The sequence below is a fragment of the Bidens hawaiensis genome, unplaced genomic scaffold (genome assembly GCF_021521415.1).
Source record: "Bidens hawaiensis isolate Kalapana, Puna unplaced genomic scaffold, B.hawaiensis_p1.1 tig00046359_1, whole genome shotgun sequence".
Classification (NCBI taxonomy): Eukaryota; Viridiplantae; Streptophyta; class Magnoliopsida; order Asterales; family Asteraceae; genus Bidens; species Bidens hawaiensis.
This window is the reverse complement of record NW_027498282.1, coordinates 48,916-121,004: the sequence shown is the minus strand read 5'-3', so window position 1 is coordinate 121,004 and position 72,089 is coordinate 48,916. Positions and strand designations below refer to the sequence as shown.

The 72,089-nt window shown below is 37.1% G+C and overlaps 4 protein-coding genes and 1 pseudogene across 5 annotated transcripts; 3 read left to right on the top strand and 2 right to left on the bottom strand.

Moving 5' to 3' along the window:
• Positions 1-2,014: 2,014 nt before the first annotated feature.
• On the top strand, positions 2,015-3,537 carry LOC143596416 (uncharacterized). Its single transcript, XM_077075196.1, has 2 exons — positions 2,015-2,594; positions 3,243-3,537. The coding sequence occupies exons 1-2, from the start codon at positions 2,120-2,122 to the stop codon at positions 3,278-3,280; spliced, it is 513 nt and encodes a 170-aa protein (XP_076931311.1). The 5' UTR covers positions 2,015-2,119; the 3' UTR covers positions 3,281-3,537.
• A 21,882-nt stretch (positions 3,538-25,419) lies between these two features.
• Positions 25,420-28,532, top strand: LOC143596417 (ALA-interacting subunit 3-like). Its single transcript, XM_077075197.1, has 8 exons — positions 25,420-25,598; positions 26,684-26,742; positions 26,840-26,914; positions 27,017-27,130; positions 27,211-27,281; positions 27,366-27,666; positions 27,764-28,053; positions 28,209-28,532. Exons 1-8 carry the CDS (start codon positions 25,484-25,486, stop codon positions 28,261-28,263), a joined length of 1,080 nt encoding a protein of 359 aa, XP_076931312.1. The 5' UTR covers positions 25,420-25,483; the 3' UTR covers positions 28,264-28,532.
• A 27-nt stretch (positions 28,533-28,559) lies between these two features.
• LOC143596413 (uncharacterized) lies at positions 28,560-30,534 on the bottom strand. The gene is made up of 3 exons (XM_077075193.1): positions 30,480-30,534; positions 28,793-29,743; positions 28,560-28,720 (listed from the first exon to the last, which is right to left on the bottom strand). Exons 1-3 carry the CDS (start codon positions 30,532-30,534, stop codon positions 28,689-28,691), a joined length of 1,038 nt encoding a protein of 345 aa, XP_076931308.1. The 3' UTR covers positions 28,560-28,688.
• Positions 30,535-34,011: 3,477 nt separating this feature from the next.
• Positions 34,012-38,034, top strand: LOC143596412 (putative cyclin-B3-1). The gene is made up of 21 exons (XM_077075192.1): positions 34,012-34,066; positions 34,143-34,236; positions 34,385-34,420; positions 34,547-34,618; positions 34,779-34,814; positions 34,944-35,015; positions 35,141-35,176; positions 35,291-35,377; positions 35,459-35,500; positions 35,585-35,642; positions 35,723-35,771; positions 35,848-35,947; positions 36,044-36,101; positions 36,177-36,434; positions 36,513-36,635; positions 36,733-36,822; positions 36,916-37,077; positions 37,211-37,270; positions 37,346-37,444; positions 37,527-37,705; positions 37,785-38,034. The coding sequence occupies exons 1-21, from the start codon at positions 34,012-34,014 to the stop codon at positions 37,921-37,923; spliced, it is 1,905 nt and encodes a 634-aa protein (XP_076931307.1). The 3' UTR covers positions 37,924-38,034.
• Positions 38,035-38,118: 84 nt separating this feature from the next.
• On the bottom strand, positions 38,119-39,286 carry LOC143596415 (uncharacterized; annotated as a pseudogene). Its single transcript, XR_013146707.1, has 2 exons — positions 38,855-39,286; positions 38,119-38,750 (listed from the first exon to the last, which is right to left on the bottom strand). The product of XR_013146707.1 is annotated as an uncharacterized LOC143596415 (transcript).
• Positions 39,287-72,089: the final 32,803 nt, after the last annotated feature.

Genomic DNA, 72,089 nt, shown 5'->3' with positions numbered 1-72,089 from the left:
TTCAAAGAAAGACAAGCCATTGGTTGATCCTAAAATTGAGAAAATAGCTAAGAGAAACCGAGTGCTTCGTGGAGCAGGAACCGAGAGAAAACCAAATGAAGAGGAATAGAAACCGAACAATTGACAACATGAGTCAATGTAGAGGTAGGGTACTAAACCCACCAATAAACACATGATAAATACTCCCGCCGGTTATACGGGCTACATGGCGCCGGGGCGATGAATGATATGTCCTTGTGTATTAAACATTCTCTGATACCTCGGGAATGGGAGCGCCAAAGATCTCCACGAGCATGGTGCAAAATGAAGGATATTCATCATAAATGACGTCTAACCAATAAGGGACGAACATCACATAGTCAATAGTACTACATAGTACGACATGTCAACATCAAATGGCCACGACATGTAACATCCCAAAACTTATAATAATAAATAAAGGAATTATGCTCGTTTATTATGTGTTAATATTTAGTTAGAATTAAATATAAAGAAGAATATGAACTTGTGTGGGGAAAGATGGAATAAGGGGATGAGATGGGCCTTAGGTCCATGGGCTTAAACGAGTATAAATACTCCCTTAAACCTTCCTAAAACCCTCATTTCTTCCCATCTATTCTCTACACACTCAAAAACACACACATAAACTCTCTCATACAGCCATGAGTAAGAGGAAGAGATCCAAGACCAAAACCAAGTCCAATATTGATAGATCTTGGATATATAAGCAAGATACAAGATTTGTTGTTCATAATCAAGCTAGCCGTGACCTAACAACCAGATAAAGGTACGTTCTTTATCTTAAAGCTTACGTTTTTATGAACGGTTTGCTATGAAATCTAACCCTAGAGTAGATCGGGTGTAGATAGTTCATAAAGTAGCAAACTTGATGTTTAAAAGGGACTTAACGAACCTAAGGGCATGTACGGCTCTTTTAAAGAAACCCTAGATCTATTTTGAACATTTTAAGCTTAAAGTGTTAGAAAATATAAAAAGTAATTATAATCAAGGATATGTCAATTAACATCATTTCTTTATTTGAAGATTGCAACATCAAAGCACCACCAAATTGCCAGCCATATGTAACCGTTATCTCCAACAATTAAGGGATTTCCTTTTTACTTTTTATTCTATTTTCCATGATTAAGAATATGGTTCATATGTATTTATTTTCTTCTTTGGTCTCTGTAACAAATATACACAATTACTAGAAAGAAAAATATTCTCTGATGTCCTTTCAAAACATGGTATCAAAGCAGGTTATATGATCTTTGGATCGGCCTGCTCGGAACCGATTATCATCTACCTATTTCCAATATCGTGAAACCTGAATTTCTTTCAGAAAACCTGCTGCAAACCACATTTTTCCCAACTTTTTAACCCTGACAAAGCTTGAAACAAACCTGTTTACAAGTTCTTTTATCAAAAACATAACCTTTCTTTCCAGCCATTCAACCATTCAGCCTGTGTTAAAACATCATGTCCGAGAACAATAATCACGATGACCTAGCATTACAAATTACCAACCTACTCAAAAATGGTCTAAACAACCAAAATCAATCTCAAAAACAAAACCTTTCCGATAGTTTGAAAATTAGTCTCAAGCTAAACAGCCAAAACTATGCGTTGTGGGCTCGAATGATTCGGGTCGCCATCAGGGGGAAATCAAAATCTCTTTTGAGTCACTTATCGGGAAACCCGGCACCACCAGAACCTACCGATGAAACGTGATGAACAATGGGAACAAGATGATTTAGTCGTGTTCTCCTGGTTAATACAGAATATCGAACCCGATCTTGCAAGCAACCTAACCGAATTTCCCACAGCAAAAACTTTGTGGGATGCCTTGGTGATCACTTACAGTAGTGGAAAGGATAAATTACAAACGTTTGATTTACACGTAAAGGCAAACAGGATCAAACAGAATGGAACGTCATTAGAAAACTTCTGGATTATTATGCAAGGTTTGTGGGGAGAAATCAAAAGACGAGATCCAAACCCCATGACTTGCACAACCGACATCGGAACATATAACAAAATCTGGTCAGAACAAAAACTCTTTCAATTCCTCAACGCCCTTGACCGACAATACGATACCGTTAAGCGGGAAATCCTTCGAATGGACCCGTTATCCTCGACAGAGGGTGCCTACTCGGCCGTTCGAAAAGAGATGGCGTACCAAGGTATACTAGGAAACGTCACAGACAGTTCATCTTCTCAGAACGGAGTGGCGGAAGGTCTAGTTACCAACAGGTCAAACGAATTGGAAGGACAAGGGCTAGGGTTTGTGTCAAAGGGCAAATCGGGCAACAAGAGTTTAAATTCTTCATCATCCCGGATCGATAAGACAAACCTAAAGTGCAGCCATTGTGGGATGTCAAAACATACCAGAGATCAGTGTTTTAAACTCGTGGGCTATCCCGAGTGGTGGAATGATGGGCACAAGAAAGGGAACAAGGAAGGGACAAAGGCGGCGGGTGCCGTCGGCAGCACAGCTGGAAAAGACAACCACCAGGGTGCAGGGTTCGGCGGCATGGCATTTGCTGATGAAGAAGCTTCAATGCCTCTACAGAATGATGATGGCGGAGGAAGAGGTAACGGGTTTGAGGGAATACACTCAAACCCTTGTATTTGTCATGAATCTTTTATTGATCCTATAGTTAACAAATTGCTTAAAACACCCCTTGAGAAAGAAAGAGATTTAATAAATAATTCTAAAGAATCTGATTTGTTAAAGAGCTACGTTGGTGAATCTACTGATGCCAATAAACAACACCAAGAATATGATTTTTTTAAAACCCATGAACAATTCATTAATAATAGTAAAATCTCTAAAGAACATAATATATTTAAAAGAAGCCAACAATATAAAAAGCATATCTCAGAACTTCCTCGAAATGATGTTTTTGAAAATAACAAAAACATGGGAGAAGTTAACATGGTCAAAACCAACGAAAAATTTAAATAAATCTTGGATTTTTGATTGCGGTGCTACCGACACCATGACCTTTGAATTGTCCGATATAATTTCAAACTCTAAACCTGAAATTAACTATATAAAAACTGCGAATGGGGGAGTGGTTCCCGTAAAGGGAGGAGGAACCATCGAAATTTCACCTACTTTAAAACTCTCAAATTGCCTTTATATCCCGTCATTGTCACATAAACTTTTATCTATTAGTCATGTGACCAAAGAATTAAATTGCTCTGTTTTAATGCACTCGACTTTATGTATATTACAGGATATCAGGACGGGAGCGATAATTGGGCGTGGCACTGAACGCCAAGGATTGTACTATGTGGAAGAAGTGACTCAACACGGTACTGTGATGCTAGCCCATGGAACTATCAATAGAGAAGCTTGGCTATGGCATAGGAGATTAGGACTCCCGTCTATCGGTTATTTACATATTTTATTTCCAAAGTTATTTCCTTTAAATGAAAGTATTAGTTGTGAAACTTGTGTCTTGGCCAAAAGCCATAGACATACTTTTTAACCTAATAATACGAGGGTTAATTCACCTTTTTCACTTATTCATTCGGATGTATGGGACCGGCAATAGTTTTTGGAGGTCAAAATTTTCATTTTTTCGTTTTATTCGTTGACGATTGCACTCGAATGACATGAATTTATTTTCTAAAACATAAATCTGAAGTTTTTGATAAATTTACTATGTTTTATGCTATGATAAAACACAATTTAAAACCAATATCCAAATTCTTCGATCTGATAATGGTGGGGAGTTCGTAAACGACTCAATGAAACAATTTTGTCAAAAAAAGGAATAATTCATCAAACGTCGTGTGCACACACTCCCGAACAAAACGGCATTGTCGAACGGAAAAACCGCATTCTTTTAGAAATAACTCGTGCCTTAGTGATTGAATCCTAAGTTCCAACATCTTTTTGGCCTGATGCCCTCGCTATCGCTACGTATCTTCTCAATCGACTACCAACAAAACCCCTCGACCTAAAAACCCCTCTTCAAGGCCTTTCAGAATTCACCGACCTTCCACCGGACCTCACATTAAAACCACAGATATTTGGATGCTCTGTCTTTGCTCACATGCCCAAAAGCAATCGAACCAAGCTTGATCCATGTGCATAGAAGTGTGTATTTGTTGGTTATGGCGTCAATCAAAAAGGATACCAGTGCTATAATCCAAAAACCCGACAAATGCACACTACCATGAACTGTGACTTCCTTGAAACCGAGTTCTTTTATGCCACCCAACACAGTGGTCAGGGGGAGACCGAACACGACACACTGAGTTGGCTTAAATGGGTCCCAAAGTGGGCTTCATCGTCAGAAGAAGTTATCACAGTACCCAAGATGAGTCACAAACTTCACAACAATCCGATGGACCTAAAGTCAGTGTCTCAGATCCAAATACTCCCGATCTGCCATCCGAGGTAAGTGATTCTCAAACTACAACAAATAAAGAATCTCATGAAAATCAAACTAGTGACATATCTGATAATTATGAGATAGAAGTTGAACAAACAGTGCAGGAGGAACAAGAAGAACCAGTACAAACTGAGACAAGAGAAGAAGAAACGACCGAGAAATATGTCCTTCCTCCAAGGGTCAACAGAGGCATCCCAGCAAAAAGATATTCTCCAGAAAAACAATCTAAATCCTCTAGGTATCCCATAGCAAACATAGCCAACGGAAACCTTTCCAAAGAAGCCAAGTCTTTTACTTCTTCCTTATATGCCGAACAAATTCCATCTTCTATGGAACATGCCCTAGGATCGAGGAATTGGAAGAATGCAATGGATATCGAAATGAAGGCACTAATGAAAAACAATACATGGGAAATATGTAACCTTCCTCCAGGTAAGAAACCAGTTGGATGTCGTTGGGTCTTTACAGTCAAACACAAACCCGACGGAACAATTGAAAGATATAAAGCACGGCTCGTAGCTAAAGGCTACACCCAGACATACGGGGTGGACTATTCTGAAACATTCTCCCTAGTAGCCAAATTTGACACAATCAGAGTTCTTTTCTCTATTGCAGCTAATGAAGGTTGGCCACTTCATCAATTTGATGTTAAGAATGCATTCCTACATGGAGAGTTAGAAGAAGAAGTTTATATGGAAACTCCACCATGGTTCACAAAAAATTTCAAAGCAAACGAAGTATGCCGGCTAAAAAAATCTCTCTATGGGCTCAAGCAATCTCCTCGAGCATGGTTTGGCAGATTCAGTATAGCAATGAAGAAATATGGATACCAACAAAGCAATTTCGATCATACATTATTTCTTAAAAGGAAAGGTAAACTTGTGACTTGTTTAATTATATACGTTGATGATATGATCATTACAGGAAACGATGAAGATGAAATGAGAGAGTTGAAGGCCAACCTATTCACAGAATTTGAAATGAAGGATTTGGGAAGACTTAAGTACTTTCTTGGAATTGAAGTACTAAGGTCCAAACAAGGAATCTTTATATGCCAGAAAAAATACATTCTTGACCTTCTAGCCGAGACAGGAATGATCGACTGCAAGCCCGCCGATACACCAATGAAAGTGAATCACAAACTTCGTATGGAAAAAGAAGCCAAGTTAGCACACAAAGAAAGATACCAACGCTTGGTGGGTAAACTAATATATCTCTCACATACTCGTCCTGATATAGCATATGCAGTGGGAGTGGTTAGCAAGTTTATGCACCGACCTCAGGATTCTCGCATGGAGGCAGTAATAGGGATTATCAGATACCTAAAAGGTACAGTGGGTCATGGAGTTCTCTTTAAACAGAACAAACATCTGAAGATCCAGCTGTATACTGATGCAGACTGGGCGGGAGATCAAAACGACCGAAGATCTACATCAGGATATTTCACTCTGGTTGGCAGAAACTTGGTGACTTGGAGAAGCAAAAAACAAAAGGTGGTGGCTTTATCCAGCGCTGAAGCGGAATTTAGAGGAATTGCACGAGGCATGGCAGAAGTTCTATGGATCCACAAACTTTTAACCGAGATTGGGTTCCCTCCAACCGAAGCAAATAGAATTATATGTGATAACAAAGCTGCAATCCAAATTTCAGAAAATCCTATCCAACATGATCGTACAAAGCATATTGAGGTTGACCGAAACATCATTAAAGAGAAACTTGAAGCTGGAATTATAGAGTTACCGTTCGTCCGATCAGAAGACCAATTAGCAGATATCTTAACAAAGGCCATCAACGGGAGAATATTCAACAACTGTCTTAGCAAGTTAAGTATTGGAAATCCCACTACTCAATTTGAGGGGGAGTGTTAGAAAATATAAAAAGTAATTATAATCAAGAATTTTCAAGGATATGCCAATTAACATCATTTCTTTATTTGAAGATTGCAACTTCAAAGCACCACCAAATTGCTAGCCATATGTGATCGTTATCTCCAACAATTAAGGGATTTCCTTTTTACTTTTTATTCTATTTTCCATGATTAAGAATATGGTTCATATGTATTTATTTTCTTCTTTGGTCACTGTAACAAATATACACAATTACTAGAAAGAAAAATATTCTCTGATGTCCTTTCAAAACATAAAGGTCCAAACTTTGTGGCTACACGGGTCTACTCTTAGCCGGGAATGATCATGGGAACGTTTACGGGGTAAGATACTATCATAATAAGGTGTTAAGGTTAAAACAAGCAAAGATAATGATGATGAAAGACCAAATCGTGACTAATTAATTGATTAAGATTCAGCTAGTTCGCATACAATGCCTTATTCGATTACCTTGGGTAGACTCGATTACATGGTATCATTCGATTACAACACCTTAATTCGAATACAAGATCATGTTCGCATACAATGCCTTATTCGATTACCTTGGGTAGACTCGATTACATGGTATCATTCGATTACAACACCTTAATTCGAATACAAGCTCATGTTCGCATACAATACATGGTTCGATTACAAGGTTGGACTCGATTACAATCCTAAACTCGATTACAATCCTAATTCGATTACACCTTATACTCGATTACATTTTGGAAACTCGAATACATCGCGGAAATCGCGTACAATGCCTAACTCGATTATAATAACACTCGAATACAATGGGTCGCATACAATGAGACTCGGTTACAATTGGACTCGATTACAATGTAACCCGATTACAATGAGACTCGATTGCAATGTGATTCACTTGCATTAGTATAACTCAAATACAAGGTGGAATTCGAATACATGCTAAGGACGATTACATACTGGATTCGATTACATAAGTATGACCCGATCACATTAATGAACTCGAATGCACTATAAGCTAGATTACATATGCATATTAAAATGCATACAAGAATCAAATACATATATGCACACTCGAATATACAATGTATTCGAGTGTAGGGTATGTTGGGTGCATATGGATGGAATACAAATGGCTTCTAAGTAAAATGAAATTTAATACAAGCCAAGCTTATGTATACCAAAGATAAGAAAGAAAAAAATACTAAAGTAATTGAATACCCAGTATTTGAATACATTAGTGTTTGAGAATAAAATATTCTAAGTAGGTTGTAATCTAAAACAAGACCATTAGATTAGACCAGACTTAGCCATTTTGGAAGAAATATGAACAATATAATTAGGACAAGAATTGATACTTGTAATTAATGTACAATCATCCGAGCTCAGTTACGGAGAGGATTAACGATTAACGGAGAACGAAACAGGATCCAGGTGAGTTTCTAGCCCCATTCCTTGTTATGTTTTCGAGGCTGTGTGCATACTCGATGTGATTAGTTAATGCCCTTACCTTAAGTGGTAAGTGTATGCCTTGTATGAATTATGTACGAATGAATGCTTGACGGTGCGTGAACGATCTTCGAATATTGCATGTACTGCCAAGTGGTAGCTTAAAGATATGATTGATATATATATATACATATATATATGATGTATGAATGATGTATATATGTATGAAAGTTATGATTATGAATGTATCGACATGTATGGTATGGTTGCATAGAAGAAAGGGAATCGGACTCTAATAATACTCGAGGTAGAAAGGGAACCGAGCCCTAATAATACTCGAGGCAGAAAAGGGAATCGAGCCCTAATAATACTCAAGGCAGAAAGGGAACCGAGCCCAATAATACTCGAGGCAGAATGGGAACCGGGCCCTAATAATACTCGAGGTAGTAGGGCGTAATGCTCTTTAAAATGTAGAATTATGTAAAGTAAGGTTTAATATAAAAGTATGAAAGAAAAGAAAAGAATGAAAGAAAGAAAGAAGGTATATGGTAATATATGTATGAAAGAAAAGTAAACAAGTTACATAATATGTATCTTCGGATGCGTTTGTATAAATATGTGAATGTATTGTATGTTACCTGATTAACTAGAACTCATTCAGCGTTGCTGACTTTTAGTATGCACGCGGTTGAGTAGGATGAGGCAACTCGTTTGATGAGGACGGATGGCATGGAATTGAAGATACTTGCATCTCAAGGAAATGTTATGATGTTTTAAAGACTATTTTTATCTTTAAATGACTTTGAATGTTTGTTTAAGACAAGATTTGAAAGTTATGTAATATATTATGGTTGAAGTTTTTATATTCCGCGAAAGTTATAATTAAATCTGATTTGTAGAACAGTGTTTATGAGTAAATCCAACGTCCAGCGTAGGGCACCGGTAACGGGGCCTTACACGACGCCCACCAACTTCTTGTGGCACACGTGCAAGGAATATGATTGGTGGGAAGCCTGACAGGGCAGTTGGCCATATCCACTCTCTCCTCTAAAACGGGTAATCCTTTTGCATAATATTATAAATATGAAAAAGAAAAATCTTTCATATTTTATTGCCCTGGACTTGTGCTTTGTTTTTTCAAATTATATAAAGATTTCATTCCTATAATTAGTTATTCGTTGAGAAAATAACCCAAGGGAAGGGCTGATTTGCAGATGAGGAATTAGTATACCAACTCGTTTTCATCCTTCTCGTTCTTGTTCGCAGGCGGCTATAAATACCAACCGATCTCCAAATGGTAGAGGATCCAGCATCTAGCATCCTTAACTTACTCTCATTCTCATTACAAACATCATGCATATCAATACTGATTCTCACGCCAGAGGGTGGTTACGAGAGGATCCCCCCTTCCCTCGTAACGAGCTTACGGTGTTCTGTTTTGTAGGTGTATCACTCATTTGCGTCGAAGAGTAGTATAACCCATCATGGTAAATACTTAATTATCACCCTTGGACTAAGCAATTAGACAAAAGGGGATTTTGTGTTTCTTCATTGGCGTCATCCGTGAATTTTGCTAGAACAATTATTGTAACAAAGTTTTTGGTTCAAATGAGCGGAAAAACACCCACAAAAGCGGTTGGCCAGCCATCAAATGCCAATCAAGATGAAAACCTAGAAATTGTCGCCATAATGGGTAGTGTCGAAGGCATCGTTAATGCGTCCACCCTTCAACCAACCATTACACCAGCAAACAAAAAGCAAGTTCACAGCCATAATCGCAAATACTCTTGCTGCCAAACATCATGGCTTGGTGGGAAGGGGAACAAGAAAAAAACATGGCTAGGATATAAGAAAAATTATCAACTTTTGTCCAGCCCATAAAACCTGTTAGCAAGTTCACGGCCACAATCGCAAATACCCTTGCCACCAAACATCATGGCTTGGTGGGAAGGGGAACAAGAAAAAAACATGGCTAGGATAGAAGAAAAAATATCAACTTTTGTCCAGCCCGAAAACCTGTTCGGGGGAGAAGCAAGCAGTTAGGGGGCGTGTGACATTCGTCAATTTCGGGTCTCGATTGTATTCGTTTTATAAACTTTTATTATGTAAACTGACCCGTTTTGTAAACCGAAACCCTCGACATATTCAAAATGATAGATTTTATGTTACAATATTGTTTTAAACTTGTTGGGTCTTGAAAACATCCTTTTCGGTCTTTAAAACGCGTAAAAATAACTTAAAACGAACTTCGTGGGGGCCAAAACTGCCATTTTGGAAACTTTGGAAAATCTGTCACCAGCCCTTAGCGTTGCGCGATGAGGGTGGCCAAGCCCCATCGCGTGGCGCGAAGCCTCTCAGACCTGCAGCTGCGATTTTTGTAGTTTTATGCTTTGTTTTGATCCATTTTTCATGCAAACTCTTGTGTTTCACACCCATATTTGACCACCAACATTACCCTATATATACACCACTATTTCCTTCATTTTTCCCATGTTACAACTCCAAAATCTCTCCCAAATACAAAGATCTTAGTGTTATTTTCTTAGTTGTTCTTGAAGGTTTGACTTCCAAAAGTCAAACTGAGTTTAATCTTTCATTCTAATTAGCTTATGATGTACATAAAATTATACATCTTTTCGACATCAAATAATCTCTAAAAACTGCAATTTCTATCAAATAACATAACATAAAAGGCTACTTATCATAAGAAAATGTAATATCCGGTGAAACCAAGCCCCAAACGAAGAAACAAGCGAAAAGACAAAGAAAAACAAAGAAACACGTCCCCATGCCTCAAGAAACAAGCCCCCATGCTTCTGAACACCAGAAAAGACAAAAATCTACCAGAAAAGACAAAATGAATTTAGCACATGTCACTAAAAAGCACGGGGCCGTTCCTCAGGAAGCACGGGGCCGTGGTGATTCATCATGTACGATCTGACAACATGCAACTGGGACACGTAGACACGAGGCCATGCTTAATAAAGCACAGGGCCACACTTCTATCTCCAGGCAGCCTATAAATAGAGGATTTTGTGTCATTTGAGAAGTGTGTCTTGAAAAGAATTCTATCTGGTTTTCTCTTATAAAAACACACACTAACACTCACATAGAAGATTTAGTGAAGAGTTTGAAGGCTTGGAGGTCATCACCATCAACCATCATCATCATCATTAAGAAGGAAGATTCATCTACATTTGGTTAGATTGTTCCAAGTTTAATCATGTATTTGTTATCATCATTCATCTTAATGTTTATCATCATGCTCATTATGAGCTAAACTCCTTTTACCATCTAAAATCTTTGAAGAAGCTTTGTTTTACTTGATAATTATACAAAACATGTGGTGTAGTCTAGTAAAGTACATGGTTATATTACAATTATCTTTGATGAGAAATGTTTCACCATCTTAAATCACTAATTCAAATATTGGCAATCTTTCATGATCGATTCATGTTCTTGAAAGATAGAAATACTTTGATACATTATCGAAACAAGGATCCTTATATTGTACTTAGAAATGATGAGATATAAGTTATGATGTATTTCTCTAAGTCTTGGTAATCCGAAAATAGATTTGCTTAGGATATCATGCTAGTTAAAGAAATCATATGTTAATGGAATGTGTAATTATAACCTACATAAATCAACCAAGGGGAGGTTGTGTGACTAAACTACAACCACCCGAAGTTGTTAGAATTGGTATTTGAGAAATCGAAGTCAATCCTAATCTTTCTACTTTACGAAACTACTTGCCAACTTAAATTGACATCATTGAGGTGACATGACATTAGGAAAGGGTGGAAATTAAAATGCGCATGTTACCTCCTTAGTGCCAAAGATGCTCACTTAAGGCCTAAGGAGCTATCTATCATATATTGGTATGGCAAGTTTACCACATGTTTGAATATTAATTATCAATGCTAAAATGGAGTGGATTCTTGATCTTAGATGATAACCTTCCCATAATTGAACAACTCGTTTAGAATCTCTCGTCTTTGTCACCTATAATATAAGCGTTTATATTTTATAAAAAGTTCAAAAATTAACTCCAAAATGATTAAAACCTCCGATTAAAGTAAAACAACGATTTATCATTAGAAACATTTGTGTCCACGGATCGATACTTGGTTCTTACCATTACTATTCTACATATACGATAGGTACACTTGCCTATTTTGTGTGTGTTTAGTCTTTGTAGAAATCACTTTCATAAATTTAAAACACGATCTTTTGCAAAAAGCTAAATATCCAATCCGTTATATTTTACAAGCCACTCAAACAGCACGCATCAGCTTATATAGTCTTACTAACACTTGTTTATGGTTGTACAACATATATATAATATACACCCCTTGTTACCTTTGGTAGTTACTTCTCCTGTTCCGATCGGTGAGGCTTCGGACCTTGTAAGGCAAGGCTTCATAGAGAACTTCGTGTTCTTGATATATATATATATATATACACTTATCTAACTTATTTATTGCTTACTAACCATGCTTAACTTCTGCTCATTTTAGTTTGTTAGTCACATGTACAAGTCTTGGGTATGTGGAGACCATCTGTGAACTCATTGTGAGATGGAAACCGAACCAAACCGAACTTTTGATAAAAAGACTTGTTGTTGACTTTTTAGTTGTAGAACTTAAATATTTTCATTTGTACATTATTATACAAGTTCTATGATATATGGGTATGTGGAATCCATCTATGAACTTGTTGTGAGATGGAAACCGAACCGATCCGATTTTTACTCGCTTAATACACACAAGTGTGTTTTAGCTATCAAGACTTGTATATTTCTTTAAAAATAGTTTACAAACTGATTTTAATTATTTTCTTAAGTACTTGGAAATGTTGGATCCAACTTGCTCTCATAACAAAGTTTGGACCGACAAAACCGAACACTCGCTTAACGTACGTTGATAGTTCTAAAACAATAGATCTACATACTTGGTTAAGTCTTATTAAGTTTTATTGAGTTATCTCATAACATTCATTATTTTAGAAAGTTGACTTTGGGTTTTGACCAATTATCAAGACCCGAACCAACAACCCAAAACACTCGTTAAAACCCGTTTTAGTATCTTTATTCCAAAGGGACTTGCATTCTTGCATTTTTTACCCACCTTATTACTCAACATTGGTTGGGTAAATATTAAGGTTAGATACTTTAACCCGGTTTCGAGCAAACTTACATTTTTAAAGGGTTATTATTATAAATTCGTAAATATTTACATTTTAAACCTTAAACTTTGAATTGTTGCATTTCTTATCATTTATTTCATTTAAAGATTTCCTAGACAACCTTTCAAATACAAGACTTCCTTTCACCTAAACTTTGCCCGTTAAACCTCATCCTTCCGGTTACCCGTTATTTTACCGATCAAGTCTATAACTTGAATGTGAGTACTTTCATACCCCGTTTTCTATATTTTATTTTGGGGTGACATTTCATCTTATCTAAACTAAATGTTTTATACTTGGGTCTTAAGCCACAAACGTTATTGTATACTTTACTTAAATACTTGCTCGATTTGGTGTTCTATGATTATATGCTTACGTGTTTATCGCTTTTGGTTGGTGGAAGTCTATAAATCCTAGACTACTTGGCATCCCCTTGTAGCAAGGTGTCGTTAACGTAATGCAATTTACGATAACTATTAAATCCTAGACTATTTGGCATCCCCTTATAGCTAGGTGTCGCTAACGTAAGTCTATTAGCGATTTTATCCAAATTATTGCTTTTATTTATTGTTTCGTATACTAGTTTTGTGGGTCTTTCTTACTATATCTATATGCTTAAACTTATGAATTGCTCACCAACATTTGTGTTGATAAACTTTATTTTATGAAATGTTAAAGGTTTGACTTTGGTTGACTCGAGAACTTGACGAAAAACGTTATCAAGACTATTAGGATATTAGTAAAACGAACAATATATTTGTTTACTTGTATTCAATTTGGATGTATGAACAAGATGTATTGTTTATTGATTTATGAAATAAATGAGTTGATTAAATATTGTCACTTTAATAGTGTCTTGTGTTTTGGGCAATCTGTTGAATCCCGGCATGTTCCGCCGCCTTTGGTCGGGGTGTGACAGGGCGGATGAGGGCTATGAAGACGATGAAGATGAGTCAACTCCAACGATTCGGAAATCAAAAATCCGCCATTGAAGAGGTACGAGGCCAGGCGAATAGCCAAGCTAAAGAGCGTAGCAAACCACAGTGCTCTGACGTGAGGTTGAAGACTTTCTCAAAAATAAACCGATTACAACTATTAGATAGTGATAAGCGGGTATCGAACACAGGGAGATTTGTGGAAAATGCGTTCCTGAGTAGCTATAAAATTAATCTAAATTAATCTAAGTGCAAAATGTAAATTCAATGATTTGGTTGTTTGGTTTTGATTAATAAAAACAATAGTTAAAGCAATAAACGAGTTTTAACAATTTAAGAAAGAATGCCCTCTCCCGATTTCAGGTTTACAATGTTAATCAAGTTAACGCTTATTTGTGGGATGAACTACACGAATAAAGTTTTGTGAAAATGCAGTTTATTGTGATAAAAGAGGACTAAGTACTTGGGTTAAAAAAAACACAAGGTTATCACTCGATAATCAGTTTAGTATAATTAACCCTAACTCTCTTCCACTAAATTCCGATTGCCTATGGCACCAAGAATGGATAGTCAAGAACACGAATTCAAATCATACTAACAATTACAATACAAACTCACAATCACTATAGCAACATATTCATAAGATCAAAAGATTATCCCACAAATAACATAAGCAAATAACAAGTAATCCAATTGGAAACCTTACAATTCAGGAGAGAGCATAAAGATGATTAGCCACACATGGTTCGATTCATCATCACATCAATTGAATTATAAGAATGAATCACAAACATCAACTAATGATTAAAATCACCAAAGACTTGTTCTTGGACTCCAAAATTCGTCTCTAAGGTGTTTTGGGATGAAAAGATAATCAAAAGACTAGCCAAAACCTCATAAAATAAGTAGAAAATCGACAGTTACGACTCCGGACCGTGGCCCACGGTTCACACCGTGGGTCACGGTGGTTGCTGAAAATCCTGGACCGTGGCCCACGGTTGAACCGTGGGTCACGGTGACCCTCACGGTGACATCGGATGCCACGACACGGTGGCTTCTGTTTCATTATGTGTTTTGGACCGTGGCCCACGGTCTGAACCGCGGGCCACGGTGGACTTCCACCAAACCGTGGGCCACGGTGGACTTCCACCGCGCCTTCTCGTTTTCACTTCTTTTGACCTCTCTCGCGTCTTCGGCTCATTCGGTTGCCTCAGTATATTCCATAATAGCCCCGGAACCTCCTTTAAACCTACAATTCACCAATAATACCGTAGTTATCTAATTCCACAAAATAAACAATTTCAAATCATGATTATTACGGCTTTAAATCAATTAAGGGTTGTCCCATGGACCACCCGTCATGCTCGCGTCATACAGTTAATTTACATTTGGACGATCCAAACTATGAACAAAGATGGAAAAATCCAATATCCGCCAAAAAACTCATCAAATACCATCCGGACGCGAAAGAGGATTTCTCAAAGCCATACAGGCCAATTGCCTCGGCTAGAAAATCTAAGTTCATAAAAAGAATTGTGGAGGCAGAACTACCAGAAAATCCAAAGATTCCGCCAACAGTGGGTCAGTATGATGGTCTATCAGACCCGGATGACTACTTACAGACCTACATAGCCGCATGCCTAGTCTCGGGGTGGACGATGCACCGTTGGTGCCACATATTCACTGTAACGCTCGTTGGAGCAGCAAGAGCATGGTTTAAACGCCTACCTGAAAGGCCAACTCGCAAATTCGGATGACCTATTGAACAAGTTTACCCAAAATATTAGCCAACAGAGATGCCACATCAGCGATCCAGCAGACATCCTCAGTTTCACGCGAAAGGATAATGAAACAGTGGAGGATTTCATCACCAGATTTTACAAAGAAGGGTTGAACATTGGTGGAATGGGCGAAGAGCTCATGCGCGCTGCCTTTCGCCAAAATGTATGGTGCAATGACCTCATCCGAACCCTTACTAGCTGAGATGGCATGCCTCAGAGTTGGGATGCCATCATGAGAGCGGCTAAGCGCTATGTGCGAACAGAAAAAATCTTGGGGAAAGAGCCGGCGCGCACTGATGCAAGGAACGATATTAATAGAGCCCGCCAAGGCAAGAAAATCACCTCCGTTTGGTCACGGATAAACCAAAAACCTCAATCAAAGGATACAGCTTCAAACGAGGCACAGAAAAACAAGCAAAAAATGCATCCCCCTCCTTATAACAGGTGGACGCCGTTAACCAAGAGCCTCGCACACATCATGTATACAGAAGGCATTAAGTTTAAAAATCCCCCACCATACAAACCAGGGCCGAACGCTGACACAACACAGTATTGTGAATATCATGAACAACATGGTCACACGACAAATCAGTGTTCTAACCTGAAAGATGGCATAGAAGAGTATGTCAAGAATGGGAAGTTGGAACACCTAGTAAAGAATATTCGGGGAAATGGAAAGCGACCTTCAGGTCATGAAGGCGGGAGTTCAGGAAGAAAATAAAAGACCTCCATGCCAACATGATTTTGGGTTGCGCTAAGAACAAGAAGCGCCTACAGACAGAACATGCCGCATGGAAGGAAGAACAGGTCATTTTTCTAAAAGTGAAAGGCGGCGCAAACAAAAAGGCACCACTGGTGATCACTGCCATTTTTGGACATTATAGGACATACCACTTCTTCGTCGACGCAGGATCCATGTCTGATATAATGTATCGGAAATGTTTTGACCTACTGGAAGAAGAAGACAAGCGTCGCTTAATCCCGTCAATGCGCCAATAACCTTTTTTAACCAGAGCGTTGAATACCCGTTGGGGCAGCTATCGTTTCCGGTTACTCTTAGCGACCCAACATTCAAGAACAAAGGACGTGGACTTCTTGTCATGGAAACTCCACATCCATATTATGATATCATCTTGGGGAGAGGAGCGATAAGGGACTTTAATGCCAACCCATCCACAACGCATGGGATACGAGGAGTACCAACCACAGGAGTAGCAATGATCCATGCTAACCGTGAATGCCATGTGGCAAATACAAACGTCTTGCCAAAGAAAACAATGAAATTCGAGGGGCAAAGACAGCCAGAAAAATGGGTGCTCAATGGAAAATTCCTAGAGCAAAACGTTACCATAGGGTCTACACTCTCAAATCCCACTCGTTTGGCGCTAAAGAGACTCCTCATCAGCAACATTGATGTATTCTCCTAAACACCCGCAGACATGACGAGAGTACCAAGGTCCAAAGCGGACTACCAGCTGAAAGTAAATCCAGCTTTTGTCCCAGTCGTACAAAAGCGGAGAAAGATGGGACCAGAACAAGCGAAAGCTTGTAATGGGCAAGTGCAACAGCTAGTGGATGCAGGAATCATCCGCACAATCCAATACCAAACATGGGTAGCTAACCCAGTTATGGTACCCAAAGAAAATGGACAATGGAGGATGTGCATTGATTTCAAATATCTTAACAAAGCGTGCCCCAAAGATTGTTATCCCTTGCCAGAAATAGACTTGAAAGTAGATGTGCTAGTACTCTTCCGGTACAAATGTTTCCTAGATGCTTACAAGGGATATCATCATATCCACATGGAGGCAGGGGATTAGGACAATACAAAAATTTCGCACAGATAATGGTACATACTGTTACAAAATGTTGCCGTTTGGGTTGGAAAATGTTGGGTCCACGTACCAGGGCCTGATGGACCGAGAAATCAAAGAGAAAATTGGAAGAAACTTGGAAGTTTATATAAATGACCTGGTAATCAAGATTGATGCTGAATCATCGATGCTAAAAGATATCGAAGAAACCTTCAAAACTCTATGCAGGATCAGCATGAAACTTAACCCGGGTATATGCTCTTTTGGAATGGAAGAAGGTAAGGTTTTGGGGGTTATTGTCACTGCTGGTGTTTTCGAAGCGAACCTAGAAAAGATTAGAGCTATTGTTAAAAGGCCTTCTCCCACCACAATTAAGCAGGTCCAAACGTTGAATGGACGGCTAGTCGCGCTGAACAGATTCCTATCAAACCACGCTGACAGATCCTTCCCGTTTGCTTCAACGCTGAGAAATTGTCTCAAGAAAACACAGTTTTGATGGACAGTGGAAGCAGAAAACGCATTCTAAGAGATCAAAGCGCGTCTTGCAGAACTCCCAACGCTTACAGCACCAAAGCCAGAAGAGCCGTAAACAATGTACCTGGCCGCCTCTGACAGAGCAGTCAGTATAGCACTGCTTGTAGATAGAGATAAAATTCAAACGCCTATCTACTATATCAGTCGCATGTTAATAGACGCAGGAACCAGGTATTCCACGCTGGAAAAGCTAGTCATGTCATTGGTTCAAGCGGCGTGTCGTCTGCGGAGATATGTCCAAGGACACTCAATCAATGTTCTTATAAATTATCAGCTACAAAATGTACTGAGCAAGCCAGAACTTTTAGAAAGGCTAGCCAAGTGGGCCATTAAACTGGGAGAGCATGCAATCGAGTATAAACTCAGGCCTATGATCAAAGGCCAAGTTTTGGCCGAGGTACCCATAACGCGGGAAGACGAATGCCAAAAGGACTTGGAACTTCCCGTAGATTAGCAGAAAGAACAAGTTTGGCAATTATACATAAACGGGGCATCAAATGATGAAGGCTCTGGTGCAGGGTTGAAGCTAAAAGACCCAAAAGGCCACGAGTTCACATACGCTATTCACCTATACTTTAAAATCACGAATAATGATATGGAATACAAAGCACTCCTGGCGGGTCTAAGAATAACAAAGAAATTAGGAGCCAAACATCTGGAAGCCCACGTAGACTCGATGCTAGTAGCGAATCAAATTGTTTATATGCTAGTAACGAATCAAATTCCCATATTAATGTTTGTTTGGTTCTAGTAACGAATCAAATTCCCATATTAATGTTTGTTTGGTTCTATTATTTATTTATTTATTATTATTTTTTGAACGAATACACGCACACATCTATACCTACTAGGGTTGTCACTTTTACCCGAAACCCAACCCGAAAACTCTTACCCAACCCGAACCGGAACTGAAGGTTGGTTCTTGCATCTAATTTATGGGTTTCGGGTCAACTCAAAAACCCAATTGAACTTTTTGTTTTAAAACCAAATGTATTTTTTATAGATATAATAGGTTGAGTCTTAGCCACTAAAGTTGTCATAATCTGGACTTAGTCGACTCTTGTCATTACACCTATTATGGATCGACTGTTTATGGTTAATTTATGTTTATTGTTTATGACTAATAGCAACCGTGATCGAACAACCAAATAACGCCTGATTAAAGAAGATTATGGTTGGAGTATGTTTTACTCTTCTTTTGAATTTTTTATCATATTGTGTTGGTTTATTTGGTTATTAACGTTACGATCAAAGAATAATATGTTGTTTTAATTTTAGCATTGCAGTTTTTTAATTTTATGTTTTCTTTGAGACTCGAAACCCGATTAACACAACCTGAAATAACCAAACCCAAAAAAGCCGTGAGATATTTGATTGAGTTTAGAATCAAGATTTAAAACTTTGAAACCTAAAGAACCGAACCCAAAAAACACCCATAATCCTTACTTTTAATCTACACTACTCCAAGAACATAATCTATACATAACATAGAGACCATAACAAATTTAGAAGCTTCTCAATCTGTTTGGCTTTTCAGTAATTTCAATTGTGATTTTTTAAGTGATTCTAATATATGGTTACCAAAATTGATTTGATTTTAAAATAGGAATATTGGTTTTTTATTAATCTCAGTTATTGTCTTGGTCACTTCCAGTCCCAACTAACGAATTGGTTGTTGACGGTCCCAACTTAAAACGTATTTGTTCCTAACGATTCGAGACTAACAGAATCCTAACACCGTTAGTTGCAGGTCGCCGGAAAAACATTTTTGGTCGGAAAACTCACATTTTTCCCCGAAAACTCAACATTTTCGTCCTAGACATCTTTGTAACCTTTTGTATCGGACATGTAGAAATTTTTTTCTAGTAAAAGCCCCAATTATTAAGGTCGCCGGAACTCTAGAACCATCGACTGAATCGGTTGATGGAGCTTAAGTGGTGGTGGTTGGCTTGTGGTGAGTCAATTGGTGGTGGTGGCGGTATATAGGTGGTGTTTTCCAGCAAAAAATGTAACTTTTCCGGCTAAAAACGTTTTTCCAGCAACCTGTAACTAACGGCGTTAGGATTCTTAGTCGCGGACCATTACGAACAAATACGTTAAAAGTTGAGACCGTCAGTAGTCAATTCGTTAGTTGGGACCAACAGTGACCAAAAGGCAATACTTGAGATTGATAAAAACCAATATACCTTTAAAATATAATTTTTATTTAAAAAGTCAGTGTCACGTTTTTTTATTATTTTTACGCTTTATCATATATGATTAATTGTACAAGTGGTGTTAATCGTGTCGGGTTGGCGGGTTGACGGGTTGATAGGTTTCGGGTTGGCGGGTTAACGTGTTGAGATTCTTTAACTCTAAGCCAACTCATATATTTCTTCGTGTCGGGTCGTGTAAACCCGCTTTAATTCGTGTCGTGTTCGGGTTGTGTTTCGGGTGATCCCAATTTAAGTTCATATACAAATATGTGTAATACCTATTGACTTGTTATGATTTGTGATAGATTTAGTTGTTTTTGTGTATTCATCTCTCATTCCAATTAACAAACTTAGGTTAATTAGTTAATATATTTAGCTCAAGATAAAAACAAACAAATAGAAAATAACCAGAGAATGGACGATTAAAACTAATAAAATAAAAATGTTGAAAGTAAAAAAATAGATAAAAATAGTTTATAAAGAAATTCGTTTTACTTTTAAAAGTTAATTAATATATGGAAAATTAAAAATCTAAGTATTTAGCTTTAAAAGTTAAAACTTATTAACTTTAAAATCAAAATATTAACTTCTTTCAAGTTCTTAAATGAGTTAATAGATTGCCCACTTTTTAATGGATCAGGTTCGGGTTAACCCGTTTTTAAACGTGTCAGGTTCAGGTTGACCTGTTTAAGAAAACGGGTCGTGTCAGCCGACCCAAAACCTATATATTTTCATGTCAGGTTCGTGTTGGGTTTCAGATCATTTCAGGAATTAATACCCCTATGTACAACATGCATATAATTGAAAATACGTAAAATGAAAATAATCCATGAAATTAAAATGAAAATGACTTCATGGTCTCGATTCTAGAAGGACGCAAACGTGGTGGCCACATGATATTTTAGCTTTTCAGCATGGTTTGGAAACACACCAACTACTGAATTTGCAGTTAGATCCCTCAAAACTCAGATATCACACAAAATGTCGTCTTACATCTTAATAGGATATTACATAAAATATTTAACTACACGCATAATGGCCGCATAATATTAATTACTTCAAGTTTATATAACAACTTCAACACGCTATTTGTTATTTATGTTAAGATTATATATATAATATATTAATATTATAATATATATTTTTTCAACACGAGTAAATGATGAGAATAACCGTGTATCACCTAACATCACACATGTCTCAAGCTCGTATTTTTATTTAAATAATCTCCCACACATTCCATTTCCCGCTACAAATATACCAATCCAATTCAATAATTACTCCCAAAATGCATCAATCCATCTCCATTGATAACTCATGTGATTCTGCATGCTAATTAAAAAATGTGTTTTTATGTGATAATATATAATTTAATCCACCAACATTCTTAATATGAATAAGATCCAGAAGTATGCACAACTTTTAAGTTTAAGATGGTAACTGTGAACGTATGAGTTTTGCAAACGATACAAACCATAAATGGCAATAATTACTTATATTATTGTACTTTTAAGGGTGCGAGTTGTACCTTTATTAAGGTATAAACTTTGTGATTTTATACTATGAAAATGAAGAGGGGCGACTTTTATTTGTTTGGTTTTAAAAAGCGCTTGACGCACACAAACGATACAGCGATAGGATCCATGGAGACGCTCTGCGAGACAAAAGATGAAGAGCACGCATCACGTACATGAGTCACAAAGTAACTATATGATTTTTTTATATTACGAATACGTTCTATCATCATCTTTCCAATACTTATATATAATAAACTTTTTATACAACCTAAAATGCTATAATTATACACTTTTACAATGCAAAAAAAATGCCATGTGCAAGAGGCTCCCTAGAAACACACATTTGCAATTTTGATATGTGACTCGATGTAAGAAATACCTCAAGAATCCTCTAAGTACGCCTCATGTCTAGACGCACTTCATACGTGCTTTTCAAACTAAGCATGCTTTGCCCTGGGTTTAGTTGGTTATTCGGTTAAATGATGAAGGAAGGACTTTTTATTTATCTTTTTTCCTTTTACTCGATCTAAACACCGTTTAGATCGACAACTCTAGTGTTTTATGCTTAACGGTTAAGAGTTGACTAATTTTATTTATTTATTATTTTTTATCTTTTAGTCCAAATATAAAGAATTTAGGGACTATTTGGTAAGTGTTGAGTCATTAAGTGTTGAATCGATAAGAGGTCTAGATGATTAAAAGACTCTGAACCTGTAAATGTTGAACCAGTAAGTGTTGTTTGGTAGACCTCTGAATGACTGTGTAGAATGACTATTTTACCTATTTGAATTATTTCGTGTAGAATGAACTACCAGAATTGTTCCTTTTTTTTGTTCATTTTTATTGAAACCTAAATATATACTTAACAATAAAAACAATATATAAAAAAGTTTCAAGTATATATAAAAAAATCAAGCTACCACAAATATATATGTTTAAAAATGAAAGTTGTATATAATAACTGAACCAGCGTCTTCATTCTTGCAACCTGAACCGATGTCTTCATACCTGCAACCTAAACCGATGTCTTCACCCGAACTGTAGAATTTGCCCAACAAAACACTGACGATTTCATATGTATAAAAAGGCCCAACCTTACAAAAACAATGTTTCACAAAACCAAAACTCTTATGTCTATACTATTCAGATGTACCATCTATTTAGATGTGTCATCTTAATACTCTCATTCTATGGCAAACAAATTCTTATCAAACAATCATTTTATACATTACCTCTTAAATTTTATTACTTTAATTAAGTTTGACAATAAATTAACTAATTATTATGAGTTAAAATACATTTAAAGACTTTTCCTTCATCTTGTTTAGTTATATCGATCATCATGTTTCTAAGAGATATTTTGTCGGATGCCTCCCCTCTATCAATAAGTTGAGGGTTTAAATTTTACAAGATGCATGTATACATGAGTAATTTGAATAGATTACGATTATAAGCCGTTCTAGAATTATAAATCATCATTAAATTTTAAGTGTTAATCACTACTAAGTCACTATCAAGAAACTACTACATATAAAAACGCTAGGGTGACAAAAGCAAAACTTTTCAGTTCGAGGTGATAACATATTATTTTACATTCGAGTCAACTACTCTAACAATAACAATTCGAAGAGCTCGACATCTCATCATACGAAATTTGGCCGCTCAAATGGTCAACATCCATTTGGTTCTTGCTAATATATCTTGTTCCTATACGAGAAAACGGTTCAAATAATTAAGCGGGTATCACCTAATATCATACATGTCTAAAACTCATTTTTTAAAATAGTCTTATAGACTCTACAAATCCCATTTCCCTCTTCAAAATCCATAATTAGTCATAGAATGCATCAATCCATCTCCAAACAACTCTTTATTTATTTTTTTAAGATTAAATTTTTACACTTAATAAGATTTAAACTCATAACCTCCTATTTCACACCTTAGCCATTAACAACTTATTTAAATCGTGTTTCCATCCCAGTTTACCTTTTTTTTTTTAAATAAATTAAAAATGTGCATTTGTGATACAATATAATTTAACCCACCCAACTTTTTTAATATGGTGTGATCCGAAAAGTAATATGCTCAAATTTTAAGTTATACATGCTAACCGTGTTATGCGTGAGTTATACAAATTTGTGTCATAAAAAACAGAAATTACATATTTATTATACTTTTAAAGATGTGAGTTGTAACGTTTTCTTAAGGTATAAAATTTGTGATCGTATACTATATTTCCGTGAAAAGAAGAGGGCGGCTTTGTTTACATGTTTTGTTTTATAAAGTTCTTGGCGCTTATAAGGGATACCACGATAGGATCCACAGAGCTGAAGCGTGATACAAAAGATGAGGAGCACACATTACATGAGCCACAAGTTAACTATGTATTTTTTTATATTTCTGATAAGCTCTATCATTTTTCATAATAAACTTTTTGTACAACCTAAAATGCTAAAAACACTACCTTTCAATGCACAAAAATGCCCATGTGCAAGCGCCTCTCCGGAACCACACATTTGCTATTTTGCCATGTGCCTCGTATACACTTATGATCTCCCATAAATGCCTTAACGCTCCTCAAGTGCGCCTCACGTCTAGACGTGCCTCATACGTGCTTTTCAGACTGAGCATATGGACCTCGGGTTTAGTTGATTATTTTTGTTACAATGATGACAGAAGAATTCTAATTTAATCTTTTTTACTTCATTCGTTTTGATCAACGACTCAACATTTTTATATCGACATCTCTAGTGTTTTATGCTTAAAGGTTATGAGTTAACTTATTTTACTTTATTTTTATATTTATTTATGTTAAACCAAATATATAATACTTAAATTTCATCTCATAAAAGCAATCTTATTTTTTATCAAACAATTCTTTTATCGTTTTATACGTTGCCTTTTAAATAACTATAACTTTAACTAATTCTAACAATTAATTAACTATTATTATAGTATTCTCTTCTCCTATCTTCAAATTCAAATTGTACACTAAAAATTACTATAATTCTTTCTTCTTTTTTATTAATTAATACATTTTTATAACTTTATTATTATCTTTTCATTCCCTTCACTCGCAACCACTTTTAAAAAATATTAAAAAATTATAGGGGTAAACATGAATTTTTCAAATATACAGAAACATAAATGTATTTTCTTTCTCATCTACTCAAAACATACTAAATAACTATCTACATTACAAAAAATCCTCACCCGCATTATTTGATGGATCATATGTGAATGCTCATATAACTTTATTTACACAGACTTTTCCTCCATCTTGTTTAACCATATATCACAATTGTCTTGGTATTAAAATGTCTCTACCCTCTTATCAATGAGATGGTTGATTCAAACTGAAGTATCAAATTCAAATAAAATCGTATGTCGTTGTTAGATTTTCAGTGTTAATTACTACTTACTTAATCACTAACCTATAAAAACGCTACGGTGACAAAAACAAAACTTTTCAACTAGAGTATCTCACGAAATTTGGCCGGTCAAACGGTCAACGTCCCTTCCGTTCCCTTATGCCAAAACACAAGGACTAATCTTACTAACTTAAAAAGCAAAAGGACTTAAACCACACAAACTCCAACAGTCAAAGGACCATTTCACCAAACAGACTGCTTCCAATTTTCTTCTTCAAGAACATTCAAAGTCAAAGCAGAGTATAGACTGGTCAAACAGACACAACTCATTCCATCCACCTTCAAATCCTTCATAATATATAATCATTTGGATCTAATAATCAATCCACAATCTTATTGTTTTGATAGTAATAATAATAATAATAATAATTGGTGACGATGATGAATAGTAATCCTTCAACGCCGATGAACGCACACGCGCCGTCGTCAAGCTCCGGTGGCAACGGATCACCGGATTTAAATACTCCGAGAAGAAATTCGAAGCGGCCTAAATGTATATTTTATTCTATTATATTAGATCCTTGTTTATTATAGCTTTTTATTATTTGTTATTGATGGATATTATTCGAGTAACATACATATTAGATGCAGTCAACTACCTTTTGCTAATTGATTAATTATTACTTTTTGTAATATCATATTTGTGTTTCATGTATTTGATTGCTGATATATGGTAACATGTGTAGATCTAGTGCATATATATATGATTGATTATGTTAGTTGAGCTTATAAGAGTTTATAGACCCTAAGTATGATATAGTACAATTAAAACCGTAGATCGTTGAACTGCTTAAGGTTTGTTATTATAATCATAGTTCTCAAGGTGCAACACGCACTCAGGTCCGAGATAAGCAAAACACATATCTTAAACATCTATGCAGGTGATATTTCGGTCCCTTGGTATAATATTGGTGCAAATTATCGGTACCGATAATATCAGGGATATTGACGGATATTGGACCGATATATCGCCAATTTTGCCGATATCAGTTTTTTAAGTTGTGATTGCCAATTTTTTGTGTTTGATGCTAGTGTTTTAAAGTCTTAGTCGGTTCCTACTTGCTACAAGTGTTGGTGTTTTTAAGATGCAAAAGGTTGACTTGTTGATGGTATGAGGAGAGTATACTGAATTGTTGGTGTGATATATAAATTCTGCATGATATTAAAATTACCGATATCTGATATTTTTTTGCATTAACTGCATAGATAAACATATATATTTTAGAGGTTATAGACATGTTTAGCTCTAGGTTAAGCTGGTTCGATGCCATTTTTGGATGATCCAAACCAGTTTGCCTGGAGTTAGCAAAAATTTACCAGGGTTTTCAGGATTTGGCTGACATCTTGCCAGAATCTATCCGGAATCTCGTCTAAAGGTCACCGGAGTGCCTGGATGGCAGCACCGTGGCCTGAGGGCCTAAACGCACGTCCTAAGGGCTTTTGGCAACATAGATTCTAATTAGGCACTGTTTTTGATTTATCATGTATGCTTTAGGTTGTGTTTGTGTTTCTATATGGTCTTGAGACATTATTTGGATGCGTATACTAATTTATATTTCTTGTATGTGTTTTTTTTAGATTCTAGGTTTACACAGCAAGAACTTCCAGCTTGCAAGCCAATTCTTACCCCAAAATGGGTATGTATATCTTTGTTTCAGTTTTTTCTTATGCTTCTAATTCATTGACTTATGACGAAGAATCAAGTTTAATTTCTGTTTATGTAATCTACTGCAGGTGATTTCAGCATTCATGCTTGTGACAATTGTCTTCATACCTATAGGACTTACTTCCCTCCTTGCTTCTAATGATGTATGATTGAAATTTAAAACAGTCTTTATTAACTAACTTCATGAACATTTCCTTTCTTGCTTGTTATAGTTTGTAATCTTGGATTCGTTTTTGTTCAAACAGGTAATTGAAATTGTTGACCGGTACGATAATGCCTGCATAACAGGCACAAAAAGTCAAAAGGTCCAATATATACAAAACGCTACCACCAATAAAACTTGCACCAGAACCTTGACAGTAAGTTTTATAACAATTTCTTTTCAAAAATTTCTTCGTGATTAGAAAGTTTAACATTTTCACAATTGAATGAATTTTAGGTCAAAAAGAGAATGAAGCAGCCAATTTATGTCTATTATCAGCTCGACAATTTCTATCAAAATCATCGCAGGTAACAACCATTTCATTTCATTTTGTAAGTTATAACATGAGTTCTCTTGATTTAAGACTAAACACACAAAACCTACTTTTGCAGGTATGTCAAGAGCCGAAGTGATACGCAGCTGAGAAACCGTGGTGATGAGAATGACACAAGTACATGTAAGCCTGAACATATAGCAAATGGGATGGCAATAGTGCCATGTGGACTTGTAGCCTGGAGTTTGTTCAATGACACATATACTCTCTCCACTGGTAACAACCGGTCATTAACCATAAACAAGCGGGAAATTTCATGGAAGAGTGACAGAGATGAAAAGTTCGGTAGTGACGTCTTCCCAAAAAATTTCCAAAACAGTAGCTTTATTGGTGGTGGAACTCTCAGTACATCTATCCCAGTAATTCTTTTTAGTCTTAACCACCATATGTTTGCATAGTAGTAAATGAAATTATATGACCATAATGTTTATTATGTTTGTTTTGAACTTTTGACAGTTAAATCAGCAAGAAGATCTTATTGTTTGGATGCGAACTGCTGCGCTTCCAACGTTTAGGAAACTTTATGGTAAAATTGAGCAGGATATTGAGGCTGGTGAAACAATAACTGTGGTATTGGAGAACCGTTACAACACTTACAGTTTCAGTGGCAAGAAGAAACTTGTGCTTTCAACTACCAGCTGGCTTGGTGGAAAAAATAACTTTATTGGCATTGCTTATCTGGCAGTTGGTGGCTTGTGCTTCTTACTTGCTACCACTTTCACTATCATATATTTTGTTAAACCAAGGTAATTCGTTTTTCTTTGTGTTTTTTGATCAGTATTAACATAGAATCGTAAAATTAGGTGTGTTGAAGACTTAAATTGGCCATGTTCACGGGTCAAAGCCAGCATGAACCTGAAAATCGTGAAATGACGCAAGTTTTTTGTTATTTTTGTTGTAGGCATCTTGGAGATCCGAATTATTTGTCATGGAACCGAAACCCAGGTGGTCACTAATGTGTGATTGTGCAATTATGAGGCAGGTTGAAAAGGGCTCCTTTTGATCGTGTATGTATTTGATCTGTATTACATGTTGTGTAGATTAGTAAAGTTATTTATTCGTTGTTTAATATTTTATTTCCAAGATATAACTTCTTTCGTATTTTTGATCACGCAATGTTACGGTTACACGTTTCATGACTATGTTACGCGCTTGAAAAACATGTATTAATATTATTGAGTATACACTGTACAATAGTCTTTACTGCATGACTGCTCACAATATCATTCGCATTTATTTGAAATATATAGTAACAGAGTATATGCATACACAAAATCCCGTATCATTTTTATGAGATATGAACATATTCTGTCTCTATTTCAATTAGTTACTTACAAAAACTTGTTACTAGTCATGTGAAAGATGGAAACATAATCCCCAATTAGAAGTAGATGAAATGGCACCCATCATAACCTGTTAGCAGAAATTAAGATAATTAGTCAAATAAGGTCAAAGTTGTTGGTGGAGATGATTTTATGAGCTTACTTGGGTCAACCGTGACCAGCATGGCGGAACCACCAAATTCACAGGTGCCGCCCGCCACTTTGGTTCTTTGCCAGTAGCTGTTGAATGCATAAGAAGCGTGTGCAAACAATGTGTCAGGCTGAAAGCATGCACCATTTGGCTGCAGTGTTTCACAATCGGCTCCTGAACCACATGCGTAGTTCATGGCTTCTTGAATGATTGGGTCCGGGACAGATGGTTTAGCCACACACCATAGTGCAGACCCCGGCTCATGGTGTGGTGGCGGTGGTCCGTTTGGTGGAGGGTACACAACCGGTGGCTCAAATAGAGGCGGTGCAGGTATGAACCCTGTAGGTGAAGGAAACGAAGAAGTTGGTGGGCTTGGTCCATAATTATATGGAGGGCTCAGACCAGGGCTGGGGTTATAACTGAAAGGCGGGCTTTGACCAATGCTAGGTTGGTAGGAGGCGGGTGAACCGGGGTTAGCATTAGTGGGTGGTGTGTAAGGAGTTCCATAAGAAGAAGGCGGTGTCGGGTAGGTGGGGTAGGAGGAAGATGATGTAGGCGGTGTGGGATAGGAGGAAGATGAGGCGGGCGGTGTGGGATAGGAGGAAGATGAGGCGGGTGGTGTGGGATAGGAGGAAGATGAGGCGGGCGGTGTGGGATAGGAGGAAGATGAGGTGGGCGATGTGGGATAAGAGGAAGATGAGGCGGGCGGTGTGGGATAGGAGGAAGATGAGGCAGGTGGAGATGGTGTCGGCAGAGTGGTGGCAGGGGGATAGGAGGAAGAAGATGCAGGCGGAGATGGTGATGGCTGAGTGGTGGTGGAAGGCGGCAGAGGGGTTGTGGAAGGTGGAGAATCACAAAGAGGATCGACAAGTAGCCGAGGTAGATCGTCTTCAAGATGATTCACAACATGAAATCTCTGTAACGAGGTCAACTTCGAAGTCAACACTCCAGGTGATCTTGCATCTGCACATACATATACATTATTAATCAACATTATATATATATATATATATATATATATATATATATATATAAAAGTGTCGGATACAGTATAGTTGTAACTAGAATACGTGCATGATGGTGAGGCGAAGGAATGATAATAAGAAATGACGAATGCATAGAGAAACCCTAGTAACCGATGGTTCATGTTCATTATTAGTGTTATCTGCAGATACATGCATAGCATATAATTTGTGTGTGCGCGCATGTATTTATATTCATGCACGCGTTTGTGTGTTTAAGACAGAAACAAGGTTTTGGTGTGAGATAGGGGTTCGGATACTTAGGAGATGGTGGTGGAGATGAGATTCTTGGCTTAAGAATGGATAAAAGCACCCTGAATATATAAAAATTGAAAGTGTGTTCTTTTGCTTGCTTTATACTCAAAGCTATGAAATGGTATCTCAATAGTAACATTAGAGTATGTATGATCTCACCTGAATCTATAATTTTTGTATGAACATTGCACACATCAAACATCTCTCTGATGGACCTTGTTTCAAGGCTTAAAAAACTTGTATATTGCTCAAATAAATTATGGGTTAAGGGTTCACATGTATTATTAAATAAATGTAAATATTTACCTTTTAATCGTTCTAAGAGCGTTTGGTTCATTAAAATGTCACATCTTAATAATTGAATGGCCATCTTCACCATTAAGTTTTAAATTCCCGCTTAATGAAAATTGGACATGATATACCCTTCCTCTTAAACTGTTTGGCGTCGATCCCGGTGAGGGTAAGAGGAAGGGGCATGTCTAATTTTCATTAAGCGTAGTTTTAAAACTTTAATGGTTGAGTAGACACAAACCAGTTCAACTTCAACCTCTTCTACGCACAAATAAACTACACATGTGTAACTAATAGTTAATAGTTAAAAAAGTAATAAATATGAACAAGTTAGTTTAATGGTTATTTTTTCATGTAAATAACATACACATTTTAATGTAATTAAAAATTTTAAAACAATACGATCCAGTGAATGTTTTTATTAAATTTTTAAAAAATATGAACAAGGTTGTTTTTATTAAAAATTTTAAAACATACGCATCAGTAAATGTCGTGTACTAAACTCACTAAACACAAATAAAACGATATGTTTTGATATAATTTAAAATCTACATAAATAACTATGAGAACCATGTATACACTATACACTTATACATGTCATTTTAACATGATATATACAATTAAGTTTTGTAACCATCTTTTATGATATATGCATTTTATAACAAGCATGTATACAAATAGGCCTCTAAATGAACCAAACTAACATAAACGGAAGTATGTTTGTGTAAGTTTTCGTTTATTTAACTTTAATCGAATACGAACACGAATATACAATTTCATTTGTTAATAAAACGAGCATGAACACGTTCATTCGTTTAACACCTAAACGAAAAAAAAAAGTCAAAAGAACAAAAACAAACATACATGTGTTTTCATGAACATAAAAAAATTGTTCATATTCGTTCATTTATTAAAGAGGGTAACTTTGTAAAATAGTAACCAAATTTTAAAGTATTTCAATTAGGTCATTCAAGTTTAGAAAATGTTTCAATTAAGTCGCTTAACTTTCTTATTTTATTAAAGGATTATTGGATTTAAATAATCCCATCTTTAATGGGTTGACCAATAATAATCCTACCTCCGGTATTTCCCGCTGGCAGTCCCACCTTTTCAAGGTTTTTTATTTTATGATCCCCCGTTAAATATAATTAACGGGGTTAAGTTTTTGCTGATGTGGCTAGTAACTTGGCTGTTTCATTATCCTACATGGTTTTTACCTTTTTTTTTCCATCTCTGATTACTTACGTGTAAAATTGAATTCTCACCCATTACTAATCACTCCACACCATCCCACTCATTCCTTCACCGTCACCACTAACATGACTCATCACCATCACCACCAACCACCACCACCGGACAATCACCACCGTAACTACGACTACAATCCACACTCCTCCTACGGTGGCGCGTCAATCAAAGGGTGCTGCTGCTGCTGCTTCGTCCTCTTCTTCTCCTTCCTTTTACTCCTAACCCTAACCGTCGTTCTAGTCATCGTCCTCGTCGTAAAGCCTAAAAAACCTCAGTTCGAACTCCAACAAGTGGTCGTGCAGTACATCAACCTCGCCGTTCCGGTAGCCACCACCGTCTCACTCTCACTCGCCATTCGCATGCTCTTCACCGCCAAAAACGACAACACCGTAGGAATCCAGTACGACACCTCCACCTTAAGCATCATGTACCGCGACATTCCCTTGGGTCGTGGTACCGTACCTGGATTCTTCCAACCGGCGCACAGTGTCCATCAGATAATTTTTGTCTGAGTTTGTCGTGGGTGAGGATTCAATCGATAATTAGGGCTCAATACATAATTTTAGGGGTTAAATGGGGGAGTATTACACGTAAGTAATCAGAGAGGGAAAAAAAGGTAAAAGCCATGTAGGATAATGAAAAAACCAAGTCACTAGCCACATTAGCAAAAACTTAACCCTGTTAATTATTTTTAACGGGGATCATAAAACAAAAAACCTTGAAAAGGTGGGACTGCCAGCGGCAAAATACCGGAGGTGGGATTATTATTGGCTAACCCATTAAAAGTGAGATTATTTAAATCCAATTATTCTTTATTAAATTATAGGTTTTAACATGTTTTTTTTATCAAGTTTTGTTTTTATTTTAATGAAGAAATCTTTTTATCTATTTTTTCATGTTGATGTGGAGTGGTAACGTAGATTTTATTTTTGATTTTTAATATAATTAACGTTGTTTTTAAGTTTTAAATATAACTACATATATTGCAAATCCCGACTCCACATGTTCTCTTACATTGCTTTCTAGACACAAAAAATTCGATGATGCTCGAAGATTCAGTAACCCGATTTAAAAAAAAATTGTATGAACGACCTAATTAGAACACTTTTGAAACTTGATAAATATTCCATGAGATATGCCTTAAGCGAACTTCTCACAGAACAGTTCATAAACGTCTGGTTAGTTTACAGGTCTATGATGATACAAATAACATATTTGAAAACTGAGGGGTCCATTTGTAAAGACCGTGTAAAAGTTTTTAAATTCAAATCTTGAGACCAAACGGCCAAAAAAGTTGAACAAAAACCCCCAATCTCTCAAACCCTAATTCTTCGATTCTTCAATTTCGTAAGTCTCTTTCTTCTTCTGCTTATTAAATCTCTCAATTCAAACTCTATTTCGCTTAATATTGTTTTTATTCGATCGATTACAGATGTGAAAGAAGTTAAACCGCAATGGTGGCTGTTAAGGTACCTTCGAAACCCTAATTAACTGTTTCTGTTACTCATTTTGTTTAATAATAGTGTTGATTGGACTGATGTTTGTGTTGTTGAATTGGATCTAGGTGTTAAGCACGGTTAAAACTAGGGTTTCCGGAGATCGAGAGACGAGGAAGAGCGGTATTTCGGTTTACTTTAATTTTTGTACTTGTTAGGGTTTTAGTTTGTGCTGTACTTATTAGTTTTGAAATTGTTTTAACTTTTGACAACAGGTCGGGATCTAGTTGCCGCTGAAACTAAGTAAGTTTTGATATGGTATTGATTGAATAATTGGTTTGTAGTTTGAAGTAGATGAAACAATACAATACAGTATATGGCTTGTTTGAATGAAATAGTGTAAAATCTTGCTTTTTGAAGTTGAAACGTCTTCTTTTGGTATGCGAAACAAGATTCTGATTCACCGGTTTTGTTTGTTAAAGTTTGTTTGTGTTCAAAGGTTACTAATAAGTTTTTTAAAGTTGGGGGTAATTGGGGAGTATTAGAGAACTTAGTGATTGTTTTATTGGTTTGAGTGTCGTGATAAACGTGCAAGGGTCGAGAAAGCTACTGATAAGTTGTTAAAGTTGGGAGTAATTTCGGAATATCAGAGAATCCAGTGATTGTTTTAATGACATTAACTGAAGTTTTATGTGTGGTTTGTTTTCTCTTATCATAATTTTCTTTCTTGTATACAATAACATTTTGAATTGCATGTATTACATGTTGATTTACATTTTTCTTTTTTTGTAGAAGGAAATCTATTCCAGTCAAAGATGAAATCAGTCATAGCAATGCCAACTGTCAAAAGGTTAATACTAATTTCCTAATTCTTGCCAACCTTGTATACATGGTAGCAACTGGTAAATGAGGAATGCAGTCTTTAATGCATATAACGTTTTTAAAAATATATTAATCCTGTGTTCTTTTTGTAATGATCATGAAGGAGGCTCTCAACAAGTTGGACAAGATTAATGGGAAAAACATCAGCACTGGTAAGAATCACTCAACTTAACTGCTGGTATTAAGTTTAATGGCCCATACCAATTTTTACAAATTTGTGCTTCACAGCTCGAACGACAGTAGGAAGAAAAGCATTGGGGGATATCACCAATTCCCAGGGTGTTTTTAAGAGAAATGCAGCTGTTGATGGCTCTAAACCAGGGTTAGTATTGAGCTGTTTCCCTTTCAAAAACTGGTTATTTAGTTATCCAGTTTGTGGTATCTAGATTTTTTCTACATATAGAAAATAATTGTTTAAAAAGTTTTTCGTTTGTTAGCTTAACATGCTCACTTGGTCTAAAACATTACAGGAAAGGTAAAGTGGAGAGGATGACATATACACAAAGGTATGCACACAACGGTTCCTATTATTATTTTACTGCTTGTTTTACTTTAGTTTCTTGAAAACTTTGAGATGGCACACTTTAATCTTGTGATAAATGCATGAAATTTACTTTTATATGTATTTTTAGGGCCTCGGTTTCATCAGGCAAGGATCTGAAGGTTTTCGATGGTAATCCAAAGACGAGGGGTCAAGAAACTGGGTGAGTGACACTGAGGTTTTCCATTAAAAATGGTTATTTGATTATCCAGTTTGTGGTGTCTCGAAGTTTTTCTTAAAGAGAGAGAAATGATTGTGTGAAATATTTTTCCAGTTTTCATTGTGTTAACTGTAACATGTTCACTTGGTTGAAAACATTACAGGAAAGGTAAAATGGAAGGGATGACATATACACAAAGGTATGAACACAACTATTCCTGTTATTATTTTACTTTCGTTTACTCTAGTTTCTTGAAAACCTTGAGATAGCGCACATTAATCCAGTGACAAATGCATAAAATTGCGTTCGGTATCGTATGAATTTGTAGGGTCTTGGTTTCATCAGGTAAGGATTTGAAAGTTTCCAACAGAAATCTAAAGACTAAAGGTCAAGAAAGTGGGTGAGTGGCATTGAGCTGTTTCCCTTTAAAAATTGGATATTTGATTATCCCGTTTGTGCTATCTTGAGTTTTTTTCTACATGATGGAAAGATGATTAAAATTTGTTTGGTCTAAAAACATTGTAGGAAAGGTAAAATGGAAAGGGTGGCATATTCACAACGGTAAGCACACAACTATTTCATTTACTGTTTTACTTAATATCTTGAAAACTTCGAGATTGCACACGTTAATCTCAGTGCTAATTGCATGAAATTTACTTTTATATGAATTTGCAGGGCATCGGTTTCGTCAGTCAAGGATTTGAAGGTCTTCAATGATAAATCAAAGACAAAGGATCAGCGAACTGTTGGTTATGTAACAAGGTAACGGTAGTTGATATTCTTTTCTGTTTTGGTTCATTTCTTTGCCCAATTTACTATTGTGATTATCTTTTATTTATTTAGGAAATCTGTAAAGACATACTGCCCACAACGCCCACTACAAAGGTTTCTATTTTCATCTGGTTACATTTATTTAGATTACTTTCGCCAAGGTCCTTAAATTAAAGTTTCCAATTGCTTATTTTAAAGGAAATCTTTACCGGTGTTTAAGCATGTTAACAAGGAGGAGAAATCTGATATCAAGAAAGTATGAATCTGTTATGTTATACTATAAATCATTTTTAACATTTTTTTTTTCTGTAAATTCTCAATATACTATGCTTGTAGGGAGATAAGGATAATAAATTGAAGAACAAGGAAAGACATGGCTTCTTTGGTGAGTAAATTTCTTTTTAAGTGAATCACTTTGATGATATTAATGTATCAATTTAACTCTTTTTGTTATTTTGTAGTTTCAGTTAAACCTAAAGTTGGCACGACAATTGCACCACAAGTAATCAATACCCGGGAAAATCGTCGGAAGAACAGAGTTAGTGACGGATGTATAAGAATGTAAGTTCACGCATGTCAAAATCTTGTATCACTATAAGCCGTTTTTAGTAAATATTAAGAAGTTATACAACGTTTTTTAATTTAATCTGTTTACAGGCCATCATATGGTCAATCAACAACCGATAAACAGAGACTGTCTAGAATTTCAGTGAAGGTATCTTGAAATACATATTAATTGTAAGCCATTTATCTTTTATTATGTTCTGATATTTACAAAAATCCCTACCAGCCAACCGTGAAAACAACAGTTGGTATTCCCAAAGCTCAAAGGGTATCAAGAACCACTTCTGTTTTTACCAAATCAACATCTGCAACTTCTGTTTTATCCAAGAAAACAGTGGAACCATCAAAGTCTGAATCTGTTTCATGTAAGAAAAGTGCTCAAGATGTCACATTTGATGCGAGTACATCAAAACTCAATGTCAAGGGGAAATCTGGTTCTGGTCGTCGAAAATCGTATACCTCTTTGCTAATTGAAAGAACAGAGGTTGGTTAAATTTTATTGTATTTTTTATTTCTTTAATAAATACTTATTTTATAATCTTAATGATATGTTGCAATGCAGCTTCTAAAGGATCAGGTTAGTGCCATCAAGGAGGAGAGCCTGCCTAAAATTTATGATGATGCTAATCAGCTTGATGTTGCTGAATATATTGATGAGATCTATCAGCATTATTGGGTCACAGAAGTGAGTTTATCACGCTTTCTTGCTATGTTTGTTGACTGGTTTGTTATTTATGTATGCACACGTGACGAGGTATAATCCAAATGGCTTACAAATGCAGGCAAGTAATCAACCACTGAAAAATTATATGGATATCCAAAGAGAGATCACTCCTCAAATGCGGGGCATACTGATCAATTGGCTAATAGAAGTACTTTCTGTTTATCCTTTTCTTATGGTTAGTTTAATCAAGCATAAGTTAGAACTAAGGTTTTTATAATCTGCATATGTTGGTTGCTTACAGGTTCATCTGAAATTTGATTTGATGCAAGAGACACTTTATCTCATGGTCACACTCTTTGACTTTTACTTGTCTGCAGTCAAGATTAAGAAAAGTGAAATGCAATTAGTTGGTCTCACATCACTGTTACTAGCATCAAAGTATGAGGATTTTTGGCACCCACAGGTAAATGTTTGTGTTTTATCTTTCTGCACAGGTTGGCCCATAAACACTCGACATAAAAGACAACCCGTGATGGCTCACTGATAAGCAAACAGATCAAAATAAACTGCATCTAATGTTTTAATCCTTTTAACAGGTTATGGAACTAATTAGCATCTCAGCAGAGACATACACAAGAGAGCAAGTGCTTAGAATGGTATGTTTAAAGTTATTGTTGCTTTTATTATGATGTAGTTTCACTAAAATCATATACCTTTTTTCCAATTATCAGGAGACCACTATTTTACAGACGTTAAACTTCCGTCTTCATTTGCCCACTCCATATGTATTCATGCTGAGATTTCTTAGGGCCGCACAGGGAGGCAAAAAGGTAACTGTTGTGTCTGCTGCTAAACAGTTTCGACATGAATCTCAATTAGGCAAATACTAAAAACTTTAATCGATTTTTTCAGTTTGAAAACCTAGCATACTTCCTCATTGAACTGTGCTTAGTGGAATATGATGCTTTACACTACAAGCCATCATTACTATGTGCATCAGCTATCTATGTTGCTAGATGTACCCTGCAATTGACCCCAGCATGGACCCCACTTCTATGCAAGCATTCTAAGTATCATGAATTTCAGATCAGGTAAGTGTTTTAACATCTAGTTATTCATTTGTTTCTACATAACATTTGTCACAAATCTTATCATATTTTAACATTGTAGGGATTGTGCTGATATGATCTTGGGATTTCACCAAGCTGCAAGTAAATCAGTTTTAAGAGTTACATATGACAAGTACACTAGCAGTAAAAACTGCAAAGTTGCATTGATCAAGCCTCTGGATAAGCTTCCACATCCGTAGTCTTTTCGACCAAGCTACAAACTGGTAAATCTAATTGATATTTTGTACCAACATATAGTTGGAGGTGAATGTGTAAGATCATGCTCTTTTAAACATAGTGATCTTGGTTTATTATCATCTTTGTGGAATTGTGGTGTATAGAACAGAAGAATCGATGCATATTTGTGACTGTGAAATTGCATGCATCATACATATATCATCAGATTCTTGCTAACTGCAAACATCCCTTTTCATTCTATATTAAGCTTTTTTATATAATGTTGCTATATAATATATTAGAATGTAGAGTATGTGCATGTAACAACAGTATTATCATTCTAGATAAACACTCACTATACACAAGTAGCAACTAGTTGGCAATCATGTAACACCGAAAACTCTTCACTCGGATCCAACGTGTTCCTGACCGCACGATAAAAGTCCAGCCACGAAGACGAGTAACTCGAATCAAAACTCCCCCACGAGAATGTAGGGTTAGGCGTAGCAGGACTCGCAACCACCATATCAAGAACCGACATAGCCGGCTTAAGCTGCTGTGGGAAATTAAAAGCCAAGTTATCAACCTTATGCTCGTAAATCTTCCCATTCCGATCCAGTTTGTAACGAGACGTCCCTTGAAACTCGCCCTTGGCTTCCCATGGGACTCGTGGCACGCCTTTCAGATTCCAACGGATTAGAATTAGATTCTCGGCTGCCACACCCTGTATATCTCCAGTGAGATGTCCTTGAATAGAATTCGGCCGTGGAAACGTAATGCCCTGAAGATTAGCTTGTAGTTTTCGATGCCCGTGAACTTGTTGAGCGGATCAACGAAGGTGATATCGTCCCTGTAACCCGAACATCAACAACTATCAATTAACTTGAATGAATTATAATATTATACAGCTAGCTACATATTGCGTGCAGGAGCGATGTGGGACAAGTTTCATACCTATAAATGTCGTAATTGAGATTGGAGGTGAAGATGAGGGGGAGGTCATGGCGGAGGGTGCGAACGGGTAAGCCGAGGTTAACGTAGAAGTCCTGGCGAGGATCGGAAGGGGGGGAAACCCGAAGGCGGACGGGAGGGGGTTCGACGGGTGAGGATTGAACGGCGAGGACGGTGTGGGTGTGGTGAATTGATGGATGAGATGATGATGGAGGTTTGTGTGAGGATTGAAGGCGAGTGAAAGATGGAGAGAGGTTGAGAATAACTGTGAAAGCCATGATTAGGATTGATTGGAGGTTAGGGTTTGGGTTGTTGTTCAGGGAGTCTGAGTGTTCATCATCGTTGTTACGGAAGTGAAGACGCGTGTGTCTGGTTGTGATTATTTTGGGGGGTTTTGTGATTTTGGATTTATGACGTTGGTACCTGACTCATGTGTTTGTGCCAACCACAAAACCAAATATGTCTAAACCAGGGATTGAGTTACGGATATTACAGGTATTGATCTTGAAAATTCGAAATATTTGGTTTGTTAACGGTATGGGTAACGGTATTTCGTGCAAAATTTGGGAAATACCGATACTGAAAACTAAAAACTTGATATCGAGGGGGGGTGGTTGTTTTACAATAAATTGGTGTAGTAGATGGAGCCTCCATGAAAGTGTTTTTTGTTATGTGACATCACGCTACTATAGGGGGGGTTACGATAAGTAGATGGAGTCCCTTCAAATAATTACCTCATCATTATTTTTATATAAAAAAAAACAAATAAAGAAACCACCAATCCCCCCCAACGCACCGCGAGGGGGGGGGGGGGGGTGTTTCCGGGTGCTTTGGTGCGTTTTGGGGTGTGAGAAACACCCTATTACATATGCTCGATGGTTTATCAGTTTTGTAAATGATCGTTTTTCCCCTTGATTGACGTTAAACATAGACAGAGTTATATAAAATTGACAAAAATCATAAAAAAGCAAGTTCATGATGAAAAAAAAACCTTTTGAATGAAAGTGAAAAAAACTCTAAAATCTAAAACAGTTACAAAGTACTTGTTTTGAGAAAAAAAATTAAACAACAAAACCGAAATCGTTATGGTAAAACTGGCCGACCCGTTCAACTCCATTGTTTTCGTTTGTTATTTCTAACAACTTTACTATTTATTTGAAAAAAAATTATGAAAACCAAATGAATGGGTCATGATCATCAGTTCATCATCATAGCTTGAAATATTAAAAAGTAATTGTTTTACTTGAGGAATATTACTTAGGTTCGAAATATATATTCGCACACTTAGTTTGAAAAATAATAATTGATTATATCCCGACACGGACAGTCGTATTTCATTTTCCGTTTTTGCATTTATTATTATTATTATTTTTCATTTTATGTGATCTAATTTTGTTATAGTCGTCACTACATGATTAACACAAATGGGTGGTCGTCAGTTGGGAGGCGTCACGCGAAATCTTTGATGCTTATTATTTATTAAATCCTTATTATATATATGAGACTACTTAACCTTGTTATAAATATATATTATTGTGGTTATCAATACCAAATATAGTTAGGCTTTTTCTTCAAGTTATCTTCTCCTATATATGCATATATCATTGTATCATATTGTATGACACACCTATTAATGAAATCATCATCTTTCTCCCTACATCTCTTTCTCACATGTTTGGCTATTAGGTTTGTTTCACAACACGTTATCAGCACGAGTTGCTCAACTCGTTTTTTTTTACTCCCTACCTTTGGTCAAAACCCCCATTGAGATACCACGAAAAGGAGAAGATGGAAGTCAGTTATTAGCTTGCCAAAAAGCTAGGGATGAAGCAGTCGTCTCAGCCAAACGAGTTCTTCATTCATAATTCAGATAACAAAGACTAGCCCTTGTATTTTATGTTTGCACTCATATACGCACGTCTTTGATTTATAGGAGGCACGTTTTTGAGTTATAAGTGGATGAAATTCTGTTTCTATTAAACTAACTGGAAATAAAATCAATTAATATTTTTTCATAAAACAATAATTAATGGTTGAAAAAAGTCAGAAAGCTAAAGTACCTCATTCTTTTTCGATATTATTTTTTACACAGACTAGGATAAGGGGAGTCGGTCGATATAGGTAGTAATTTGATTTTTGATAAATCAAATATCATTGGTTTATGAATTTTTTTCACATATATAATTGGTTTATGAAAAAATTATTCATGGATCTAGTAACATGTTGTTAATTAATATGCATACAAGAATGGTTTAATTGTATCAAAAATTAATTATTGTTTTGTAAAGTTTTTTGAAATTTCTACCAGGTAGTTTATGAATTTTATATTAGGTTCAAAAAATAAACAAATAGTTAACTATCAAATTGAAAATAGAGATTCCAATAGTCATTATATGTATATGCTTACTTAAAAGAAAATACTTTCAGTTCATGCTATATAATTTGTAAAACTGTATAATTTCTTTTAATAATCTTTAAAATATTTTACTGTCAAGATATCTATAATATAAATTATGGTTGTTAAGATGTATGGCATCATCATATTTGGAAATGAGTGTTAATTTACACTAATAAGCTTGATCTCTTGACAAAATAGTTTCTTATAATTAGTAAAATATACTTTTACGGCTATGAATTACAGCCTAGATTAATCTTTAACAATGGAGATTTACATGGAAGGTTCTTTTAGATGAACTTTCTAATGGTTGAAAGCTTGAAAGGAACTTATCATCAATATTTTCTTAACTATTTAATAATTTAATTCATTTGCATCAAAGATTGCTTTACAATTTAATGATAACAATTTTTTACGTACAAAGTTGCCAAATTAATTAAAACTTTCCATAATATATATTTATGGTGAGGTTCATAATAATTTTGTCTAGTTTTAAACGAATCATTGTTTTAAATTAAATTCTTGTTTTTTAAAATAACTACATAAAATTATTAATATATGTATATCGTGGATATACAAATTAGTAATAACGTTATTTTATTTCCACTGTTTATGGATATATACATTTTATAATTTTAGCTTCATCGTATATATTTAAAACGTATATATATGATAAAAAATACATTGTAACATTGAGATTTTCAGGAGAATGAAAAGGAATGATGTATTATTAGGAAAATAAAGGTTTTTAACTCGTAGTAAAGTATTTGTTATAACATTAAAGGAATTCATTGAGATATTTGTTCTTGTTTCAAAGTATAGTGAAATATTTAATTGCAACATATATACGTGTGAATGCTTATGTTACGATACGGAGATACATGACTTATATATTTGTTTGTAATGGGTGAAAAACAAACATCTTGTTTCGCAAAGTTTTAATGAAACGGTTTATATAGAGACATGTTATGACGTTGTATATTGTAAAATATAAATTAATGGTATATGTTGTATTCAATGTGCTATCATATACATATTAAATAGATCGGTGATAATACTGAAGAATGCTATATGATCAAATATGTGGTTTTGTATCACCGTTACAAAAGATTATAAGCACGTTTGATGTGTCATATTTTTAAATCTCATAATTGAAGGTTATATAATATTAGCATGATAAATCTTACATGACTCATTCATGTATTACTTCTTAATATTTGTTATATAAAGAGAAGATTAGTTATGAGGAAAAACTGAACAAGACCATTTCTCATTTTTAAAACCTCAAATATTTTCACCAAGTAGCATACATTAAAGTGTATGAAATGTGTTAAGTGATTTAGTATTCATGACCGAGAAAGTTATGAATAAACCATGGAAACGGTTTGGTTTTATACCATTCCTGAAGTGAATTTAACAATGTACTTATCATTGCAATCATGGACATAATTGAGAAATTGTAATGGTGATTATATTAATAATGAGATTGATCATCAAATTATAATGATGCCCATGCTAATAATGAGATCGACCACCACATGTGACAAAGAGATTGATCATATACGAGAACCAAATCTGGAAATACAAAAGTGAAATCACATGATCGTTTGAAACGATAATACAATGTTCACTCATATTTACATTCTTGTACAAAAGAAGCATGATACATATACGATCATAAACCTGAAGTTTATGGATGATTATCTTATGGCGTGACCGGTTAGACCACACCGAGTCAATGATGTGAAATTTATTGAGGAACCAAAAGATTCTTCATAATAGTTATACATGTAATATTGCTCTCAAGGGAAATCATTTATTTACCAACTGAAGGAGGGTGTGAATGCCTAGATGTTATGGAATTCAAAAAAAAGGATACACATATCCTAACATGGTACCATTTAGTGTTTTGAAAATTGATGCATCGTCTAAATGGTTATCAAGATCGCAACTTGATGTTTGCATGATCTATGGCTTAGATAATAAGATAGCAAGCATATTATTTCAGATTGGTATATTTACATTCGGTTATAATAATGATTTTGATTCCCAAGTTAATAATGATCATTGGAATAAGTGTTAAACTTCATCACAAATTATGTTCTTACATAAATTAAGACGATTACTCAACGTCTATAATTAGTTGCCAATGCAATTATCACGAGAGCAAAGGTTCATGTTTGTATTCGAGTACATTATAATTTTACATGTCTTAAAAACTATTTCACACCAAGCCAACACGTTATGATACTCCTCCCCATTGCAATTGGTTTTTGGTCAGTAACCAAGTATTTCTCATCTAATGTGTGTTATATACTGAAATTAATCCACCACAATACACAAAGATGATACCACAAAGGAAGTTGGGAATTTATGTCGATATCTATGAGCCGTTAATGTAATATCTGTTTATAGCTCATTAGTTTTCACTTCAGTGAATCAGCATTCCCAACATTTGGGGGAGACATATTGCAGTTGGAAAACGAATTTAGTTGAAATGAATTATCATTGATCCTCAAACTAAATTATATGAACTAAAAGTTCAATGGATAATTCATGTAAAGAGATTAGCGAATCAATTACCGGACGATTCACTGACCAAAAGAGAGTGTCTAGCTAAGACACCTATACGAACTGCTAATGCTCCAATTAATAAATGTCCCAGAAGGACAAACGCATATTGATAATAATTCTAATGCACGCTTGTAGCGTGGTATATTGATCGGTTCCAAAGGTAAAATTTCCTAGAAAATTGGAGCAAGTAATAAAGATGGTCAAGTCGAGGTGTAGTGAAAGGTTTCTTGAATGAGATTAGACATGATGGTTCTTAAAGAACCTTAAGTACCTGAAAACAAAGAGCTCTCAATAAATTATTGTATCATGTCTATAAAGATATATGGAATCGAAATAAAGTCGACGTCGTTATACTTTCATTTATATATATAATTAGCGCTTGAAATGATGATGAGGATCAATATTCTAAATCTGCCTATGAAAAATGATTGGCCAAAGTGGAAAGATGCAAACAGGGCATAGTTGAATTCTCTAAAAAACAGAAAATTTGTTGGACCAGCAGTCCGTACAACTAAAGTTGTAAAATATGTTAGATACAAACGGTCTTGTATATGAGTTATGATAATTCATCAAGTGATATAAGGCAAAACTGATGGCACAAGGATTTTGCCAAGACCCATGATTAAATATGAGGAGACACATTCTCCAATGGTGGAAGCAATGATTTTCCGATAACTAAACAGTCTGGTAATATAAAAAGAGAATTGACATGCGTCCAATAAATATTGTTATTCAGTTGATACTGAGAGTTTACAAGAAAATCTATGAAGGATTTGAATTATCAAATCATGTAAAGTAAGTTCTCGAGAAGTTCTCGAGAACACAATGATTGTTGTGTATAGATTCATATTTTCAATACTTTACAATTATTGAATATGTTGAACATAAATGGAACTCCTGAGGTAATTGAATACTTGAAAATTTAATTGATTATGTGCATCAACAAGCATACACATAGAAGATAATGTACGTGATGAGTACAATATCTCAATAAACAAATAAATCGTACAATATGGATTTTTGATATGTGATACAAAATGATGTGTTAATGAGCAATTTTATGCAACAAAAATCCTGTAAAAGTGAATGCATATGCGTCATTTTTCAAGTTGAAAGAAGTCCATGATGGATTGGTAAATGCATGGATTTATGCTTATCACATATGGACTAAATTATTTGGATTGAGCTTGACATAACTCAAGAGATATTTTGATAAAGAGGGAGATAAGTTGGATATAATTAGCCATACTTTTATCAAAATTTCACTCTTAAAAGGTCATTATAATCACATTTGACAATGATGTACATATCACCGAGAGAAACTTATGAGATTTTAAATAGAAAATTCTTTTGAAAGACCTTGACACGATGTGATTATTGTTCGACTTTTACTTCGAGTATATGTGTAATTATATGTTTATAAATCCATCAAAGTGCATCTAGAAAATGTTGAGACCTTTTACCATGGACAAATTGAATCCTGTTAGCATATTAAAGGATGTCTAACAATGACTTGTCTATCTAAATATGAATATTATTGGCTCGTAAATACCATAGTTAAATGCGTTTGTCCGGATTATGATGTAGTGTTAGCTATATATGATTATTATTTTCTTGTGTTTCATCTTTGACCTACACTATTTCTCCACGTGGCCTGCCACTAGCACATGTTTCATTATACGTGTGGCCTTCTCTATCCTACCACATCACCACACTCCTATTCTTTCTGTGCAGAGGTTACCACCATCGCGTCTTGCGATCACCCCATCATCGATTCTGATAATTGCCGTCTTGGTTCGCTTCTTCCGTATCGGATATCCAGAAATCGTTGAATCCAGGTAAGTTAACACAATTTCATCTCCTTCACAAATGCTCATTTTTTACATTCGGAATTGCCCTCTTCCTTACATTCGGTGGTAACTAAATCGTATGTCGCATACCAGATTTTGAATTTCTTATGTTTCAGATGTAACATACTTCTGTCGTATGTTTGATTGCAGGTGGTTTCATTTAATTTATTCTTATTTAAAACTTTATTTATGAAGAAATCGCTATGGTGGTTTTGATTCTCCGTAGAGGTTGGTACTGTTATTTTGTTTGTAATTGCTTTTGTCCTTTGTCTTGCCCATTCTCGCAAGCAGCTTGCTCAAATGTTCGTGTTCTCAAGTTATTTGGTTCATGCGATTGTGTGTATGATGTTTGTGATTGCATGACTGTCTAATATTTTCTTAGCCAATGAGTAATCAATTGTTTTCGTTTGATTTCGGGTCATTGGTACTAATTGTATGTCTTATTTTGTGTTTATTTATGTTGAAATGGTTATTGTTTGAATGTTATCGTAGGCCTAATTTTGAAATGGGGTAATTTGAAATAAGGTCATTTGATTTCATGTTCCATTTGACTTAATTAGGTAGAGTTTATAGACAATGACAATCATATGATACAAAAAATCAAATAATAAAAAAATGTCATAAACAATTAAAGTTTTGGTGGATTCTAACTAATTCTAATTTTTTAATCATATTCAACCAAATAGATATGCATCTATGTGGTACTTATCAGGCATTTTAGCTTTATTCTCAATATTATTACTTAGAGTTATTCTATTACTACAATTTTTTTCTTAGTGGGTTTGCTAGATATATATCATTTTGTTTGACCTTATATAGTTATGTCTCTTCATTTCCAGTTTCAAGATGCTGCTGGTTTTTCATTTCAAAGTTATTAGTGGCTGCTTTGGTTCATGTTAGTTTGTGTTAAGTATTTAAAAGCTTTCATCAACGCTTGAAGCCTCATGGCTGCAGAATTAGCTTCGATGTTCCTGTTTCTGTTATCATTTATTAGGTATAAGATGTCTCTTTACTGGCTATAGTAGGCTCTGACACTATGTGTTTGCATATTGTTTGCTTATGCATTATCAACTTGGCTTGAACTCGAGCGCGATCTGCTGCCTATGTTTGTTGCATGCATTTGCATGGGATCTTCTAGGCCCACTAGAAAACAAAGCCACAATTTGTGATCTCACAGGCAATAATTCGACATAGTTATGGTACTTGACTAATCTATATGAAAAAAAAAGATGTAAATCATTTACGTTCATTTACTAATATATGATTCTTTCAAAATGACAGCAATCCAACTTCACATGCATGGCCGCCTCAAAGACATCTATGCCCACTGCACATGGTACAAGATACATTGCTCAAACTTTACCAAACTGGTACGCCAAGAAGATGATAACTGTATACTTCATCTGTGAAGATCATGATGACATCAAACTAAAATTCAAGTTTCAACTACTATGAATAGATGATCCTGATTAAATTTACCATAAATAACAATCTTTTCATGATTTAACAAAGTATTGCGTAAGTGCATCTAACACAGTAACGTTTGGACGCCGTAAGTTTCTTCGGTTATGGTTTCACACCACCTCCCCCGAAACGCGGGGGTCATAAATACTAGTTTAAATAAATTTTGGGACATATAATTACTACGTGTTCCAACGTGTGGATGCTGATGCTAAACAAAACTTCCAATCAAGTATATGCTATTTACATAGGGAAATATTCTATCAGATGACCAGGGTTGCTTACAAAAATTTAAGATGTTAGCCGAGCCGAAATAAAAAGGCATATAGGCTTAACGACGAAATAAAATGGCCTGTAGACCGAATACCTCAAATGGATTATGGGTACAGAAAGATTGGGCCCAATATCTAAAAAGAGAATTAAGTTTTATACATATTTTATAAAACACACACACACACACACACTGTAAGGCCCCGTTACCGGTAGCCCTACTTTCGTGTTGGATTTACTCATAAACGCAGTCCTAAATATCAGAGTTAATTAAAACATTCGCGGAACATTAAAAACTTTCATAAAACATTTCGTAACAATTCAAAACTTGTCTTAAACAACCAACTTGTCTTTCGAAAACTAAATAATTAAAACATAACACGCCCTGAGCCTTCCGATTCCAGTCTCTTATTCAACGCCACGTGTCCCCTCAAGCGAGCTGCCTCATCCTACTCACCTGCGTGCATACTAAAAGTCAGCTACGCTGAGTGAGTTCTAGTTAATCATACATTATACAATACACATAAACTTATATTCTTTCAATCATACTTTCATACTTTCATACGTACTAACTTGCTTTCATATCTTACGTTATAAAGAGCATTACGCCCTACATTCCTCGAGTATTATTAGGGCTCGGTACCCTCCTTCCTCGAGTATTATTAGGGCTCGGTACCCTCTTTCCTCGAATATTAGTAGGGTTCGGTTCCCTAGTTCTCGAATATTAGTAGGGTTCGATTCCCTCTTCGTTACCATACAACCATACAGCATACCTCGAGTATTATTAGGGCTCGGTACCCTTTTCGTAACCATACAACTATACATCATACCTCGAGTATTATTAGGGCTCGGTACCCTTTTCATAACCATACAACCATACAACCATCATTTCCTTCTTTTATTAACTTTATCACGTTCATACACATAAGCATACATATCATACTTACCTTATACATAACGTTACAACCCGACGGTACGTGCAATATCCGAAGATCGTTCACGTACCATCAAGCCATCATTCATACATATCATATTATTCACATAAGGCATACACTTATCTCTTAGGATAAGCGTATTAACAAACATATTGAGTATGCACACAACCCCGAAACATAACACATAATGGGGCTAGAAACTCACCTGGATCCTGTTACGCTCTCCGTTAATCGTTATTCCCTTCTTGAGCTGTGCACGGCTAACTGTATAATATTTACATGTATCAGTTAACTATCACTACTCATATCATCTTTCTAGTCTTAGCTACTACCCACAACGAACGGGGGTCCGGGGGCAGCGCCCCTGGCAGCGGGGTCTAGGGGCGGCAGCCCCTAGCAGGGTCCAAGGGGCAGAGCCCCTGGCTGGGGTCGAACTGCCAGGTCATCTTGGAAAAATTTTATTTCCATTAACTGTCTTAACACATTTTCCATTAGCATTTTGGATCATTGAATAATATGTTACTTAAAAGTTCAAGGGCTTATTTGTAATTAAATCATTCTTTTCTAAGTCCAGTGACCATTCTGTCATTATGTTAAACTTCTAATTCATCCCAGTCCTTTAACGAATGGGGTTCATAACCAATGAACCCATTCGTTACCTTATAACGAATCAGACCTTATTCGTTTGATCTGGTTAGCGAATTGAACCCTATGACGAATTGAACTGTTAGCGAATCAGTCCACATAACGAATTAGTCCATATAACGAATTAGTCCATCTAATTCGTTCTCTCTTCTAACGAACTGGCTATAACGAATCAAGGGTGATTCGTCATCCCTTTCCCTTAACGAATTGAACACGAACTGTAATCGGTTCGCTATGTTCCCATGAACGAACTAGCTAGCGAATCACCTTTAATTCGCTATATTCCTGTAGCGAACTAGGGTTAGGTCAGGAATGTCAGAACATTCCCTGACATTCCCCCCCTTAACCTCGTACCACTTTCCGGCGCCGTCATTGCTGGAAAGCTGCCGGAAAAACGCGATTTCGCCGGAAAAACGGGTTTTAGCTCGTTTTTCACTGTTTTTCGTCCCGTTCGATCCAGATCTGAGCTAAGGTGACCCCTAAGCTCATCATAGGTTCGGTTTATACCCGATTCCATCCGGATCTCGTGACTTAAACGGTTTAACGGTGTCGGCTCGTCGTTTTGTGACTATATCTAACGGGTTTAAGCTAATAAAACATCATACTAGTATTACCTCGGGTCGGTGCTCGGTTTCCTTCTTGGTTTCGGTGTAGATAGGGAAGAACTAGAGAGAAATCTTAAGTGTGTGTTTTGGGTGGTGTATGGAATGTGTGAGAATGAATTAAATGAGGGATTAATGGTTTATATAATTGTGGATCATGGGCTTAAGCCCATGGTCCTTTCCTCTTTCTTTCATAATCCAAGTCCATAATCCATATCCATTTAACCCAACACTAGCCCAACTCGTATTCTATTTCTCTAAACCGATAACGACCCACTATAAAATAGACGATATTTATTCTATTAATAAAACCGAAATTAGGATGTTACACACACACACACATATATATATATGATTGATTTATTTTGAGAACCACTTTGAGTTTTGAAAACTCGAAAGAACTCAACATAACATTTTTTTTTAATTTTGTTTTACACATGTAATACGTACGTAACGTAAAAAAATTCAGTATTTTTTGCACACCAAATCGACTTATTACACATGTGTAACTAACTTTTAAACTTGTGTAATCATCAAAAATGTTTATTCTCTCTCCTGATTAATTTTTTAATCAGATTTATTTTCAGCCACATATTCCATACTCATTTAATTAAATGTGTGGTCCATATTGAGTTCTTAAAGTTCTTACAACTTATCAAGGTTTTCATTATATCCCTCCCTTATATATATATATATATAGGGGTGAGATCTAGCGAGAACTCCTTTTAAAGAGAGAACTAGAGAACTAGTAAAGAATTATTTTTAACTATTTTTAAAAAAATATATTGTGATTTCTTTTTCTTTCCTCATTCTAATAAGATGATATTGCTCCTAAAAAAAAAAAAAAAAACTTGTCGGTGTAATACTGTAGTGCATATGTGCACTAATGCCTATTGCATATATACAATAGTGTTTTATTGCATATCATACAACACAATTGCATTATCCAATACACACTATTGAATATATGCAAATACGACACAAATAATTGTATGCAAAACACATTATCGCATATATGTAATACAACACTAATACACATATGCACTATATCGATTTTTTTTAATTTTTGTATATAATATAACACTATTGCAAATATACAATACAAACAATTATATATATATATATATATATGCTATTCAACACCATTTAAAATATCAAAATGCACACTATTGCACATATGCATTATAAAAAAAGTCGGTGTATTGCATATATGCATTACTCGTTAATTTTTTTTATTTTTAAAATTTTTTTTTTATTTTTATATTTTTTGTGGTAAAGAATAACAACATATAAGAAGGATGAAAGAAAAAAAAATTTAAAAATATTTTTTTTAATTAAATTAAAAATACTTTATTATTAGTTCTCTAGTTCTCTCCATAAAATGGAGTTCTCTCATGATCCTCTCCATATATATATATATATATATATATATATATATATATATGATTGATTTTTTTTAGAACCGCTTTGAGTTTTAAGAACTCGAAAGAACTCAACGTAACAATTTTTTTTTAATTTTTTTTACACATGTGTAATACATAAGTGTAAGTAATGTATAAAAAATTACAGTATTTTTTTTCACACTGAATCGACTTATTACAAATGTGTAACTAACTTTTAAACTTGTGTAATCATCAAAAATATTTATTCTCTCTCATGATTAGTTTTTTAATCATATTTATTCTCAGCCACATATTCAATACTCATTTAATTAAATGTGTGGCCCATATTGGGTTCTTAAAGTTCTTACAACTCATCAAGGTTCTTAATATATCCCTCCCTCCCACACACACACACACACACATATATATATATATCTTTGTGTGTATGTGTATGGTAGGGTTAACGTAAAAAACAATAGTTTTGTTAGAAACATAAGAATAGATGTAGACCCTTGGATCTAGGTGTTGGAAATATGTACGGTTCGGGTCAAGTCAACGCGGGACGACCCGGTTGGTTGTGACCAGAGAAGAGTTATATCGAGGATAACAAACATCAAGCCCACCTAAATAGTTAACTGGGCTAGACACAATTAAATGAGATTATTGGTGGACTAAGGCTTTTAATATGGTCATTGAGCTCAAAGCCCATTGGGTTTAATGAGGATTAAACCCTAATCCTTCTCTATATATACCTTTTATTATTATAATATAATAACCTACTTACTAAACATAAACCCTAGCCACCACCATCTCATCATCCGGCGCCGCCACCCCTGCCGGCGCCGCCCCCTCCGGCCGCCGCCACCTGCTCTGGCGCCGCTACTTTCGGTCACCGCATAACACCGCCGCCGCTACCTTTCTCGCCGCCGGCGCTGCTGTCCGCTAACGTCACCTGCTACTGCTGTTCCCAACGACCCCGCCGTGCCACCGCCATTCACCGCCGGAATATTGGTTCATCGTTGTGTGATGTGCTGTGTGCGCGGCTTGTAATAATATGATGGATTGGATATCTAGCTTTTGCACAAGATCGTGTTTTAAATTTATAAAAGTGATTTCTACAAAGACTAAACACACACAAAATAGGCAAGTGTACCTATCGTATATGTAGAATAGTATTGGTAAGAACCAAGTATCGATCCGTGGATACAAAGGTTTCTAATAATAAATCGTTGTTTTACTTTAATCGGAGGTTTTAATCATTTTAGGGTTAATAATTTTTTTGAGTTTTTTATAAAATATAAATGCTTATATATATATATAGATAATATAGGTGACCGAGACAAGAGATTCTAAACGGGTTGTTCAATTATGCGAAGGTTACCATCTAAGAACAAGAATCCACTCCATTTTTAGCGTTGATAATTAATATGTAAACATGTGATAGACTTGCGATAGCTCCTTAAACCTTAAGTGAGCATCTTCGGCACTAAGGAGATGGCATGCGCATTTTAAAGTCCACCCTTTCCTAATGTCATACCATCTCAATGATGTTGATTTGAGTTGACAAGTAGTTTCGTAAAGTAGAAAGATTAGGATTGACTTCGATTTCTCAAATACCAATTCTAACAACTTCGGGTGGTTGTAGTTCATCACACAACCTCCCCTTGGTTGATTTATGTAGGTTATAATTACACATTCCGTTAACATATGGTTTCCTTGACTAATTTGATATCCTAAGCAAAGCCATTTTCGGATTACCAAGGTTTAGAAAAATTCACCATAACTTATATCTCATCATTTCTAAGTACAATATAAGGATCCGTGTTTCGATAATGTATCAAAGTATTTCTATCTTTCAAGAACATGAATCGATCATGAACGATTGCCAATGATATTGAAAACCACCAACTTTGATTTAGTGATTTAAGATGGTGAAACATTTCTTATCAAAAGATAATTGTAATATAACCATGTACTTTACTAGACTACATCACATGTCTTGATTAATTATCAAGTAAAACAAAGCTTCTTCATAGATTTTAGATGGTAAAAGGAGTTTAGCTCATAATGAGCATAGTGATAGACATTAAGATGATTGATAACAACAAATACATGATTAAACTTAGAACAATCTAACCAAGTGTAGATGAATCCTTCTTCTTAATGATGGTAATGATGGTTGATGATGATGATTAGTGGTGATGACCTCCAAGCCTTCAAACTTTTCACTAGATCTTCAAAGTGAGTGTTAGTGTGTGTTTTTATAAGTGAAAATCGGAAAGAACTCTTTTCAAGGCACACTTGATGAATGCAACATGAGCCACTATTTATAGGCAATCTGGACGATGAGGCACGGCCCCGTGCATGATGAGCACGGCCCCGTGTATTTTTATGACATGTGCCAGATTTGTTTTGTCTTTTGTGTGAGGTGGCAACGGTCCCGTGGTTAGCAGGAACGGCCCCGTGTTGTTTAGTGACATGTGCTCAATTCTTCTTTGTCTTTTCTGCATTCCCGTCCATGGCCCCGTGCTTTTGCTTCCAGATTTTGTCTTTTCTTGTTTCAAAGGCATGGAGGCGTGTTTCTTTGTTTTTTTGTGTTTTCTTCTGTTTTTCTTCGTCTTTTTGCTTGTTTCTTCGTTTGAGGCTTGGTTTCACATGAAATTATGTTTTATTATGAGAAGTAGTCTTTTATGCTATGTTATTAGATAGAAATTGCAGTTTTTAGAGATTATTTGATGCCGAAAAGATGTATATTTCTATGTACATCTTTGTGTCGTTACCTAGCTACGTTTGTTACTCTTTGGTGTCTCTATCGGTGGTGTATAACCGAGGTACAATTTATGTTAACGTTATTTGGTTGTTTAGATCTCGTACTCGTATCGTTTGTAACCGGATCCTCGTTTAGGTTTCATTTTGGTTATTATTAGTTTTATCTTCCACTGCGATTTACTCATTTATTTGTTCATACGATTAATAAATACTAAACGAATGTTAAAACCGGGTTTAAACCGTTAAACCGTTTCTTTTACCATCGTTGAAACCCAATAGTGGTATCAGAGCCGTGGTTACAACGTACGAGTCGATTCCGGTCTTTTTACCGGATCTACATCATAAACTTTAATTTGTTAATGTTTTTGATCTCGATATTATTTTGGGTAATTTTGGATTTGGTCAAAGTTTTGTTTATTTTATTTGACCAAAATATTACCAGTCTTTATTATTATGAATATTTAAATCCGGCCCCGACCTTTGTGTGTTTGGTTGTTTGAGCTTGGTTTTTGGCCATACAGATGGTTCAAAGTTGTATTCGGTTATATTTTAATTTTATGGTTTTCTTTTAGCCATGTGGAAGGTTCAAAATTGTAATAGGAAAATTGTTAGTATTATATATTTTGTAATAAAGAAGATCCGAAGATAACCGAGGACGAGCTCACGGAGTCGTTGGAGTTGGTGGGAGTTTGGACAAGATGACGTGATGCACCAAGTGTAAGGCCCGGTTACCTGTGCCTCACATTTGGACGTTGGATTTAGTCATTCACATAGTTCTAGTCATCAGAGTTAATAAAAACATTCACGGAATATAAAAACTTTCATAAAATATTTCATAACAAACCATAACTTGTCTTTAACCAACATCTCGTCTTTCAAAATAACATAATATTAAACATAAACGTCTTCCGATTCCAGCCTCTTATTCAATACCACGTGTTCCCCTCAAGCGAGCTGTCTCATTCTACTCACCTGCGTGCATACTAAAAGTCAGCTACGCTGAGTGAGTTCTAGTTAATAACATAAAATACTTTACATACATACTTTCATTCATATTTTCATAATTCAATTTCTACTTTACTCTATTCTATTCTGCCTAGGATATTATTAGGGTCCGGTCCCTTTTTCTGCCTTGGATATTATTAGGGTCCAGTCCCTTTTTCTGCCTTGGATATTATTAGGGTCCAGTCCCTTTTCTGCCTCGGAAGTTATCAGGGTCCGGTCCCATTTCTGCCTCGAGATTATTAAAGGGCTCGGTCCCTTTTCTACCTTGGATATTATTAGGGTCCAATCCCTTTTCTACCTTTCTATCTCTTACATTCATTCATAACGTACATACGTATCATTCATAGTTCATACATAACATTCATATTCATAATCATAACTTGGCAGTACATGCAATATCCGAAGATCGTTCACGTACCAACAAGCAATCATTCATACATTATACATAGCATTCATATTCATAACTATAACTTGACAGTACGTGCAATATCTGAAGATCGTTCATGTACCAACAAGCAATCATTCATACATTATACATAGCATTCATATTCATAACTATAACTTGACAGTACGTGCAATATCCGAAGATCGTTCACGTACCGACAAGCAATCATTCATACCGTTCACATATATCACGTAGGGCATACACTTATCACTTATGATAAGTGTTTTAACAAATCACATTGAGTATGCACACAACCCCGAAAACATAACAAGGAATGGGGCTAGAAACTCACCTGAATGCGGTTACGTTCACCGTTAATCGTAATCCCTCTCTTGAGCTGTGCACGGCTAACTGTATAATATTTACATATATCAATTAACTATTACTACTCATATCGTATTTCTATCTTTATATAACCCACAACGAACGGGGGTCCGGGGGCAGCGCCCCTGGCAGCGGGGTTCTAGGGGCGGCAGCCCCTAGCGGGGTCCAAGGGGCAGAGCCCCTGGCTGGGGTTAAGTTGTCTTAACACATTTTCCATTAACATTTTAAGTTATTTTCTAAGTTGGGCTTGCTTGTTAAGTTTAATAGAATGGGCTAATTTGTCTAAATTGGATATGGGCTCAACATTTGTGGGCTTAGTTAAATCAGGCCCAACAGAACTGGATGGCCGAAAACTCAAGGCAGAGAACCTTGATTTGACCGAAAACCTGTTCTGGCCGATCGCTGACCGAGAACCTGTGTTTTCGGCTGAGAACCCTGACCGAAAACACATAGACCGAGAACCCGTTCTGGCCGAGAACACATGGTCACCGAGAACTATCGTTGACCGAGAACTCTCGTGTTGACTGCCTGTTGACCGAAAACCATGAGGTTTGACCAAGGATTCTCAACCTTGGCCGAGAACCCCCCCCAGCTCAACCCATTCTTCAGCTCAATTTTCTATATTTTATTCCATTTTAGGCTCGATAACGGCTAACGGTCCAAGATTGCTCCTTTAGCTACATTACACCACCATTTCTAACTGTTTTGACACCTCCTAGCCCCCACGGCTCAAAGTCTAGCTCGTTATTTCCATAAAGCTTGAGCCTTTAAGCCTAAAAAGTTCTTTAAGCTAGTTCTAGGGTTTTATTCATGAACCGTATCTAACCATGAGCCTTTTCGTCCATTTTTATCATCAAGTTTGCTACTTTATGAACTAACTAGACCCGATCTACTCTAGGTTTGAATTTCATGATTATTAGTTCATAAAAACGTAACCTTTAAGATCAAGGACATACCTTTATGATGTTTCTAAGTCAGCTTTGATTATGAGCTTGGATCGTTTATCTAGCTTAAGTGAGGATGATAAACCAAAGTCCTATGCTCGTTTGATCTTGGATCTCGTTTCCTTCTCTTGCGACCGAAAATAGGGTAGTTGTGTGTGTTTGGGAGGTGTAGGGAGAATAAGATGGATAAGATGGATGTAAATGGAAAGATTTAGGGTTTAAGGGGTATTTATACTCCCTTAAGCCCATGGACCTAAGGCCCATCTTTCATTTTCTAACCCATGATTAATTCCTCTAATCTAGCCTACTTATCTTTCCCCCTATTATTATTATTATTATTATTATTTTATTTACCATCTTAAGTAAACTTGTCCATCAAAAGAGATAATATATAAAATATTATTTATTGAAATTTTGGGATGTTACACCAAGAGTCCATCCTTGTGGTTGTTTTGTGTTGTGACCCCTTGACCCGATCGGTCTTGCTAATTGGCTCTAGCAAAACCGATCACCTATTTTGGCCATTATGGATTTACATATTTTATTTGCTATTGTGGTGCTTGGTTGTTTATAATAGGTTATAATATCACCAACCTAAGATCAAATTTATTTAAAATAAATATTTTGATTAACCAATTATGTTTTTGCAAATTAAAGGCTTTTTAATTTCCAAAACTAATAACTTAATAGATTCTCTATTAACTTAAAATTGGTTAGTCATATCGTGACAAACTTAATTTTAATAGGTTATTTAAAATTAAATATCCTGAGAGATGAAAGGGCTCATTAAGTTATCCCGATAATATATAGTAAAATTTGACTTTCACTCTATTCGGTAATTCTAAAATTAATCCAAATTTAAAATTAATAGTCTATGCCATCCTACTATAAGTCGCACTTGAGGCATACTGCGAAATTTCAAGTGTTTGGAGCTACAAAATCGCACTTGATTTTTAGCCTATCCCATCAAGGTGAAAGCGTTTCGTTGACACATCCGGCTCTTTCACATGTGACTGTATTAGGACGACTATTACTTTACTCTTCTGTTACGTGCTACAGCTGTCTGGAGACTTAAAGTGGGCATAGATGAGGCTAAACGTATCGATTTAGGCAATCGTTGTCTTAATAGGCCTCATAACCGGGAGTTGTGCTCTATTCACAATTGTCAATTGTTGTCAATCTGCCTAACCACTTATTAATGTTGTTTGCTACAGCTGCCATCAATAACTAGAAGCAAGATTCTCAAGTTCCTATTTTATTAATGTTAATTGAATCATTAATAATAGGATTACAACGTCGAAAATAGTAATAAAATTTACTTTTGCTTTATTAATCAGATGTCAACTAACGAAAACTCACCCTACGCCCTTAAGTCTATCCTTGAGAATGATAAACTGAATAGCACCAACTTCATCGAATGGCATCGCAACTTGAGACTTGTTTTCACCATGGCAAAGAGGCTGTATGTTCTCGATTGACCTATTCCAACCGAGCCTGAAAAACAACACAGCCGCTACTCAAAAAGTTCTTGAGAACCATAAGGATGACTCGGCATAGGTCTCCAGCATTATGCTAGCAACCATGACTTCTGAGCTTGCTAAAGGCTTGGAAGACTTTGATGCATATGAGATGCTTGAGCAAATCAAGGGCATGTTTCAGAAACAAGTCCGTCAAGAACGTTTCGACACCATGAAACAGCTCATTAGCTGCAGGATGGTAGAGGGGTCTTCCGTCAGCACACATGTCATTAAGATAAAGGGGCACATCAATCAACTCAAGAAACTCGATCATCCCTTGCCTGATGAGATGGCAGCGGACTTCATCTTGAACTCTCTCCCCAGCTCTTACGACCAGTTCGTAATGAATTTCAACATGAATGCCTGGGTGAAGACAGTGTTGGAGCTTCACAACATGCTCAAGACGGCTGAGATGAACATTCCCTCAAAGACCAATCAAGTTCTGATGATCCGATCTGCTGGTGCCAATAGCCTAAACCCAAGAGTCAGAATAATAAAATCAAAGGCAAGAAGAAGGTTACCATTGCTGTCCCTCGTGCCACCAATGCTAACAAAGGAGTTCCAAAGATACCACCACCTCCCCCTGAGGAGCGCTAGTGCTACCGATGCAACCAAATGGGATACTGGAAGCGTAACTGTCCCGAGCACCTTGCTGGGATAAGGAAGAGGAGAGCTAATGGAGGTGAAGGTTCCTCTCGAGGTATTTCCATATACGTTATTATTAGTTTGAACATCAATCTCATAAATACCATTTCGAGGTCTAGCCTCAAAATAAAAGATATCATTTAAGTAAGCAGAAATAGCCATGCCATTAAACCCAAACTTAAATCCTTGTTCAAACAGTAAAGAAACTGAAACGATGTTTCTGGTCAAACCAAGAGCATACAAACAATTATTCAAAGGAAAAACTAGGCCAGATGGACAAGTAAAATGAAATACTCCAATTTCCAGAACTGGTACTCTCTTCCCATCACAACGACGAGTTCCATGCCGCCTTTATTCAGCTTCTTCCACTTCTCAAATACCTATGTGTTGCTAGAGACAGTGAAAAGTTCAATAACGGGGAGAGCCAATGGAGGTGAAGGCTCCTCTCGAGGTATTTCCATATACTTTATTGAACTTTTCACCGTCTCTAGCAACACATGGGTATTTGATATCGGATGTGGTTTCCACATCATTAATATCTTGCATGAGCCTGAGAAGTGGAAGAAGCTGAATAAAGGCAACATGGAACTCATCGTTGGTGATGGGAAGAGAGTACCAGTTCTGGAAACTGGAGTATTTCATTTTACTTGTCCATCTGGCCTAGTTTTCCTTTGAATAATTGTTTGTATGCTCCTGGTTTGACCAGAATCATCGTTTCAGTTTCTTTACTGTTTGAACAAGGATTTAAGTTTGGTTTTAATGGCATGGCTATTTCTGCTTACTTAAATGATATATTTTATTTTGAGGCTAGACCTCGAAATAGTATCTATGAGATTGATGTTCAAACTAATAATAACGTATATAATCTTTCAAAACGTATCAGATCTAGCATCAATGATACATTTATATGGCATTTCCGATTTGGTCACATAAGCAAGGCAAGAGTTAAAATACTCCAATCTGAAGAGATTATTGAATCCACAGGATCGGACTCTTTTGATGATTGTGAATCTTGCTTAGTTGGAAAACTCGCCAAGGACTCCTTTACTCATAAAAGTGAACGAGCAAAAGATCTGTTATGACTCATACATACTGATGTGTGTGACATTTCATAACCATGTCTAGAAACAATGAAAGATTCTTCGTTTCTTTTATCAACGATTATAGTCGATACGCTTATGTGTATCTCATGAAACACAAGCATGAAACTTTTGAAAGAGTTTCAAAACGAAGTGGAAAACCAACTTGGGAAAACCATTAAGATAATTTGATCAGATCGAGGTGGAGAGTATCTCAGCTCAGAGTTCATCACTCATATAAAAGAGCGTGGAATTGTTTCACAGCTTACTCCACCTGGCACACCCCAACATAATGGCGTAAGCGAGAGGAGAAATTGAACTTTGCCAAACATGGTTCGATCGATGATGTGTAGAACTAACTTGCCCCGGGCTTTTGACCGCTGCCCGCATTGTCAATCTGTCTCCAACTAAGAAAGTGAACAAAACCCCATAAGAGATATGGCATAGGCGAAAGCCCAATTTGTCTTTCCTTAGAGTATGAGGATGCGATGCTTATGTCACAAGTGAATCTGATGACAAACTCTATCCCCGCAGCGTAAAAGTTGTTTTCCTTGGATACTATAACCAAAGTGGTTATTACTTCTATCATCCTGATACAAATTCGATTTCCATCAAGAGGAAAGGCCACTTCCTCGAGAAGGAATTTCTGGATCGAGGAACTGGAGATAACATTGTTGATCTTGAGGAAATTTAAGAACCACAAACAACCGCTGAGGAAGTTGGAGCGTCTGATCAACAAGTTGTTGTTGCTGCTACATCAGACATTAAAATGAGCGTTCACAGAAGTAGTAGGACTCCCGTACCAAATTCCAGATACTTATGGTATTTAGATGGTACTGAAGTCTTATTAGTATATGAGACTAACGACGAACCTACTAACTACAAATCTGCTATCTTGGATCCGGAATCTAAGAAATTGCAAGATGCCATGAACGTCGAGATGCAGTCTATGCATGATAACCAAGTTTGGAACTTGGTTGAGCTACCCCCCAATGGTCGGGCAGTAGGGAGCAAATGGATTTTCAAAAGAAAAACCGACATGCATGGAATTGTACAAACCTATAAAGCACGGCTAGTCACGAAAGGTTTTACTCAAATTCAAGGTGTTGACTATGATGAAACCTTTTCGCCGTTGCTATGACTAAGTCAATAAAGATATTGCTTGCCATAGCCGCGTACTATGACTACAAGATATGGAAATTGGATGTCAAAACCGCTTTTCTTAATGGAAATCTTTCTGAAGACGTCTATATGGTTCAGCCTGAAGGTTTTGTTGATCCGAAATATCCTAATAGGGTTTGCAAATTGAATAAGTCCATTTATGGACTTAAACAAGCATCTCGCAGCTGGAATCTTCACTTTGATGAAAAAATAAAAGAGTTTGGTTTTATCAAAAATGAAGATGAGCCTTGTGTTTACAGAAAGGCTAGTGGGAGCACTATATCATTCATCATATTGTATGTGGATGATATACTGATCATTGGAAACAACATTCTTATGCTTAAGGAAGTTAAACACTGGTTGGAATCTTGTTTTGCAATGAAAGATCTTGGAGCAGCCGCATATTATCTGGGAATAAAGATCTACAGAGATAGATCTAAGCGGCTCCTAGGGATAAGTCAAAGTATTTACATAGACACAGTAGTGGCACGCTTCTCAATGGAAAACTCCAAAAAGGAGCTATTTCAATGACTAAAGGAACCGTGTTGATCAAATCGCAATCTCCGGCAACGGATATTGAATCTAAGCATATGCAAGCAATTCCATATGCTTCTGCGGTTGGTTCTATCATGTATGCTATGTTATCTCTTAGACTTGACGTCTCGTATGCCTTGAGCATGAGCAGTCGTTTTCAGCATGGTCCTAGCATTGCCATAGGACTGCTGTAAAGAACATTCTAAGGTACTTGAATAGGACCAAGGATATGTTCTTGGTGTTTAGGGGAGTGGAAGAGGAGCTCACTGTAAGGTGTTACACTGATGCTAGCTTCCAGACTGACCGAGATGATTCTCGCTCACATTCAGGTTTCGTTTTCACTCTCAATGGAGGAGCTATTTATTGGAAGAGCTCCAAACAGAGTGTAGTGGCGGATTCAACCACCGAATCCGAGTATATAGCTGCATCAGATGCCGCTAAGGAGGCTGCTTGGGTGAAAAAGTTCATCACCAACCTCGATGTGGTTCCGGGTATCAACAAACCAATCGAGGTGTTATGTGATAACACATGTGCTATTGCTTAAGCCAAAGAGCCAAGGTCTCATCACAGAACTAAGCATATCCTAAGGAAGTTCCACCTTATTCGAGAAATATTGGAATGAGGTGACATTATGATAAGCAAAGTAGACACAGATCAAAATTTAGCAGACCCATTCACTAAGCCGATGACTCAGGACAAGCATGATCAACATAGAGATGCTATCGGGCTTAGATTTGCTAATGATTTATTTTGATTTAGTATTTGGATGTATGAACGTTTAAACAATTGTACTTTTCAGTTCACTTTTGATTTATGGTTAAATGCAAACGTTGAATAATACAATTGTGTTCTTTTAATACATTTAATCCGTGAATATTATATTCTAAATTATCCATAGTCGGTCAGTTTCGTGGGAGCGATTCTGAATTAAGACTATACTGACTTTGGACTCAAGGAGTTGACTTCCAAACTCACTGGCCTCATTATGAATGACGTTGGATGTAACTCACATCAAATCATCTTCATGGATCTTGATCATAAGATGCTTTAATAACGGTAAACTCATTTAGTATCCTTAGACCTGAGATACATATTATAACTTTCGTTTACCGAAGGGTATTCTTTGATCATGTTAACCATTTTTGCGTAACTTCCAGTTATAAAGGCATTGATTGGGAATATTCTGGATTTCAGTGGAAGTTGTATGTAATCAAGATGGGATTCTATACTCTTACATGAAATGTAACAGTTAGACATCTTGGTGCCCTCATTGATTTAAACTGGTAAAGTGTGAGGCCTCACCCAAACTTACCGTGTGTTTAATTGGACCACATTGACTCAATATCGAGAACTATAATAATTGAACACTATATGAAATTGATTTGATCCATGTCTCATTGTTCAATTTATGTCTCATACAGAAAGGATATATGACAATGATTACTATAAGTTCATTATCTTGCAATAATGTGTTCCAAGATATTTTGTTTAATGAATTTAAAAATGTCATAATCAGTTGGGGACAACAATGTGTAGCTAGAACACCTCTAGCTGTCAGTGTTGTGCTACTTGATCCAAACTGTCCAAGTGGGAGACTGTTGGAAATATGTACGGTTCGGGTCAAGTCAACGCGGGCCGACCCGGTTGTGGCCCGAGAAGAGTTACACCGAGGATAACGAACATCAAGCCCACTTAAATAGTTAATTGGGCTAGACACAATTAAATGAGATTATTGGTGGATTAAGGCTTTTAATATGGTGATTGGGCTCAAAGCCCATTCGGTTTAATGAAGGATTAAACCCTAATCTTTCTCTATATATACCCCATTATTATTATAATATAATAACCTACTTACTAAACATAAACCCTAGCACCACCATCTCATCAGCCGTCGCCGCCACCTGCTCCGGCGCCGCCACTTCCGGTCACCACAGAACACCACCGCCGCTAGCTTTCTGGCCGCCGACGCTGTTGTCCACTGATATCACCTGCTGCTGTTGTTCCCGACGACCACCGTCGTTCGCCGTCTCTGGAATCTTGGTTCGTCGTTGTGTCGTTACCTAGCTACGTTCGTTACTCTTTGGTTTCTCTACCGTTTGTGTATAGCCGAGGTACAATTTATGTTTAACGTTATTTGGTTGTTTTGATCTCGTACTCGTATCGTTTGAAACCGGATCCTCGTTTGGGTTTCATTTTGGTTGTTATTAGTTTTATCTTCTGCTGCGTTTTACTCGCTTATTTGTTAATACGATTAATAAATTTTAAACGAATGTTAAAACTGGGTTTAAATCGTTAAACCGTTTCTTTTACCACCGTTGAAACCCAAACTAGGATCTAGTGGTTGAGATTGGTAGTTTCTAAATTTGTATAGTTTTTTGTTTACATGGTATAGTGTCATATTTAGGTGGTGTACTTTATTTTAAAGTCTTTTCACACTTCTCACAAAACTGGATCCACCCTCCACTCTCACAGCTCACCCTCCACCCTCACCCCGCAACCACCAGCCTCCACCCTCACAGCTCACCTTCCACCCTCACCCCGCAACCACCAGCCTCCACCTCCCACCCTTGTCACCTCTTCACAGCCCAAACCGACCTCCACCCTCCACCCCGTAGAGCCATCACCGTAACCCTCCATCTCCTCCTCGCAGCTCCGGCCTAATCTGCCGCCGTCATCACCCCTTCTCGGGTTTTGCTTACTTGGTCTTCTTGTACTTCAGTTTCCGGGTGATTTGTTATGACTAGCATTAGCTTGGGGGTTTTGCTATTAATGCACGCCAGGTGTTTGATTAAATGCCAACACCAATTTTATTTTTATTTTCTCGTCTCTAAAAAAAGGTTTTTAAGTTCTTAAGGGATTTATGATGGCTTGTGGTGGGGAGCCTGGTCCTAGCTCAGCCACGAGGATTTGGCGTTGCCCCTTTAAAAGTTTTCATTTTTGCAAAGATGGTATGTCAGGATACAAGGGGTACTCTAGGTTACTCATGCATTTCCAGCGGGATCATTTCAATGAAAAGGAAAGGAGGGATCAGTTAAAGAAGCGTCTTGCTTCGGACTTGGAACTCTACAATGACGTTGTCGAAACCTTGAGATTTCTTAATAACTGGCTATGTGCGGAGTGCATGGCTCTGCGTGCCTTGAATAGGTCTTGTCGACACGGAAAAGAAGTGGTTAAATGAACCTCATGTGCAGGAGGCGACTTTGATTTTATTGTGGGGATCCCTCAACCCCGCGATCCGCAGGTGGAACTTGGGAGTGGTCCGTCTGGGACGATTGTGGTAGGTATCGCTCTCCTTGAGCGCATCCTCGCCCTTCCTAGTGCTACTGTCATGAGTATCCCGCCCGCGTGCCGCATGGCTTTCGCCCAGGCCTTGTCAGGGGGGATCCTTAAAGTGGTGGATGCCCTCGGGTCTATTGAGGCCTGAGTTAAACTTTTGTTGTTGCTTCGCTGCACGTTACGTGTTGTCAAACCGGCTACTAGGCAGGAACTAAGGTCGGGTAACAGGAAATCGCTTCAATGTAAATCCACTATGCGGGCTTTGGCTGTTTGGAAAGAAGGGGCAAGTTTAGAAGAGTTGGTGCTACCCGTCCTTGAACTCCCTATGATGTGGGATGGCCAAGTTAAAGAAGAGGGAGTGGGCAATATTAAGCAGTGCCTTCGGAATGTAGCGGATGGCCATTACACAGCGGCAGTCAAAGTCCTGTGTTCGTCCGGGGTCGCCCCTGCTGGGGGGGATACATTGAGAGCCTTGATAGATAAATACCCTGTGGTGGACCCGCCGACCTTGCCCTCCGTCGTGCCACTGGAACCAGCCTTGCAGGTGGACGGTGAGTGTGTGTTGGAATGTATTAAAACCTTCCCGAAAGGTACATCTTGTGGGAGGGATGGTTTGCGGGCCCAACATATTTTAGACACTTTCTGTGGCCAGGGGTCTCCAACCGCCTCCGGGCTCCTAAAGGCCATCACTGATGTTGTCAACTTGTGGCTTGGGGGGCTTTGTCCTAAAGTTCTAGCGGAGTTCACTGCTTCGGCACCATTGACCCCCTGTTGAAGCCTGACAATGGAATTAGACCCATCGCGGTTGGGGGCATTTGGAGAAGATTGGTGTCGAAAGTTGCTATGCTTAAGGTGGGGAAAAAGGTGGCTGCTTATATAGGGAATTTCAATTCGGGGTTGGGATCCCTATGTCACACCCCCATCTAGGGCCTAGGAGCGTGACTCGACAGTTGGTACCTCATTTGTATATAAATCAGAGTTACGGGTTATTAGCGGAAGTTTATAAAATATGTGGATTGAAAGATAAAATATTTACATTACAAAAGACGAGACGAAAGTCTCGTTTAGTTTTACTTGTTTATAAGTGTTTAACAAAATCATCATATTTTAATATTCAACAAAATATCCGAGCCATCGGATTCTTGAGCCTTCGTCCTTCAAGCTCTATTCTTGGTTACCTGCAAAATGTTATAAAAATACGTCAGCAATGATTGATGGTGAATATGCTGACGCTAAAAATATTTTCTTTTACTTCATCACCCCTCGAGGGTTACGCAAGCCTCGGCCCATATTGGCTTAGGGATGACAAAGTTAAAACATCATTATAAACTCGAGTCTCTACACTAGGTCACCCCAGCAAAACACCGTAACGTTTCGACGTACTTAGGTACCATAAATATACACAAGGTCATTCTCACTAGAACATACTTTGGTTCAGCCCATCGTGGCCGGAGGTCGTGACAAGGCGTGGTGCGATGTGCCCACCGCATTTTACCACATATGTAAGGATCCAGACAAACGTATACTACAGCCTGAGGGCTAGGCTTTTACTCTTAATGTTTTTAGAGACACTTGGTCTCATGTAAAGTTTTACACATAACACATTTGTTTGTTTGAAAACAAGTTTATAAAAGTGGGGCGTATTCACCTTTGATCGGGATCGGTTTCCAACACCGTCCTTGCGTTCTCTTTCTTGCTATCTCGCACCTATAGTACGAGTATAACTTTTATTAGTCGGATATACAATCCGGCTTAAGACCTTTAGTCTTATTTATCTCGATGAACCTTTAGTTCAATAATCTTTTACTTTAAAAGCAATATTTATAAACCTTTAGTTTATTATTAAACCCGACGTTTCTTCTTTTCTAAGAAACGTATTCTTTTTATTTTATTATTTAAGAATACCTTTATTACTTAAAATAATATTCATAACAAAGAATTATATATATAATCACACACACACACACACATATATATACACTTTTATATTTCTTTCTTTTCTTTTCTTTGTTATATATTTTCTTTTCATAAGCATCGAGTATAATTCCGACTTAGGGTATTAACCCTTTATAATATTTTATTATTATTTTAGTCGGGCATTGCACTTACCTTAACTTGGCTTATAAATCTCTAGACACACGAGCAGCACTTCTACGCCGCTTGGTCTTTTCAACGCTCGCATTGATTGCCACTTCACTTCGGCACGTTTCTCGAGGCACCAACACTTCATGACACGTACTTCGAAGTGATTGTCGGGACGTCGGTACGGGATCACCTTCTTGATATACTCGTCGTTGGAAAATGGTACGCTTATCAAGGTAGGGCACGGAAAACGAGGATTTGGGCACGTTTATCGAGATGGATCGAAGGCACGATTTTCGAGGTGTAGTGAGATGTTTAGAGAGAGAGAAGTATGCAGATTTTGGTGTGAGTTTGTGAAGACCCAAGGCTGCTATTTATAGGAAGTTTCCGGGGTCCCATCGCGGTACGCGACGGGTACCAAGGACCCCGTCGCGTAGCGTGACGTAGCCGAAATGCGTCACAATGTAGGTCTGCCACGTGGCAGACGTTGTGCCACGTGTTAACACGTGGCAGACGACATGCCACGTGTCGGGACACGTGGCGACCGGTGTGCCACGTGTGGACACGTGGTGAAAAGGTGTCAGGCGTGTCAGGCCACGTCATCGCGGTACGTGATGACGTAGGTTCAACGGCGATCATGTATCGCCGTTGACCTCTTCTAGAATCCTTGACCAAGCCCCATCGCGGTACGCGATGGGCTCATCCTTTGTCCGGTCGCGTATCGCGATAGGACAAGAAAACAGAATTTTCATTTTAGCCTTTGGGGTTTGGAAATTGGCAGAATTGATCCCTTAACTTTGGAAACTTGACATTTTTGGCCCAAAATTCCCGTGATGTTACATCCTCCCCCCTTGAAATAAATCTCGTCCTCGAGATTGCTTCACAAGAGTAAGTGGGGGTATTTCTTTTTCATTTCGGACTCGAGTTCCCAAGTATACTCGGGTCCTCGTCGGGAATCCCATTTTACTTTTACGATTTTCAAGATTCGTCTTTTGAGTTTCTTTAATTTCGAATCTTCGATTTGAATTGGACATCCTATGAATTTTAAGTTCTCGTTAATTTCAACATCTTTTAACTGCATCGAGAGAGATTCATCGGCTAAACATTTACGCAGATTCGAGATATGGAATACATCGTGTATCCCTTGCATTTCCTCGGGCAGTCGCAATCGGTATGCGACGGTACCAATTCGTTCAAGTACCTCAAAAGGTCCAACCAATCGAGGACTTAACTTTCCTTTCTTGCCTTATCGGACTACGCCTTTCCATGGCGAGACTTTCAAAAGTACTTTGTCACCAACATTAATATCTAACGGCTTACGGCAGACATCGGCGTAACTCTTTTGGCGATCACGTGCCGTCTTAAATCGTTCTTGGATTTGAATGACTTTGTCGGTGGTTTCTTGGACTATCTCGGGTCCAGATAATTGATTATCTCCGGTTTCAAACCAACACACGGGCGTTCTACATTTTCGACCATATAACCCCTCAAATGGTGCGGCTTGAATACTTGCATGATAACTATTGTTATACGAAAATTCCATTAGGGGTAAGTGGTCGTCCCAACTTCCACCTAAGTCTATTACACAAGCTCGGAGCATATCTTCCAACGTTTGAATTGTCCTTTCGCTTTGCCCATCAGTTTGTGGGTGATAGGCAGTGCTAAGGTTTAACTTTGTGCCGAGTGCTTGTCGGAAGCTATTCCAGAAATGAGACATGAAACGAATGTCTCGATCGGAAATTATGGACAGTGGTACTCCGTGCAAAGCGACGATGTTGTTAACATAGATACGAGCTAGTTTGTCCATTGAGTACGACTCATTAATAGGTATGAAGTGTGCGGACTTTGTTAATCGATCCACAATCATCCAGATTGCATTATGTTGTCGAGTTGTTTTAGAGAGTTTGGTAATGAAATCCATAGTAATTAACTCCCACTTCCATACGGGAAGTTCGGGTTGCTGGAGCAGTCCCGAAGGCTTTTGGTGTTCAGCCTTGACTTTCAAACATGTAAGACATTTTGCAACATGCGAAGCGACATCCCTTTTCATTCCATTCCACCAATAGTTTTTCTTAAGATTATGGTACATTTTGTCGCTCCCGGGATGCATCATGTATTTCGACTTATGAGCTTCATTCAAGATTTTCTCACGCAATCCTCCAACAATTGGTACCCAAATTCAGTTTCCCATTCTAAGAATACCATCATCACCTTTGACTAACGAGTCAATGGCGCCATTACGTTTTTCATCAGAGATTTGGTTTTTGTTGATCGCTTGAGTTTGAGCAGATTTGATTTGGTCAACGATCGATTTGAAGTTCTAACCTTATTGCTCGGACTCTTTTGGGCTTTTCATGTTCTTTACGACTTAAGGCATTAGCCACAACATTGGTTTTCCCTTCATGATAAACTATTTCGCAGTCATAGTCGTTGAGAGTCTCCATCCAGCGTCGTTGCGCATGTTGAGCTCCTTTTGATCAAAGATATGCTTTAAGCTCTTATGATCAGTGTACACGGTAAATCTTGCTCCATAGAGATAGTGCCTCCATATCTTAAGTGCAAAGATTATGGTGCCTAACTCTAGATCGTGAGTTGTGTAGTTCTTTTCGTGCACTTTAAGTTAACGAGAGGCGTAAGCGATTACCTTCTTTCGTTGCATTAATACACATCCCAAGCCGGAATGAGACGCATCGCAAAAGAAAACGAAATCTTCAATACCTCCTGGCAAGGCTAGTATAGGAGCTTGGGTAAGCTTTTGTTTAAGTATGTCGAACGCCTCCTGTTGCTTTGTTCCCCATTCATATTTGATATTCTTTCGAGTTAAGGAAGTTAGGGGAACAACGATTCATGAAAAGTTTTCGATGAACCTTTGATAATAGCCGGCCAATCCCAAGAAGCTTCGAATCTCGGTTGGCTACTTTGGGATCTCCCACTTAGAGATGGCTTCAACCTTAGCGGGGTCTACTTGAATACCATTGACGTTGATAATATGACCAAGAAATTGCACCTCGTGCAACCAGAACTCGCATTTCGAGAACTTGGCGTACAATTTCTCGGTTCTAAGAATTTCAAGTAGCGTTCGAAGGTGATTTTCATGATCGGCCTTAGACTTAGAATAAATTAATATGTCGTCGATGAATACGATCACAAATTTATCTAAGTAAGGCTTACAAATACTATTCATCATGTCCATGAACGCAGCCGGCGCATTAGTAAGTCCAAATGGCATGACGGTGAACTCATAATGGCCGTACCTTGTTCGAAACGCGGTTTTAGGAATATCTTCGGATTGGACTTTGAGTTGGTGATAGCCAGAACGAAGATCGATTTTGGAAAAGAAGCTAGCACCTTGAAGCTGATCGAACAAGTCATCGATTCGCGGGAGTGGATAACGATTCTTGATTGTGACTTTGTTGAGAGCTCGGTAGTCGATGCACATTCGCATGGATCCATCCTTCTTCTTGACAAAAAGTATCGGCGCTCCCCATGGTGATGAACTTGGTTGTATGAATCCTTTCTCGAGAAGCTCGTCAAGTTGTTTCTTCGGTTCTTTCATCTCGGTTGGTGCGAGGCGATATGGAGCTTTAGAGATTGGAGCAGTTCCAGGAATAAGATCGATTCTAAATTCTACTTCACGATTGAGAGAAATGCCGGGAAGTTCATCAGGAAAGACATCGGCAAAATCGGAAACTACAGGAACGTCTTTGATTTCTTTGGGTTTTGATTCCTCGGTGACGTAGGCCATGAATGCTAAGAACCCTTGATTCAAACATTTGTTAGCCCTTATCATGGAGATTAGGCTAACTTGGCCAGCGTCTTTATCCCCTTCAATCCAAATTGTTCGTTTGTCCGGGGATTGGAGTTCAATGGTCTTGCTATTGCACAAGATACGGGCATGGTTGTCGGATAACCAATCCATACCCAACACAACATCAAAACCAGCAAGAGTCATAGGTAGCAACTGAATAGGTAACACGTAACCGGCTAATAAGATTTTTCCGTTTTCTAAAGCTTCGGAGATTTTAACAATTTCGCCACTAGCAGTCTCGACGCTTAGAGTTTTATTAAGTTTGATTAAAGGTTCGTTTAATAGACTACAAAACTTATAATCTATAAAACTTAAATTGGCTCCTGAATCAAACAAGACTCTAGCATAGGCATTGCTAACAACGAACGTACCGGTAATAGTTTCCGGTGTGTCAGCCGGTTTCTTGGTATCCAGGACGAAAACTCTTGCATTGGCCTTCTTGGGCTCGTTCTTTTGACCGCTACCACCCGCACCACCAGTCGCGGGCTTATTCTTGGGGCACTCGAAACTAAGGTGTCCCATCTCCTTGCAGTTGTAGCAGGTCATCTTCTTCTTCCAACAATCGGCCGTGGAGTGGCCGGGTTTGTGACACAATTCACAAAGTCGCGGAGTTAGGTGGCATTGACCCCTCTGGTACTTCTTACAAGTTTTGCATTGTGGGATGCCGGGGTTGAAGCTAGACCTTCTTTGATCGACTCCTTTACCCTTGAATTGAGTATTTCCTTCTTTCTTTGGGTCTTGTGTTGTTGCGACCCTCTTGTCTTCTTCTTTGTTGCGGATCATTCCGCCCATCAAGTACCCGGCCAACTCCATCACGGAGTCAGCGGTTTGTGGCAAGTGCGACCTCACCATGTCACGGATCTCTCGTGGTAATCCCCATATGTAGCGTGTAACTTTGCTGGATTCCGGGGTAACCAGCTGGGGAACCAGGCAACAGTATTCATGGAATTTTGTATTATACTCAAGAAGGTTTGTTCCAACAACCTTGTGAGATAAGAACTTGGTTTGAATTTGGTCCGGCTCATGCATCAGACAGAACTTCGACATCAGCAACTCTTTAAACTCGCTCCATGACATGTTGTACATAACCTCCCTTCCTCTACTCATTATCAAAGTATTCCACCACTCTAGAGCCTCACCTCTAAACATTAAAGCAGAGTATTGAATCTTTTCTTCTTCCGAACACTTGCTCGCAATCACGATTGTCTCCATTTCATCAAGCCACCTTACGGTCGTGATGGCTCCCTTATCACCATGGAATTCCTTTGGCCCATAGTACTTGAAGTCTTTGAACGTACACCCACCTATTTTGAGCCTCTTGAATTCTTGACGAATGCCACCATCAGCGTTTGATTCATGTACACTCTCATCCACACGCGAGGGTCTAGAACGGGGTTTAGAAACAGATTTTCGGGAAGGGTTAGCCGAGTGAGAATGTTTTGTTTGTCTAGATTGGGACCTAGCCATGGATTCTTCCCTAACTGCATCTTTAATCATCTTTTGAATTCGATCCATAAATTTTTCGAGAATTGGAT

What these genes read in the sequence shown, in the direction of transcription:
- LOC143596416 (XM_077075196.1), top strand. Translation starts at nt 2,120, where the DNA reads ATGGACCCGTTATCCTCGACAGAGGGTGCCTACTCGGCCGTTCGAAAA. An exon ending in TGATGATGGCGGAGGAAGAG is followed by an intron (nt 2,595 to 3,242) that starts GTAACGGGTTTG and finishes TGTATATTACAG; the next exon opens with GATATCAGGACGGGAGCGAT.
- LOC143596417 (XM_077075197.1), top strand. Translation starts at nt 25,484, where the DNA reads ATGATGAATAGTAATCCTTCAACGCCGATGAACGCACACGCGCCGTCG. An exon ending in AAATTCGAAGCGGCCTAAAT is followed by an intron (nt 25,599 to 26,683) that starts GTATATTTTATT and finishes TGTTTTTTTTAG; the next exon opens with ATTCTAGGTTTACACAGCAA. An exon ending in CTTGCACCAGAACCTTGACA is followed by an intron (nt 27,131 to 27,210) that starts GTAAGTTTTATA and finishes AATGAATTTTAG; the next exon opens with GTCAAAAAGAGAATGAAGCA.
- LOC143596413 (XM_077075193.1), bottom strand. Translation starts at nt 30,534, where the DNA reads ATGCCCCTTCCTCTTACCCTCACCGGGATCGACGCCAAACAGTTTAAG. An exon ending in CAAACAGTTTAAGAGGAAGG is followed by an intron (nt 29,744 to 30,479) that starts GTATATCATGTC and finishes ATGTATGTGCAG; the next exon opens with ATGCAAGATCACCTGGAGTG. An exon ending in GCTGGTCACGGTTGACCCAA is followed by an intron (nt 28,721 to 28,792) that starts GTAAGCTCATAA and finishes TTCTGCTAACAG; the next exon opens with GTTATGATGGGTGCCATTTC.
- LOC143596412 (XM_077075192.1), top strand. Translation starts at nt 34,012, where the DNA reads ATGAAGGAGGCTCTCAACAAGTTGGACAAGATTAATGGGAAAAACATC. An exon ending in GTTGATGGCTCTAAACCAGG is followed by an intron (nt 34,237 to 34,384) that starts GTTAGTATTGAG and finishes AAAACATTACAG; the next exon opens with GAAAGGTAAAGTGGAGAGGA. An exon ending in AGGGTGGCATATTCACAACG is followed by an intron (nt 35,177 to 35,290) that starts GTAAGCACACAA and finishes ATGAATTTGCAG; the next exon opens with GGCATCGGTTTCGTCAGTCA.